We start from the raw sequence: 72,089 nt of genomic DNA on the forward strand, positions 1-72,089 counted from the left end.
ACAATATAGTTTGGAAATGCTAAAGCTGTGTTGCCTTTGGTTTGGAAATGCTAACGCTGTGTTGCCTTTGGTTTCGAAATGGATCTACGGAATTCATTGCCACAGAAGGTTGTGAAGGTCAAGTCAATTATATTTTTAAGACGGAAATTGATACATTCTTAATTAGTAAGGGTGTCAGGGGTTATAGGGAGAAGGCAGGAGAATGGGGTTGACAGGGAAAGATAGATCAGCCATGATTGAATGATGGAGTAGTCTTGATGGACCAAATGCCCTAATTCTGCTTCTCGAACCTACGAGGATCGAACCCTGGTACTGGAGTTGTGAGGCAGCAGCTTTACCAACTACCCCACTTGCTGCCCTTCACATCCACCCTATCAAGTCACAATGGAAGGCCGGGAAGTGCATTTTCAAAAGGGGAGAGGGCATAAACGTGGAGATTTACCCTGAGAGATCCCTGATGTTTCAGAAATAACGTACAGTTACAAGAAATGAAACCAACAGGATTTTTGTGAAAGTAAATATATATAGCTTCTGGATACACAATTAAAAAAATATTCTGACAGTATGTTTAATGCAATACATTGAGACTAGAGGAACTATGCTATTTCAGTTAATTTTACACTAAGTTGTAAACAGAATTTTCAACAATATTCTTATCACACCATGCTGTAATAAAAACATTTAAAAACTTATTTTTCCTGATATGTTAATGGAAATACCAGCTAGCTGTTCAAAAATAATTGACTAATGCTAAAATCATTTTAAAATAAATTTCAATTGAATGTGCAAACTATTAATTACAATTAGATACAGTACAATAGTTAATTAAAACTATCTGGCAATCTTGCTAAGGAACAACATCTACACAAAGAAACACCATATTTTAATGTTTATCTTGGTCCCAGTTCTTGGAAGTCTTCATTTGGAGCCAAACTGCTTGTGAGGAGGGGTTCAAATTTTATCATTTGAATGCCAAAGTGTCTTAAGCTCCAAATAATGTCCAACCCTAAAAAAAGACAAGCCACATTATAAATGAATAATATTAAGGGACCAAAATGTAATTTTATTCAGCGAAGTAACATCAGGAAATATATGGGTAGTCAAAAATGCTGGAGGAACTCAGCTGGTGAGGCAGCATCTATGGAGCGAAGGAAATAGGTGATGTTTCGGGTCTAGACCCTTCTACAGACTGATGTGGGGGTGAAGGGGGCGTGAAGAAGAATGGAGACAGTGGGCTGTGGGAGAGCTGGGAAGGGGAGGTGAAAGAAGGAGAAAGCAGGGACTACCTAAAATTGGAGAAGTCAATGTTCATAGCGCTGGGGTGTAAACTACCCAAGCGAAATATGAGGTGCTGCTCCTCCAATTTATGGTGGGCCTCACTCTGGCCACGGAGGAGGCCCAGGATAGAAAGGTCAGATTCGGAATGGGAGTGAGAGTTGAAGTGCTGAGTCACCGAGAGATCAGGTTGGTTATTGCGTCAGAATGTTGCCGACTGGCCCGCTGCAGACTGCAGGAGTACGTGCTGAGGGACGCACTGAAGCTCGGTGCAGCCAATGCCAAGGCTCAGTGGGAGAGGACCACAGTCTAGGGTTCCTTCCACTGCTGGACATGGGGGGCAGGGTGTCATAGAGACACCCCTCAAAATAAGGGAAGGGATTCCATGCCAGTGGGCCACATGAGTGGCAAGGGTGGGGGATAAATTTGTGAAATTTGAGCAATGCATGTAGACTGCATTGAATAATTTGTATAGCCACCGAAAATGTCAGATGAATTTTTTGCACGGTTCATGTATTGTATATATATTTATTACCTGAATAAAGTCTATTTTGAATTTTTTTAAAAGTTATTGCAAACCGAGCGGAGGTGTTGGGCAAAGCGTACGCCAAGCCTATGCTTGGTCTCACCGATGTAGAGCAGCTGACACCTTGAGCATCGGATGCAATAGATGAGGTTGGAGAAGGTGCAGGTGAACCTCTGCCGCACCTGGAAAGACTGCTTGGGCCCTTGGATGGAGTCAAGGGCGGAGGTAAAGCGACAAGTGTAGCATTTCCTGCGATTGCAAGGGAAAGTGCCAGGAGAGGGGCTGGTTTTGGTAGGAAGGGACGAATTGACCAGGAAATTATGGAGGGAGCAGTCTCTGCGGAAAGCCGAAAGGGGAGGAGATGGGAAGATGTGGCCAGTGGTGGGATCCCGTTGGAGGTGACGAAAATGTCGGAGGACTATTTGTTGTATGTGACGGCTGGTAGGGTGGAAGGTGAGGACAAGGGGGACTCTGCCCTTGTTACGAGTGGGGGGGATGGGGAGTGAGAGCAGGGTTACAGGGTGTAGAAGAGACCCTGGTGAGAGCCTCGTCTATAGTAGAAGAGGGGGACCCACGTTCCCTAAAGAATGAGGACATCTCCGATGCCCTGATTTGGAACTTAAACCATGAAGTGTGTCTGCTTTTGTGTGTGTGGGGCAACCATAACCCTAAAAACCATCAAATGTTGATGACATTGTTTATTGATTTCACCAGCTCAGATTCACCAGCTAATGTAAAACTTCTTCAAAAAGTGAAGCTTGATCCCCATGAGTAACAAGAAAAGGCCATATGTCCTCTTGAATCTGCCCTGCCATTCAATAAGACTATTGCTGATTAGACATTCCCTTATTGAGCCAACTCAGCCCAGAGCTACCATCTAACTCATTGGAAACCATTGGACTATCTTTAATCGGACTTTACCTCACATGAAACATTATTCCGTTTACCCTGTATCTGTACCCAGTGGACAACTTGATTGTAATCATGCATAGTCTTTCTGCTGACTGGATAGCATGCAATAGCAAAGCTTTTCACTGGACCTTGGTCCATGTGACAATAAGCTAAACTTTATTCAGTCCAGCCCTCGAAGAATCTTTGATGTTTTCATCAGATTATCCTACCCGAAACGTCACCGCTCCATGTCCTCTAGAAATGCTGCCAGACCTGCTGAGTTACTCTAGCATTTTGTGTCTATCTTCAGCAACAAACTAATATCGTTTCCCTCTAACTGCAAAAATGTTCAATCTCAATGATTTTATGGTTTCTGCACGAATACTTCCCTTTTCATAGACACCTGCTGCAAGCAATCATTAGTTCATTTGGATCTCTGGTGCCCCGTGGTGGAGGCATCATCGGGCAGACTGAAGCGGCTAAGCAGCCAAATGTGTTAAAAGTTTCACACACAAGTTTTGACATAATGCAAACAAACTATCTGGAGCAGTCAAGCCATGTACCTTCTGCGTAGGCTTATTTAATGATAAGGTGAGGCGGAACAGTGCCAGAGACCCGATTTCGATCCTGACTATGGATGCTGGCTGTATGAAGTTTGTACGTTCTCTGTGTGACCATGTGGGTTTCCTCCTACACTCCAAAGACGTACAGGTTTGTAGTTTAATTGGCTTTGGTAAAATTGTGAATTGTCCCTAGTGTGTAGGATAGTGCTAGTGTATGGGTGATCGTTGGTCGACACTCAGTGTTTAGTTTAGTTTAGAGATATAGTGCAGAAACAGGCCCTTCGGCCCATCGAGTCTGCATCGACCAGTGATCACCAGATATATTAGCAATATCCTTCATCCACTAGAGCCATTTTTACATTTACATCAAATTAATTAACCTACAAACCTATATGTCTTTGGAGTGTGGGAGGAAACCAAAGTTCGCGGAGAAAACCCACGCAGGTCACGGGGAGAACGTACAAACCCGATACCAACAGCAGCCGTAGTCGGGATCGAACCTGGGTCCCTGGCGCTGTAAACCCTGTAAGGCAGCAACTCTACCACTGTGTCATCATGCCGCCTTAAAGGTCCGAAGGGCCTGTTTCCATGCTGTTTCTCTAAAGTCTAGTCTATAAAAGGGGTATTTGGGCAAGTGGTGAGGGGGGTACAACCATTTTGCTGGGAGATTCTGACTGTGGGGGGGGGGGGGAGGGGGGAAGCGACAAATGAACTACAGGGAAGGAAAATGAGTTGTTTTCTTCAGAAGTAAGAGTGGTATAAACATATTTTTATTTAAATAGAGGAAGAGTGCAGAAAGCAAAATACTTATTTTCCCATATCGCTTTTATATAAAGTGCCAATATAGTTGCCATCATGATTACATGCCAAAGATATATAACTTGCAAGTGTAGGCTGGTAGTCCATGCATGCCATTAATACTATATGGTGATGGTGTCTGGGGCATATGCTCCTATGTCTCCTGTCACACACCAGCCCCAAAGTGAAAGGAAAGTATTTTGAACACTGAATGCACCAGTCCATCTAGTGAAGGAAGAGAGCTGCACTACTGCATGTTTTTGAAAAGGGAGTGGGTGAGTGAGTGGGTGGGTGAGCGAGAGAGAGAAACAGCATGCGAGAGAGAGCGTGCAAGAGAGATTGGAAACAAGCTCTTCAGCTCAGCAATCCACACCAACCATTAGTTCACGCTGATTCTATGTTATCTCACTTTCTCATCCACTCTCTACACACTATGGTCAATTTTACGGAGGCCAATTAACCTGCAAACCCACCCATAGAGGCCATGACATTGGGTATTTTTAAAGCAGAGATCGATAAGTTCTGGATTAGTAAAGGTGTCAAAGGTTATGAGCAGAAGGCAGAAGAATGGCTGGAGAGGGCAAAATAGATCAACCGTGATCGAATGGCGGAGAAGATACAAAGGGCTGAATGGCCTAATTCTGCTCCTATGGCTTATGAACTTAGGATAATAAGGTGTCACATGCAATTTGACATCTGCATAGTCCTGGGTTTACACATAATATTCAATTGTGTAAGGAACCAAATTTTTAGTCTGCAAATTTTTAATTTAAAATTCCTTTTGTTTTTAAATATTCATGAAGTAAATTACAGCACCCACATATAAAATTAATTTTTGATGACCTCAGACATTAGAGCTTAGTTCACCATTAAAAACTCACTAGGACCTTCTGTAACCATGCATGATTTCCAGTGTATGTTACAGTGAAGCTTGCTTGCTGAAAGCTTAAGTTCACATTTGTTCAATTTATTTCATCGTCACTGCATACAGCCCAATTTGTAAATGAAAATCAGAAAAATAATAGGAATGCTGATGTTTCTACATTGTATATATATGCACAAAAACACACTTGGTTACAAACCTTGAAGCACTGACAGTAAACACCATTGATATTGCAAACAATACTATCCCAAATCAAGACTATTATGCAGCTTGATACAACTCAGCATGTCAGACAGCATCTCTGGTGAGCAATAGGTGACGTTTCGGGTCAGAGTCATACAGTGTGAAACAGGCCCTTCAGCCCAATTTGCCTACATCGACCAACATGTCCCATCTACACTAGCCCCGCTTGCCTGAGTTTGGCCCATTTCCCTCTAAACCTGTCCTATCGATGTATCTGTCTAATTGCTTAAATGGTGCGATAGTCCCTCCCTTAAGTGGTGCGATAGTCCCTGGTCAACTCATCCCTTCCCACCCAAACCACCCTCTCCCCAGGTACTTTCCCCTGCAACCGCAGGAGATGCAACATCTGTCCCTTTACCTCCCTCCTCGACTCCATCCAAGGACCCCGACAGTCTTTTCAGGTGAGACAGAAGTTCACTTGCACCTCCTCCAACCTCATCTACTGCATCTGCTGTTTCAGGTGTCAACTTCTGTACATCGGCGAAACCAAACGTAGGCTCGGCGATCATTTCGCTGAACAACTGCGCTAAGTCTGCCTTAACCTGCCTGATCTCCCGGTTGCTCAGCACTATAACTCCCCCTCCCATTCCCAATCTGACCTGGGCCTCCTTCATGTCAGAGTGAGGCCAAGCATCAATTGGAGGAACAGCACCTTATATTTCACTTGGGTAGCTTATATTAGCTTACCAGTGGTATGAACATTGACTTCACTAACTTCAAATAGCCCTTGCTTTCCCTCTCTCTCCATCCCCTCCCCTTCCCAGTTCTCCCACCAGTCTTACTGTCTCTGACTACATTCTATCTCTGTCCCGCCCACTTCCCTGAAGGGTCTCGACCCGAAACGTCACCCATCTCCAGAGATGCTGCCTGACCCACCGAGTTACTCCAGCATATTGTGTCTATCTCTAACAATCTATTCTCCATGGTAGAGTATCCACTAGAATCAGGCCAAGTCTGCTTCAGAAAAGAAACGGAGAACCCACCAGGATTAATGAAAATTCTTGGGGAAAAGTACTTGCGTTCAATGAAAAAACGAGTCTTCTCTGGGACTGAATCCCTATCACTAGTAATGTTGAGGGATTTTGAATGGAATGGAGTAGTCAGCTTGGCAACTTCATAGATTGATTGGTAGCAGCAGAAGAATGGAGAATGATTCACCTCTGCTCCTTTCAGTTAGAAATTCATAAGATGAAAGAAACAAGGACATAGGAATCAGTTGCTAAATTCAGCCCTGAATCAGTTCCAGAGTCTGGGAAATCAAGAGTTTGTCTTGAACATGCAAGGCTTTGGTTGACCAAACCAAATCTGGGAAGTGAATCACTTCCCTTCCTTTGCCTAGAATGGCTGTAAGGTTAGATTTCCCATCAGCAAGCAAGTGTTGCACAGTGACACAGCTGGTAAAGCTGCTGCCTCACAGTGCGAGAGACCTGGGATCAATCCTGACCTCGGGTGCTACCTGTGTGGAGCTTGCACATTCTCCCCATGACTGCGTGGGTATTCTCCAGGTGCTCCGGCTTCCTCCCACATCCCAGAGAAATACAGGTTGTAGGTTAATTGGCCTCTGTAAATTGCCCCAAGTATGCAGAGAGTGGATGAGAAAGTATGTTAACATAAAGCTAGTGTGAACGAGTGATAGATGATCAACATGGACTCAGTGGGCTGAAGGGTCAGTTTCCAAGCTTTTCTAAACTAAACTTTTCAAAAAGAAAATAGATCTTGAATTGTCTGAACATGATAATTTTGACAGAAGTTAGTTCCAACCTGTCATTTTCTTATACAAGGTTATACTATAAATAACTGGAAACTAACCAAGTTCCTTATTGAGGTGTAATGAAGGTTAGAGACTATTCCAAAGAAAATTCAGCTGATAATATCTAATTCATTTGCATTAGTGCAAAGTCATGCATTTTGGGGAGTCGAAGCAGGGCAAGACCTACACAGTGATTGACAAGGCCTTGCCTGGTATTGAACAGAATGGCTTTGGGGTAGGCGCACATAGTTCTCTGAAAGTGGCAACACTGATTGAGAGTGGTGAAGAATGCGTGTGGAATGCTTGCCTTCATTGACTGGCACAGAATATAAGAGTTGGAACATTGTGTTACAGTTGTACAAATCATTGTTGGTATATTGTGTACAATTCTGGCCACCATGCTACAAGACGGATGTAATTGGAGGATGCAGTAAAATTTTCACATGAATGTGTAAGAAGGAACTGCAGATGCTGGTTTACACTGAAGATAGACACAAAATGCTGGCGTAACTCAGTGGGACAGGCAGCTTCTCTGGAGTAACTCAGTATGCTGGACTCAAAATGCTGGAATGCTAGAAATGCTTCTCCAGAGATGCTGCCTGACCTTCAGTGTTACTCCAGAATTTTGTGTCTAGATTCACAGGAATGTTGCCCGACTGGAGGCCTTAAGTGAAAAGGTAGAGAATGGATAGACTGGGACGTTTTACCCTGCAGCAAAGGAGCCTAAAGGGTGACCTTATTGGAGGATTATAAAATCACAAGGGACAATCCACAGATAAGGTGGATTGTCACAATCTTTTTCCCAGAACTAAAACTAAAAGCCATTGGTTTAAAGTGAGAGTGTAACATTTTAAAGTGGATGGGAAGAAAAAAAAAAATGTTTTCACACATCAGGCAATGGATATATGGAACAAGTTGCCAGAAAAAATAGTAGTTGTGGATACAATTGTAACATTTCAACCATAGACTTTAGAGATACAGCTTGGAAACAGGCCCTTCGGCCCACCGAGTCCGCACCGGCCAGCAATCCCCGCACTCTAGCACTATCCTATACACTAGCGACAATTTACAAAAGCCAATTATCCTACAAACTTGCATGTCTTTGGTGTGTGGGAGAAACCAGAGCACCCAGAGAAAACCCACGTGGTCACAGGGAGAATGTACAAACTCCATACAGGCAGCACCCATACAGGATCGAACCTGGGTCTCTGGCACTGTAAGGCAGCAACTCTACTGCTGCGCCACTGTACAATATTCATGTACAGCATATTTCCTTCCCAGAACATTGATGTGGACTCTGCTTGAATCTGTCCTGCAGACAGCTAATTAGTCAATGGAACCTGGAATCATGAACCAACCCAGAAAGCCAATGCAACAATGAGCTGTGATTAAAACCAACTCCCAAAATTACTACAGACTGCTCACTTTACAAACAACAACCCAAAATACTTTTTCACTTTTACTGTTTTTCGCAAAATGGGTTTGCCTTCCAAAAATAAAGTTGAATGTACATTCAGTTATTTTCAGTGTTTAGACCTGCTGCAAATATTCAAATCTACTGCGTGAAGTTTACAAGTTTGCAGTGAAGCTGCAGGTGGTGGCAATGCAGCTGCTCAGTAAACATACCAGTCATTTACCGGGGCTGCACTAATAACTCAGACACAATTCAAATCATAGAGTCATACAGCGTGAAAACAGGCCCTTCAGCCCAACTTGCCCACACTGTCCAATATGCCCCATCTACACTTGTCCCACTTGCCTGCGTTTGGCCCATATCCCTTTAAGCCTGTCCTATCCATGTACCTCTCCAAATGTTTCTTAACCCTTGTGATAGTACCTGCCTCAACTACCTCTTCCGGCAACTCATTCCAAATATCATACACCTACTTCGAGTGTGCTTATTTCTCATATGTACCGAAAGCGGAACAATGAAATTCTTACTTGTAGCAGCATAACAGGTCTGTAAAAGGTTTGGGGCACTGGCCCTACTGAGGAAATGTCCTGACACAAAACATCACCTATCCATGTTCTCCAAAAACGCTGCCTGACCTGCCGAGTTACTCCAGCACTTTGTGTCTTTTTTTGTAAACCAGTATCTACAGTTCCTTGTTCCTACACTGTAAATTCGGTACATAGATAACATAATAAACATTAACAAGTTCAATAAATTAAAATATAACATTAACGCAGTCATCCAAGTGGCTCCCAGACCTGTGAATACCTGCCTATTTAAACCCCCTCAATATCGCATTTCATCACTCCCAGCCTTGGGTCAAACCGGGTGGCGCCACCTGCAGTGGCTGCCTCGCCAACAGTCTGTCTGTCCTTTCATATTTTTTGTTATTTTTAGTATGTGTTAAAAAGTATGTTTTAGTGTTCCTTGCTTTGTTTTATGTGGGGAGGGGGGGGAACTTTTTATTCTAATCTCTTACCTCGACAGAGAAGCAATTTTTTTCCATATCGTATCTCCGTGCCCGCTGCGGCCTAACATCGTGGAGTTGGCAGCCTTTCCTGGAGACTGACGGGCACTCCATGCCGCGGCGGTCTGCGGGACATCGCAGAGCTTGCGATCCTTTTGGCAGTGATCGAAGCACGAACCGCAGGGCCTGTGGACTTTAACATCGTGAAGCCCGCGGTCTCTGGTTAGAAGAAGCTGACTCGGGAGCTCCATGCCACGGAGAGAGTTTCAACCGCCCCGACGCGAGAGTTTCGATCGCCCTGACAGGCGCATCGATCGTCGGCTGCGGGGGCTTTGATCGCCCCGACTGCAGTTGGTTTGAATGCCCCGACCGCGGGAGAACAAAGAGGAAGAAGTTTGACCTGTATTGCCTTCCATCACAGTGAGGAATTTGGAATCTGCTGTGATGGATGTTTATCGTAACGTTTATGTAGATGTGTGTCTTGTTGCTTTTCACTTAGTATGTCTGCATGGTAACTCAAATTTCACTGTACCTTAATTGGTACATGTGAAAATAAACTGACCTTGAAACCTTGAGACTTCACTCCCCTCACTCAGTCATAGCGGACAATCTGCAATAGCGGACACTATCTCCCCCCCCCCACAACCACCACACACACACACACACACACTGCAAGCTGAAATATAATGTGAACGGAACATCAAAAAAAATCACGATAAAAGGTTAATTAATTGTTTCCTTACCTTTTTTTTACTTTCTCTTATTCCAGTGGAAATAGAATCTTAAAAAACTGTTGGTATTGCTAGAAGTCCTATAATAATCCAAAAATAAGGTGTTGTAAACTGTGATGCATGTGCTGAAAAACATAAAAAGCATTAAACAGTTCAAAAATATGGATAAATCCTTGTGTTTTCTTTATAGGATCAATGTTTGAACTCAGATCATAATTCAGTTTGGAAAATTGGAAAATGTGAATCTACTTAAGAGTCAGGGAACATGGAAGTAATAGAATCATTCAACATGGATGGGACATGCCAACCTAAATGGCCCATCTAAGCCAGTCCCATTTGCCTGTGTTTGGCCCATATCACTCTGAGTATTTCCTATTCATGTACCTGTCCAACTATCTTTTAAATGTTGTTGCAGTATGTGCCTCAATTGTGTCCTCTGGCAGCCCCTTCACATATACACGACCCTCTGTGTGAAACTGCGGAATTATTTTCCAAATCATATTTGTCTGCTCTGACTTTTGCCTTCAGAGATTATTAAACATTTCAAAGTGGTTTATCACATGGAGCTTATGCTGGGGCAGCAGGCACAGTGGGGCAGTGAACTGGGATCTTACCTTCTGTGCCCTCAAGGTCGGCTGCGGATGGCACCCCTGGGGCACGAAGGGTGAAGCACAAAAGCCGGGTGAGGAGAGAGACAACAGTTCGCTGGACGATCCAGATGGAGGCGATGGCTGGAGGCCCTGCTGCCTCCTGGGACTCACCAGGGTCGGGAGGCATTCCAGAAGATCGAGCGCTCTGGACTTTGAAAATGGCGGCAAAACATGTCGACTCTTGCATGCGGCCTCATCGGACTATTTCTATACACTCTGTACTAATCGGGGATTGTGCTTAGGTATGGCTACTTTACTGAACTGTATGCAAAAAATAATTTCTCAGTATGACTGTACATGTGATAATAAATAACTACTGAACATTGATAGCAAAGTTGCTCACGTTTTTGGTTTCTTGAGATTGATGGTTTAGGCTTACCAGTTACAGTGAGACAGGTCTTCCCAGTAATTGATATGGTTGTGGATGTATTAAAGACACACTGATAGCATCCTTCATCTTCTGGCTTTACTGCAGAGAGTTTGATCGTGTACCCATATTTACTTCGTGCTATGAAAGCAACTCGATCGTTATGGAGCTCAATTATATTGAGTGTTGCATTGAATTTCATTATATTTTCCTCGGATTGGCCATTCAGCTTTTGCCAGGTAACCTGCTGAACATTTTTTAATTGTGTTGTGCAGGTGAAGTTAACATTTGCATTTGTAACTGTTGTTTTATTCTTCTGTGTCTCCTCAGCGGATTGTTTTTCTATGAAATGGAAACAGAACGCAGTTAACACTTCCTTTAAAGGACTTGTAGCATTACAAATTGGCATGAATGATTGTATTACCCTGTGTGGTAGAATATCTCACATCAACTCGCAAGCCTTAAGCACAAACCATGTCTGTGCTGATTTTAGTTTTAGACATACAGCATAGAAACAGGCCATTTGGCCCACCGAGTCTGCGCCGACCAGCGATCACCCAATCACACTAGTTGTACCCAAGCCACTCGGGATAATTTGCAAAAGCCAATTAATCTACAAGTCTTTGGAGTGCGTGAGGAAACTGGAGCACCTGAAGAAAATCCACGCGGTCACAGGGCGAACGTACAAACTCCATACAGACAGCGCCCAAAGTCAGGATCCAACCGGGTCTCTGGTGGTGTAAGACAGCAGCTCTACTGCTGCACCACCGTGCCACCCTGCTTTAAAGGAATGGTGCACTTTTGCGTGTACTGTCTTTTGGATGAGATGATAAATTGAGGCCGCAAATTCTCAACTTGTGCATTATAAACTGGTCAAGAATGTCCGCAGCCCAACAAGAAATTTCACAGGAAATCACAAATCACAAATATTAACTGACAAATCATCAGAAACATGCTTGAAATCAATCCAAGTTTAATCTTCAGTAATAATAAACAATGCCTATAATCAACAAGACACAAATTATTGACTAATTGAATGGAGTTGCAGCAATTTAATTCATGTGCATATCAATCGTGTTTTCAAGTTACAGAAAGTGCTGGAGTAATTCAACGGTTCAGGCAGTATCTGTGGAGGGAATGGATTGGCAACATTTTGGCTTGGGGTCCTTCTTCAGGGTTAAACCTATTAGGATAAAGCTGCAAACATTTTAGTCATGTTTATGACAAGTTTACATTTCCTTGTGACTGAATAGACTTAATAGAAGGTATTAATTCAGCGCCAATCAATACTAATACACGGAATTGAGTGAAATAACAATTAACCAGAGAGATTGAGAGACGTTGGTATATTAAAATATCTATTTTAATGATGCAAGAATTCGAAAAAGACTATTGAGATCTTGAATTACTTTATTTTAGAGGTACAGTGCAGAAACAGGCCCTTCAGCCCACCGAGTCCAGAGCGACCAACCATCACCCCATACACTAGCACTATCCTACACACTAGCGACAATTTACAATTTTACCGGAGCCAATTAACCTACAAGCCTGTATGTCTTTGGAATGTGGGAGGAAATGAGAGCACCCGGAGAAAACCCACGTGGTCATAGGAAGAACGTACAAATTCTATACAGACAACACCCGTAGTCAGGATCAAGCCTGGGTCTCTGGTGCTGTAAGACAGCGACTCTACCACTGTGCTGCCCGTAGGTTATGGACTTGATTATGGATCCATAATTAAATAGTTATGTGTAGAAGGAGATGATTTAATGAGCCAAGTTGGCTAGTGTAGTTTTAAAAATACAATTTGTTTTTATTTGTAGAGGTCTTACCAAGTACAGTGAGGCAGGTCTTCCCAATATTTGATCCATTTGGGAATGTTGTGAAGACACATTGATAACATCCTTCATCTTCAAGCCTCACTCCAGAGAGGACAAGGGCTGACTCCTGCTGGTTTGATGGCAAAATGGAACCTCTATCGGTAAACGATCCAAATACTTTGGGTCCAACCGCTTCAATGAAAGTGGCGATATTATCCTCTGATTGACCGTTTAACTTTTGCCAGGTCACTTGTAGAATATCTTTTAGATGCGTCGTGCAGGTGAAGGTAACATTTTCACCTAAAACTGCTACCAAGTTCTCTGTTGTCTTCACAATTGGACTTCTCCCTGTGAAATTGAAATAAAAAACTTTTTTTTTTTCAAATCAATGCATCAAGCTATTATGTTGGCTGCAGTTCGATGATGGCAGTGTTACCCACGGCTCAGTTGAGGATTAAAGCCCCGGGGTGGTGTAGGTCATTGATAATGCTGGCTGTCTTTTTGAGACGGAGCCTCATGAACATAGAGGTAGAATAACCTTTTTCCTGGATGCACCAGAAGTCATGAGGCCAGTTAGTGGAGCAATCATGTTTATACTGAAATATTCAATTTTCTCTTTAAATACTTGCATGGGAAGCACAATTTCTTATGGTGCTTTATCTAAATCTAATCCATGTGTAGCAAGGAACTGCAGATGCTGGTTTAAACCAAAGATAGACACAGAAAGCTGGAGTAACTCAACGGGACAGGCAGCATCTCTCGAGTCCACAGAAGGGTCTCCACCCGACGCGTCATCCGTTCCTTCTCTCCAGAGATGCTGCCTGTCCCGTTGAGTTACTCCAGCTGTTTTGTGTCTATCTTAAATCTAATCCATGTTGTATATTTTAACATGGTGCCCGAAGGTTCTATCAAACCATCGAGCTAAGCAGCTAAGAATGACACAAATTGCTGGAGTAACTCAGGGGGACAGGCAGCGTCTCTGAATAGAAGGAATGGGTGGCGTTTTGGGTCAAGATCCCTCCTCAGCTGGTTCTGTAATGTGTTTTCTCTTCTACAGTGCCTGCCAGAACTGTTATGTCAGATGCCACAGAGGGCAGTGGAGGCCAAATCACTGGATGGATTTATGAGAGAGTTAGATAGAGCTCTAGGGGCTAGTGAAATCAAGGGGTATCCTAATCTGATGAAAGACATTCTTGCCATAGAGGGAGTACAGAGAAGGTTCACCAGACTGATTCCTAGGATGTCAGGACTTTCACATGAAGAAAGACTGTATAGACTCGGCTTGTACTAGCTAGAATTTAGAAGATTGAGGGGGATCTTATAGAAACTTACAAAATTCTTAAGGGGTTGTACAGGCTAGATGCAGGAAGATTGTTCCCTATGTTGGGGAAGTCTTTTAGGACCGAGATGAAGAAAACTTTTTTCACACAGTGGTGAATCTCTGGAATTCTCTGCCACAGAAGGTAGTTGAGGCTAGTTAATTGGCTATATTTAAGAGGGAGTTAGATGTGGCCCTTGTGGCTAAGGGGATCGGTGTATGGAGAGAAGGCAGGAACGGGATACTGAGTTGGATGATCAGCCATGATCATATAGAATGGTGGTGCAGTCTCGAAGGGCCGAATGGCCTACTCCTGCACCTAATTTCTATGTTTCTATGTTTCTATGCCACCAACTATGCATCTTTGTGGCATCCACCTTTGCAAGAACTGAAAGCCCCTTGCGGCTCCTGGTTGTTTTGTATGCATAATAAGTCCCTCAGTATTTCAGTAAATTCTCCCTCTGACTAAATATATTCCCACACATGTTTTGCATTTTAATTCCCATGAGGAACAGCGAAATCCTCCCCAAGTACAATGATTTCCCACCACGGATGTCTGCAAGGAATCAGAGGTCTTGAGTTAAAGGTTATTTAGTTAGAACTTGTACCAGAAGGGAAATGATTTAAAAACTATACACGTTTGCTGTCTGCCTTGCCCAATGCCAGCACTTCCTGGAATTCACAGGGAGTTTAATTTAGTTCACTTTATTGTCATGTGTACCGAGATACAGTGAAAAGCTTTTGTTGCGTGCTACCCAGTCGGTGGAAAGACATTACATGATTACAACGTGCCATCTGTAGTAGCCAATAGAATCCTTGAAACTATATTAAAATGTCACTACACCATCCACAGATACATGATAAGGGGAATAACATCAATAACTTTTAGTGCAAGATAAATGCCAGAAAAGTCCGATCAAAGATAGTTCGAGGAGCGACCCAAGACTTAAATAGATGTTTATGGGGATGCGGGTAGAAGGGGGGAAAGAACACAGATTTTACCGAGTGTAGACCAGTGGAACTTCCAATCACAAGGTTAGAACCCATTGTCCCAGAATGAGTATTGAAGTGTTGTCACCTGCTTACCTCAAAGTTTCCCCTCAGTTACTTTTATATTTCCTATTGGTCCACCATGTAATTTTTGTCCTTCATTATGATTTTTCAATTTCCTTTTTTTAACCGAGCTAGTATTTACCTCAATCAATTTCTTTCTGACAAATAGTGTTTGTCATCTCCTACCATATCTCCTCGACTTGTCCCAATATGCACTAAACCTCTCCTTGAGACATAAATGTATACAGTGTGGAACCAGGCCCTTCAGCCCAACTTACCCATACCGGCCAACATGTCCCATCTAATACTAGTCCCACCTGCTGCATTTGGCTCATATCCCTCTAAACCTATACTATCCATGTACCTATCTAAATGTTTCTTAATTGTTGCAATAGTCCCTGCCCTAACTACCTCCTCCTGCAGCTCGTTCCATACACCCACCAACCTATATATGCGAAAAAGTTGCCCCTCAGATTCCTATAAAATCTTTCCTCCTTCATCTTAAACTTTTGCCATCTGGCTCTCCATTCCCCCATTATAGGCAAGAGACTCTGTGCATCTACCCAATCTATTCCTCTCATGATTTTATACTCCTCTATATGTTCACCCCTCATCCTCCTGTGTTCCAGAAAAGTAGAATCTCAATACCTTATGGCAGATTGGGATACCAGGTGTAGCGGTAGGGTTGTTGCTTCAGAGATCCAGGTTTGATCCCGACTATGGGCTGCCTGTATAGAATTTGTTCTTTCACCCCATAACCTGCGTAGGTTTTCTCCGGGTGCTACGGTTTCCTCCCACACTCAAAAGATTACAGGTTTGTAGGCTAATTGGCTTTGTAACATTTCAAATTGTTCCTAGTGTGTGTAGGATAGTTTTAGTGTGGGATATCAGGTCGGCACGGACACGGTGGGCCAAAGGGCCGGTTTCCACACTGTATAAATTAAACAAAAAATAAACAGATAGCTTCTAATCCAAGCAGCATTCTGGTAAACTTCTACTGCACCCTCTCCAAAGCTTCCACATCCTTCCTATAATGGGATGTTGAGAATTGCAGGCAATACTCCAAATGTGGTCTAAACAAAGTCTTGTAAAATTGCGACATGAATTCCTGACTCTTATACTCAATGACCAGACTTATGACGGCAAGCTAACCATATGCCTTAGAAAAAAGGAACTGCAATTACTGGGAATTGATTACCCAACTATCATTAAATTCCTACCAGAGACAATCACTCTACAAAATGTAGAAGGATGAGAGGGCATCTTATTGGAACATATAAGATTATTAAGGGATTGGACACGCTAGAGGCAGGAAACATGTTCCCGATGTTGGAGGAATGCAGAACCAGGGGCCACAGTTTAAGAATAAGGGGTAGGCCATTTAGAACGGAAATGAGGAAAAACTTTTTTACACAGAGAGTTGTGAATCTGTGGAATTCTCTGTCTCAGAAGACAGTGGAGGCTGATTCAGGATGCTTTCAAGAGAGATTTAGGTAGAGCTCTTAAAGATAGTGGAGTCAAGGGATATGGGGAGAAGACAGGAACGGGGTACTGATTGTGGATGTTCAGCCATGATCACAGTGAATGGCGGTGCTGGCACAAAGGGCCGAATGGCACCTATTGTCTTGCACCTATTGTCTATTGTCTAAAATGTATTTGAAAAAGATGAGAAAATCTATTCTGGCAGCATAGTTGGCAGGATAGTTGTTAAATGAGTCATACGGATGTGAGGAGACACTAGAAAATAAACTCTCAAATGTACAGTTCCTTTCTAGGAAAGCTCTGGCATTTCCACATTAAGTTTAAAGCATTGAAGTTCTTGAACAAACATTGGAGATGTGAGGGTCGATTAAAGTGCAGCCTTCACTCGGAGCATAACATGGGGAACTGCTGAGCTCGGCTTTGCTCTTCCAGGCAGTCCTTCAGGTGGAGCTGGCTTGCTTCCATAGAAACATAGAAAATAGGTGCAGGAGGAGGCCATTCGGCCCTTCGAGCCAGCACCGCCATTCATTATGATCATGGCTGATCGTCCCCCATCAGAAACCCGTACCTGCCTTCTCCCCATATCCCTTGACTCCACTAGCCCCTAGAGCTCTATCTAACTTCCATGCTGGTTCTGGGGCCATACCCCCTGACCCCTTTAGCCACAAGGGCCACATCTAACTTCCTCTTAAATATAGCCAATGAACTGGCCTCAACTACCTTCTGTGGCAGAGAATTCCAGAGATTTGATGCTGATGTGCTCCTTCTGCAACTTACACTGGGCTTTTGTCTGCTCCTGCCAAGTAAATCATGTTTCCTGAAAGATCCTCCTCTATTTTGAGAACTCATGTATCAGAATTTCCTACTAGTTACAACAATAGTTGCATTTCCATGAGGAGACGGCAGCTTTGGGAACGTGCTTGGATTGCTTCCAATCTACATTTGCTACTTGCCTCCTGTAATAACGTTCAGATGTGAGCGCCTGTTTCAGGGGTTGAGAGCAAGGTTTGCCTTCCCAACAATGCTGATCGAGTGTAATCGGAGCTGGGAGAGATTAGTGACAGTTTCAGTGACTCTGCTAGTGGATTGGGAATATTCGGCAGAGACAGAATCAGTGGTGTGACCCAAAACCTTGCCTATTCATGTCACCCAGAGATGCTGCATACCCTCTGAGTTACTCCAGCACTTTGTGTTCTATCATAGGTCAGAGCTATATTTGATAACACAGAATTCACTGCTGCTCAGTTGAGTGAAGCGCCAGGTCTGATATCTTGATCCTCAAAACACTCTTTCCCTCATAAAGGCTGTACTGGTTCACTGAAAATGATGCTGAATTAAATCACCCTTGTCTGCTGTTGAGAGATGGCTCCTGATTTATTGAAAGTGTTCCACATTTCCTGGGGTTTTTGTCAAAGGTTTGCTATGCAGATGTTAAGTGGATGGCTCGTTTACTGACCAGAATGATTCAATAATGATTTGGAGCGAACAAGTATACCAACATGGAGACACATCAACTGCAGCTGTTGGAATCGCGATCAAAACAAAGTGCACAATCAAAACCACCCTCACCTGCATCTACCTATCACTGAGTAAAGCAAAAAGTGCTGGTGGAACTCAGCAAATCAGGCAGCCTCCGGAAGACAAGGACAGGCAATGTTTCGGGTCGAGACCCTGAATCTGAAGAAGAGTCCCAAGCCGATAGGTTGCCAGTGTGAAGAAAGGTCCCAACTTGAAACATCCTCCACGATATTCCCTTTATCATGTATGTGTACAATGTGGATGGCTCGATTGTAATCACGTATTGTCTTTCTGCTGACTGGTTAGCACACAACAAAAAACTGAACATTCGTACACATGACAATAAACTAAATTAAAGATGTTACCTGACCCGCAAGGTTACTCAGGGCATTTTGTGGTTTTTTTTGTAAACCAGCATCAGAGTTGCTAGTTTATCTACCTATGACTTACCAGGCTTTGTCCCACCCCAACCACTTTTCCCACTTTCTCACCTCGACTTCCATCGGTCTAAAGGTTGCCTGACCCAAACGTCGCCTATCCATTTCCTCCACAGATACTGCCTGACCCGCTCAGTTACTCCAGCACTTTGTGTTTTGCTCCAGTATTCCTACACACTACAACTTGATGATTGAAACTGTGGCAATCTTGTTTCTGGAGGAAAGTCAACTCGGGTTGGATGGTTTCCCATTTGTTCTATTGAATAGCAGCACTCCAACATCAACTTTGGAGAGTGAAGTTTGCTACTGCAGCGATACAGCAACATCAGTCTCCCACCAAAATATTCTCAATGAAGACACAACTGGCAAACCAAGAGAAATGCTGCTGGTAAACCATACCATTCAGGTTCTCAATGCCAACAATACAACTTCTCCCCTTCCAACACTCACTTCACCCCCATCCCAACTAAATCCCCACTCCCATTCCCACAGACATGGATTGTGTTCTATGGAATACTTGAGGGGAGGGTTGAGGGGAGACCCATTAGAAGTACATAAAATTATGAGGAAATAGATAGGTTAGACAGAACCGTTTTCCCCCAGGGTGGAAATGTCAAAGACTAATGGGCCTGTCCCACTTAGGCAACTTTTTAGGCGACTGCAGGAGACTATGCAGTTGCCACATGGTCGCCACATGTTCGCGGGTGGTTGCCGGGGAGTCGCCTTCATGGTCGTGAGGTGTTCCTGCATACTGGGAACTAGTCGCAGCCTCATTATGGTTGCCGCAAATTTTTCAACGTTGAAAAATTAGCGGCGACCAGAATGAAGCCGCCATGGAGAGTAGCAAGAATTCTCGTGCCGTAGGTGGGTCGCCAGGAGGTCGAAGATTCTCGTATGTTCTCGTAGGTTGAAGCCGGTGCTGACTGGTGAATTTCATTGGCTCATTGGGAAAATAAATGTAAGCAGTAGTTTTTAGAACCAATGATAATCGATCGGTAATGTTAGATGTCCACCGAGCCTCACAGCCGTGTATCTCTGGCTTCTTAAAAGTTGTCTCCACTCCTTCTCCCCCCCCCTCTTTTAAAGGACTTACCATACAGAGCAGTCTTAATTACAGCGCCAACCTTCCTGTTCATTGTGGTGTGTGTCTGTATCACTTTGGGTTTGCACCGTGTGAAATTCACTCAGGCAGCGCTCCCCCCGCTTGCCCTGTCCCCCGCCTGCATAATGGGCTGGTGAAGAAAGCGATGTGTGTGTATGTTCCACTCTGACAGTCGCCGTTCCAGTTGCCAGTTTTTCAGGAGACTGCCGGCAACTTGACAGTCGCCTGAAAAATCGCCTAAGTGGGACAGGCCCATTAGAGGGCATAGCTTTAGGGTGAAAAGGGAAAAGTTTAAAGGGGATGTAAGGGGCAAGTTTTTTGTTTTTTTTACACAGAGGATGGTGGGTGCATGGAGCGGTGAGGCAGATATGATAGTGGCACTGAAGAAGGCTTGGGATAGCCACATGCCTATGCAGCAAATGGAGGGATATGGAATATGCACAGGTAGATGAGATGGTTTTGGCATCATGTTTGGCACGGCACAGTGTGGTCCAAAGGATGGATCACATGCAGACAGAGGAGTTTAGTTTAACCTGGCATCATGTTCAGCACATACATTATGGGCTGAAGGACCTGTTCTTGTGTTGTACTGTTCTATGGAAAGTGAACAGCTCAAGTACTTGGTATTCCCTTTCCATAGGAGAGGACGGAATAAGTAGGCACACTACAAGTTAAATATTCAAGTCTTCAACATGATGCAGAACATATCAATTTGAAACGTTTTCAAATGCAACACTCACTATCGTCTCAGACATTTACGTAGCTTCATTCTTTTTGATGAAACTGTTTGCAAAGTTCAACACAAACAGTACTTTGTTTTCTGGAAGCTAAAATATAGAACATCGAAATAAATAACTAAAGATAGTGCCTTACAAAAGTGACACATAGTGCTGGAGTAACTCAGCGGGTCAGGCAACACCTCTAGTGAACATAAATAGGCGATGTTTTGAGTTTTTTCGAGACATTTAAAGAAGTCTAAAGAAGGGTCCAGAGCCGAATCGTCACCTATCCATGTTCTCCAGAGATGCTGCCAGGTCCACTGAATTACTCCAGCACTTTGTGTCACTTTTTTAAATCAATAAAAACAACACAGGAACAGGATCTTCAGCCCACGATGTCTGTGTCAACATGCTGCTGTAGCGGTCACATGACTCGGGAGGGGCTGCTGTTTTTCACGCGGTTTCGCTTAGTGGTCAGACGTGTTTGCAGAGACCTATAAGTAGGTATGTTACAATACTTACCTTCAGCGGCGCTGAAATTCTGCCACTGGCCGTGTGCGCGATTTTGGCGCCTTTGGTCAAGGTCAAAGGTCAAAAACTTTATTTGCCATTTGTGCTTACACACATAGGAACTCTTGTGTGGTTGTTCAGAGAGTCAAGTCAAGTCAAATTAAAAAGACACACAGAAAGACACATAATCTATAAAAACATATGCTTCTCTAGAAATAAAAAAAGAGAAAGTGCCTAAAACCCTATATAAAGGGGAAAGTGAGAGCATTGTAACTTGCACAAACCCTATATAAAAGTGTCGATTGCATTGTAAATTGCACAGGCCCAGGAGACAATATAATATGATATAATATGATATGCTATGAGGTAGGTCAGGACATCAGTTCATTTTGTTTTGGCCAAGAGTCTCACTGTGGCAGGGAAGAAGCTCTTAAAAAAGCGTGTTCTGTTTGTGGCGATGCTGTCCGCTCGTCTGTGCCCGAGGTTGTATGTGCAGTTTTTGTGTTTGAGCAGGGAGTGAGCTGGATGTAGTGTGTCTCTGATGATTCTCTCTGCTCTTTTTTGACAGCGCTGTGTGTAGATTGTGTCCATGGAGGGGAGTTCCGTTCTGATAATCCTCTCTGCAGTCTTTATGACTCTTTGCAGAGCCTTCCTCTCTGTCTGTGTGGTGTTTCCATACCACACCGTGATGCCTGTGGTGAGGATGCTCTCTATCAGTCCTTTGTAGACCTGGGTGAGAGGGCGACAGTGCAGACTGAGGGGGGGGGAGGGGGGGGGGAGGGGGGAGGGGGGGGGGGGCGGGGTTAAAACGTGTTTTTTTTCCTACCTTGTCCTGGATTATATTTGGTTGGAGTGCAAGCTTTTGCTGAAGAATCGTTCCGACGGCCGTTCTGTGTCTTGTTTTTTGTTTTGTTTTAAAAAAAAAAAAATCGCCCGACTAGTTCAGCGCTGGAGTCATTTTAAAATCAGCTTCTAAAGCCGTCAACGCCGACGGATTTCACGTAGGTGACAGGTAAAAGAAAGCCGTTTATTTTTATGTATAAAAGTGGTCCTTAAGATGCCTTTAGTTCACATTTTAAGTTGCGAACTGATTTAGTCCCCATACGAACCAGCATGCCGATATGGGGGTCTAAATCACCGCAAACGGCAACGTTCCAAATGATCGCATTCCAGAAAAACCCACTCGCAAGATGATTTAAATGGCCATTAATTTACAGGTATTAAACATTAAATTCCTTCCATTTGGCCTATAAATCCATGACAATGAGATTTAAAAATTATGTTATATTGTGAATTATTGTGCGAATGTTATTTGGACACTTAGGCTATTTAAAAATGTGAATCTATTCTTAAGAAATTGATAGATGTTTAGATCTAGTAATTGAATTTTGTAATTAGCTACAATTAGGTAACTAACTAATTATATGCTTTAATTTCAAGCCATCCAAGTAAGATTGTTTCATATTTGTTTCAGAATGCTTCAATCTATAATAACTGAAAATTTCTCTTAATTTTTAAGAAAGTTATGGCCATTTGACTGTCCTCGATCACAGCTTTTGTGTTAAGTCAATGGAAAAGCAATAGGGAACAAGATGCTAATTTCCGAGTATGAAAATGGCCATAACTTTTTTAATACTGAAGATATGAAAGTGAATTAGGTGACAAATTAAACTTCTTTTTATGCTTTATCTGATGGGATAAATTACAGACTTGATTTTTTAAATCTCAACATTTTGTAACATTGCTACTGTGAGCCAAGGAGCTATTGTCTGAATAAATAAGTTCGCAAAACTTGGTTGTCGTCTTTGCATCCGCCAAAATCCCAACTTAAACTAATTTCTTCTTCAAGTCAAGTCAAGTTCATTTGTCACATACACATACGAGATGTGCAGTGAAATGAAAGTGGCAATGCTCGCAGACTTTTGTGCAAAAAGACAAACAACCAAACAAACTATAAACACAATCATAACACACATATTCTTTTACATAATAAACAATGGAAGGAAAAACGTTCAGTAGAGTTAGTCCCTGGTGAGAAAGGCGTTTACAGTCCGAATGGCCTCTGGGAAGAAACTCCTTCTGCACAATATCTAAATCCCTCCATCCCCTGCATTTCCATGTGCCCCTTAAACGCCACTATGGCAGCACAGTCCATGTACCCACAAAAAAAAAAACTTGCTCCACACATCCCTTTTAAAAGTTGCCTCTTTCACCTTAAAGCTGTGCCTCCTGGTGTTTGACATTTCCACCATCTCCACCACTGCACCTATGCATTCGCCAGCATCCCTCTGGCTTTCCAATTATCCTGTACTTACAGAATTCATGGGTCAACAATCAAGCTCAGTCACGCGGTGGGTGGATCTGTGCAACACGTATTGGACTAATGAAAAGATGAACGGATTCTCACCGTGGGCCAGAGGGAGAAGCAGTGCGAGTGCAAAGAGTTTCATCTGTAGATTGTCCAGAGGTTCAAGGCACCGCCGGCGGGCCGCTTTGGAAACGATGGTGCAGGCGAGTGCAGCTGATTCTGTTGGCTGTCTGTACACTACTGGAAGATAGTTTAAAATACAGTTTGGCTCAGAGCTAATTTCCGCCCACTCTGCTGGAATCACGGTCATCTACATGCTTTTGCTTCATTCCCCGAAATGCTCCGAACTAAATTACGTATAGGACGAGGTGACCTGGTGACAACACCCCTCTCTCACATCAATACACCAGTAGAAGAATGCGTTGATTCGTCAAAACTAGTCGCGTTTAAACTTCCCCACTTGCCTGCGGGTAATTAATAATCAGACTCGTATTCATGAACAATTCACAGCTGTAAAGCGCGATTCACACCCATACACCAAGCAGGGCGCTCTGGAAGTAGATCTTGAGATCTGGATGCAGGTCACTAATTGTTGTGCCTTTGGTTAGTGGGGGAGCTACAAAACATACAGGCAAAGTCAGACATTGTGCTGGAAGAACTCAACGGGTTCGGCAGCATCTCTGGAGAACATGAGCAGAGGACGTTGAGGGTCCAGACCCTTCTTCAGACTGATTGTGATGTGATGGGATGGTGGTGGGGGGTGGTGGGGGGTGGGGGTGGGGGGGGGGGGGGGGGAGGACAAAGTCTGGCAAGTGATAGGTATATACGGGTGAGCAGGAGGATGGGTGATTTGATCGTCAGATAGGCCACTGATGAAATCGGAAAAAATAAAAAGGCGGCACAACGCTGCAGCAGCAGCAGAGTTGCTGCCTTACAGCGCCAGAGACCCGGGTTCAATCCTGACTACGGGTGTTGTCTGTGCGGAGTTTGTACGTTCTCCTTGTGACTGCAGGGGTTTTCACCGGGTGCTCCTGTTTCCTCCCACATTCCAAAGATATACAGGTTCGTCGATTAACTAGCTTTGGTAAATTCTAAATAGTAGTGGGTAGGACAGGGTGATCGGTAGTTGGCGCGGACTCGGTGGGTCGAAGGACCTGTTTCCGTGCTGTATCTCTAAAGTCTAAAAGTGTGAGATGAGGCGTGAAATGTTTAGCCATTATGCGAAGGGGGAGTGGAAAGTGAGAAATGAGTGTGCATCCAGGTGGGACACAGGCAAGAGAGGGGGTCTTCATAGGCTATACCCAAAATTGGAGAATTCAATGCTTGTACCATTGGGGTGGTTGTCCCAACATGAAACAACACTTATTCATGTCCTCCACAGATTCTGCCTGAGCTCTTCACCACCCTTTTTTCCAGAGATGATGCCTGACCCGTTGAGTTACTCCAGCACTTTGTGTCTATCTTTGCGACAAACCAGCATCTGCAGTTGCTTGTTTTTTTACTATATCTTATATGCCCCTGGGAATATCAGCAGAGACCCTGAAGAAATAATGTAGTGTAACTTTGCTGAAATTCAGTTGAAGTTAATGCTGACAAGGTGAGGAACTATTGTGGAATTTCAATCCTACAAACTGAATCGACAGATGGAGCAAATATTGGAGCAAGTTAGAGTCAAATATTGGAGATGTGTGGGTGAATGCAAATATTTTTGTAACCAGAGTAGGATGGTCAAGAAGGCTTTTGGTGCATTGGACTTCATCAGTCAGAGTACTGAGTGTCGAAGTTGGGAGGTCATGTTACAGCTGTACAAGACGTTGGTGAGGCCACTTTTAGAGTATCATGTTCAGTTTTGGTCTTGCTGTTATAGGAAAGATGTTGTTGACCTGGAAAGGCAGCAGAAAAGATTTTCGAGGATATTGCCAGGGCTTAAGCTATAAGGGAGAGGCGAGGACTTTATTTCTTGGAGTGCAGAGAAATGAACGGTGATCTTTTAGAGATGTACAAGATCATGAGTGGAATAGATAGGGTAAATGTGCAGAATATTTTACCCAGAGTAGGGGAATCGAGAACCAGAGGACATAGATTTTAGGTGAAAGGGGAAAGATTTAATAGGAACATGAGGGGCAACATTTTCACACAGACAGTTGTGGGTGTATGGAATGAGCTGCCAGAGGAGGTATTGTAACAGCTTTAAAAGATATTTGGCCTGGTACATAGATAGGAAGTTTAGAGAGATATGGGCCAAACATGGAAAGGTAGGTGTGGATGGAGCATCTTGGTTGGCATGGGCAAATTGGCCAACATACCCGTTTGCATGCTGTATAATTCTATGACTCTAATTCCCATTGTTTACACTTAATTACAACGCAAAACACAAAGGACTGGAGGAACTCAGCAAGTCAGGCAGCATCTGTGGATGGAATGGGTAGGCAACATTTCGGTTCAGGAGCCTTCTTTAATGCAAGTTATGTACCTTTAGACGGTATGCTCGATTTTAACATAGAAGTATAATGGTTCCTTTAATGGGGAAGGCACGGAACAGTTAACAAATGTTATCCATGTCAACACTGTTTTCAGACGTATTGCATCAAAGCACAATATAATGCAAACATGCATTGAAACAAAACCTTGAATTAGCCTTTTAAAACTTCACTGATATAAGGCTGCTCTTGCAATAGGGCCAAGAATGAACAATAGTATAATTGTTTTGCTAAGTTTTTCTGAATCAGCGGACAGTTCTTACTAAATCTAAGCAACAATGTCAGTCCACTGGAAAGGCTGCCTGGAATGTAAAGTCACCAACAACACTGCAGGAAGTGACAGAATCAGGTCAATCACTTAGCAAAGAGCTTCATTAAGCCTTACGTGTAGTCCTTTTTTGCAAAGAAAATAATCCATGAAATATGAATTGTATTGGATTTGAGTTCACTTTATATTGTGTTTGCCATCTCAAGTGCTTCCATTTTAGATTGTTCACTCCAAATTTAGTTCTAAGTGGAACTGTCTGGCGAATTATAATGTGTGGAAAGGAATTGCAGATGCTGGTTTACACCGAGGATAGACACTAATTGTTGGAGTAACTAGGTGAGTCAGGCAGCATCTCTGGGGGAAAGGAACAGGGGGTTATGGCTCGAGACCCTTCTTCAGATTGAGAGTCAGGGGAGAGGGAAACTAGAGGTATGAAATGACTAGTTTGTGGGGGTGTCACAGAATGTGTTGCATATTAATTATTCCCTTGATAATGGGATTGGGAGACCCCCTAAATTCCACCAGCATGTCACGTGTCCGACGAGAGGTCAAAATACACTGGATCACGTGTACAGCAACATTAGGGATGGATACAAAGCCTCCTCTCTCCCTCATCTCGGCCAGTCTGACCATCTATCACTCTTTCTCACCCCGGCATACAGACCTCTCATTATGAGAACCAATCCCAGTGTGAGAAGCATAAAGACTTGGCCCGAGGGCGCTGCCGCCCAACTTCAGGACTGTTTTGAGCGCACCGAGTGGGACTTGTTTGCAAACCAGGACATACAAGAATACACATCCACAGTCATGTTCTATATACAGAACTGTGTTGACAACGTCACTGTCAACAGGGAGGCCAGGTGCTACCCAAACAATAAACCATGGATGACCAGGGATGTCAGGAACCTGCTGAGAGAACGGAACTCAGCCTTTAGATCTAGCAGTGATGAATTGTACAGCACTGCCAGATCTAAACTAAAGAGAGCCGTTAAGGAGGCAAAGACAGCCTATGGAAGAAGGATAGAGGGGTATTTCAACGAGAGGGACCCTCGGCGTGTCTGGCAGGGCATTCAGCAACTCACAAACTATAAGGGCAAGGGGGGGGCCGATCATCTGCAGCAGTAACAACTCGCTAGCTGAGGAGCTCAACCATTTTTTCGCCCGGTTTGAGCTGAATGAGGCAGAGCATGCACCTGCAGCCGCACCCAGCACTGACAACCCGCCACTCGCTGTGAGTACGGAGGACGTCAGAAGAACACTCCGCAGGGTCAACCTCAGGAAGGCTGCTGGACCAGATGACATCCCAGGGAGAGTATTGCGGGACTGTGCAGACCAGTTGGCGGAGGTTTTTAGTAAAATCTTTAACCTCTCTCTGTTAACGTGCACTGTCCCTAAATGCTTTAAGACTGCTACCATCGTACCTGTACCCAAAAAAAAAACATTCATTACGAGCTTGAATGACTATAGAGCTGTTGCTCTCACTTCGACCGTGATGAAATGTTTTGAACGGCTGGTCCTGGCCCACATTAAGTACTCACTCCCACCCACCCTGGATCAGCATCAATTTGCGTATAGAGCTAATAGGTCAACGGAAGATGCCATCGACACAGCTCTACATTCTGCACTGGCACATCTGGAGCGTCCTGGCTCATATGTGCGGATGTTATTTGTAGATTTTAGTTCTGCATTTAATACTATCATCCCCAGCAGAATGGTGGACAAACTGTCTGATCTAGGTGTTAATGCAAACACATGTGGATGGATTAAGGACTTTTTAACAGACCGCCCACAGACTGTCAGGATGGGGTCCAATTACTCCCCAGTCCTGACGCTTAGCACAGGTGCGCCACAAGGATGTGTGCTGAGTCCAATATTGTATACAATATACACTTACGACTGTATACCAACACACAGTACAAACAGGATCATCAAGTTTGCGGACGACACGACTGCGGTAGGACTGATAAACAACGATGACGAGTCTGCCTACAGGGATGAAGTCCAAAAACTGACCGTCTGGTGTACCAAAAACAACCTGGTACTCAACCCATCAAAGACAAAAGAACTTGTCGTTGACTTCAGGAGGAAGAGGAGAGAGGAACCTGCTCCCTTATACATCAAAGGAGACATGGTGGAGAGAGTCAACGACTTTAGGTTCCTGGGAATAAACATCTCTCAGGACCTCAAATGGCAAATGAACGTCACTCTCTTGAAGAAGTCTCATCAGCGGCTGTATTTCCTGAGGTCTCTACGGAGAGCTAACGTCTCACAGCCGCTGCTGCTGTCCTTCTATCGATGCGCCGTGGAAAGTATCCTCACCTACGGAATCCTGGTGTGGTTTGCCAGCTGTACTGTGGCTGAGAGGAGGGCGCTGCAGGGAATTATAAAAACTGCGCAGCGCATTACAAACGCTAACCTGCCCTCCTTGGATGACATATACAAGGCCCGATGCTTGCGCAGGGCCATAAATATCAAGAAGGACACATCCCACCCTGCCAACCACCTTTTTACTCTGCTACCCTCTGGGAGGCGACTCAGGTCTCTGCAGGCTCGCACCGGTAGACTAAAAAATAGTTTCTACCCATGTGCGGTAAAAGAGCTTAACTCCAATAGTGAACACTGGGAAGCAAGAAGTAACTTCGAGGAATACCGCTAAATTCTTTTAAACTTTTTAAAAAATGCATCTATTATTTTACTATTAACTGTACATATGTGTATTGGTTGTTGTGTTGTATTTCTTTTAACGGAGGAGAAGCAAATGGAATTTTGTTGCTCAGTTTTGTGCAATGACAATAAACATATTCTATTCTATTCTATTCTATGGTAAATCATCTATCAAATGTGCAAATTACAGCAGTGTTGAGAGCAAATTGCATGCAACTGTATCCACTGAGTTACAAACATACAGTGTGTTTAATTTAGTGTATTATTCATTATTGTCACATGTGCCAAGGTACAGTGAAAAGCCTTTTTGTCACTTATTATCCTCTCAGCGAAAAGATTACAATCAAGTAGTCTACAGTGTACGGGTACAGGATAAAGGGTATAACATTTAGTGCAGGATGAAGGCCAGTAAAGTCCAATTAAAGATAGGTCGAAGGTCTTCAGTGAGGTAGATGGGAGGTCAGAACCGCTCTCTAGTTGGTGAGAGGACGGTTCAGTTACCTGATAACAGCTGGTTAATGTACATGAATACTGAACATTGATGCTCAAGAAGTAACATAAAGAGTCTCTTTCCAAATATTTTCAGAGTTTTTCTAGTTACAGATATCCACCCATGTTTTCACTCCTCTGAAACTCTCGCTGCACTTGGTTCAAATGACAGTAATCATCCGCACACTGGTATGTATGTTGTCATCAGCGTTTCGATGGGTTTCCGTGAAATCAGACCTAATTATCACAATTCTGCATTATTTGTGTGTAACGTCAGCCAACAGCAGTAGGCAGATTAGGATCTGGTATAGGTCAAGTTCTTCTGTGACCTTTGACTTGTTCCAAGTTGGTATTTCAGAGCACGGAAGTCACAGTGACATTAAAGAAGGGGAAGTCGTGAAGCAGACTTTGATGATCATTCTGCTTGTGTACATTTTACCCCGAAGCAGTCTGACTTCTTCTGTGACTGGGGAATATAAAGTATAATCATCGCCAGGAGACTGTGCGTAATTTACCTGTTTTGAGGATGCAGGTGTCAATTACAAGGCCTGTATTTATTTCCCATCTCTAATTACTGTCAGGAAGGTTGCTGTGAGCTGCCTTTCTGAATCATGTAAACCTTCCGGTGATTTTATTTCTATAATGTTGTGAGTCGGTAGTTCCAACATTTAGATACCCTCCCCAAATGACCCCAAATACCGGCTACAACCCCATGCATGTAGGACACTAAACTCCTGCTTACTACAATAATTTGATTGTCCACCTAGTTAAAAGCATCCTACAACTTTGCTGCTAATTCTTTGCCCACACTCCCACCATGGCTCATCCAGCCTGAGGTATCCAATCGGTATTCCCTCGGGGCCAACAAAAGAATTATATGGGAATAAAATGTAGGAACCTTTAGAAGCACTTTTAAAAAGCGATTGAGAGTGAAGTAATACCAGAGAGAAGGCAGCAAGGAACAGAAAGGTAGTATGTTGTTGTTGATAGTTGAACTAGGCAGTAGCAGGCAGGAACCAGAAGGGGACAGTAGACACAAAATGCTGGAGTAACTAAGCGGGTCAGACAGCATCTCTAGAGAAAAGGAATAGGTGACGTTTCAGGTTGAAACCCTTCTTCAGACTGAGAGTCCAGGGGGAGGGAAGCAGGAGGTGTGAAAAGGTATAGAACAAATGAGAGCCGGCACCGCTGACCAAGGGAAGATGAAGCCCACAATGGTCTATTGTTGGCTGTGGAAGAGGTGATAACGAAGAAATATATGGATGCGAATAGTGAAATTGGCAGGACGCTAGGGTGGGGGAGGGGCAGAGAGAGAAGGAATGCAGGGGTTATTTGAAATTTGTGAAATCAACGTTCATACTGCTGCTGGGTTGTAAGCTGCCCGTGAAATATGAGGTGCATATTTGATTGTCTGAACCAGCATCTGCAGTTTCTTCCTACACCAGTAGAGGACAGTATTGCAAGAACACAAGTCAAGTCAAGAATGTGGAATTGTCATAAGCACTGACAGCAGAAACATAGAAAACAATTGCAGGAGTAGGCCATTCGGCCCTTCGAGCCAGCACCGGCATTCAATTTGATCATGGCTGATCATCCAAAATCAGTACCCCGTTTCTGCTTTTTCCCCATATCCCTTGATTCCATTAGCCCTAAGAGCTAAATCTAACTTTATCTTGAAACATCCAGTGAATTGGCCTCCACTGCCTTCTGTGGCAGAGAATTCCACAGATTCACAACTCTCTGGGTGAAAAGGTTTTTCCTCATTTCAGCCCTAAATGGCCTACCCCTTATTCTTAAACTGTGACCCCTGGTTCTGGAATTCCCCCAACATCCGGCACATTTTTCCTGCATCTAGCCTGTCCAATCCCTTAAGATCCCTTCAATAAGATACACTCTCATCCTTCTAAATTCCAGCGAATACAAGCCAAGTTCACCCATTATTTCATCATATGTCAGTCATGCCATCCCGGGAATTAACCTGATGAACCTATGCCGCACTCCCTCAATAGCAAGAATGTCCTTCCTCAAATTAGGAGACCAAAACTGCACACAATACTCCAGGTGTGGTCTCACCAGGGCCCTGTACAACTGCAGTAGGACCTCCTTGCTCCTAATCTCAAATCCGCTCGCAATGAAGGCCAACATGCCATTTGCTTTCTTCACTGCCTGCTTACCTGCATGCTTACTTTCATTGACTGATGTACAAGGACAAGTTTTTATTCTTAATGCAGAATTCCACCATATTATGGTCACTGTTGCTCATGAGGCTCTGCACAACAAAATTGCTAACTTTTTTTTTTTTTTTCCCGCCGGCCAAGGATGAACAATTTTTGTAGTTCATCCATGTGATCTTTAAATCTTTGCCATTGCATCTCCACCGTCAATCCTTTAAGTATCATTTGCCAGTCTATCCTAGCCAATTCCCGTCTCATGCCATCAAAGTCTCCTTTCTTTACATTCAGGACCCTAGTCGCTGAATTAACTGTGTCACTCTCCATCTTAATGCAGAATTTCACCATATTATGGTCACTGTTACCCAAGGGGCTTTGCACAACAAGATGGCTAGCTAATGTTTCCTCATTACACAATACCCAGTCGAGGATGGCCTGCCCTCTAGTAGGTTCCTCTACATGTTGGCTTAAAAAACCATTCCGCATACATTCCAGGATATCCTCCTCCTCAGCAGTGTTACAAATTTGGTTGGCCCAATCATAATCAGAATCATATTTTATTAGCCAAGTATGTTTTGCAACATATGATAAATTTGATTTGCCATACAGTCATACCAATAAAAAGCAACAAAACACGCAATATACATTTTAACATGAACGTCCACCACAGTGACTCCTCCACATTCCTCACTGTGATGGAAGGCGAAAAAAAGTCCAATCTCTTCCGTTCTTTGTTCTCCCACGGCTTCCGTTGACGGGATGATCTTGGCTACCGTAGCCGGCGTAGTTTGTGCCCTCGCGTCGGGGTGATCAAGCTCCTGCATCGGGGGTGAATATCAGCTCCCCGCGCCGGGCGATCGGACCCAGGGTTGGGGCTGGTCAAAATCTTCTGCATCGTTCGGAGCTCCCGACATCAGTCTCTACCTGAGATTGCGAGCTGCTCGATGGTGAAATTCGCAGGCGTCGATCCGAGGCACGGGATTGCAGGCTCCGATGGTGTCTATGTCCCCACGGTGGGGGTCAAAGTCGGTCCCGAACTAAGGCCCCCAGCTCGATGATGTTAGGCTGCAGAGCGAACGGAGATACTATCCGGAAAACAATCGCATCTCCGGCAAGGTAAAAGATAGAAAATAGTTTCCCCTGACCTCTTCCCCAACCCCCCCACCCCCCCCCCCATATAAAACAAACCAGAGAACATTAACACAAACTTTTAAAACACACTAAAAATAGCAAAAAAAGAACAAACAGACAGACAGACTGTTGCCGAGGCTGCCATCGCGGAGCCACCCGGTGGAATATGGAATCTATACGTAGATTAAAGTCACCCATGATAACTGCTGAACCTTATCTAAAACAGATCCGATAATACTATACAAAAATACAATCACGTCAAACTCAAATACAACAGTTAGAGCAAAGCGGAAGATACTGAGTGAGGAATATAGTTCTCAGCACTGTAGCGCATCAGTTCCACAGACAAAGTCCAATGTCCACTATGGGCTAGAGGTGAATCGGCCAGTATCCTAGCTTATGGGAGGAACATTCAGAAGCCTGATAACAGAGGGGAAGGTGTCTGGTCTTTTATATTACATGGAATTTGAGTCTTTAGTATTATTAGAAGCTGGGATTTTTGTGGGCAAACAAAGCCTGCCGTGATTTAGACCAGTATGATTGCTAATCACACCAGAACAAATTATAGTCCTGTTGATGCTATTTGGGCAAGTTGAATGTCAGGAAGGCAGCACTAGTTTGCAACAATATCTCAGACCCATCTTATTAACCAACTGAATTAAATCACCTAAATATGAACACAGAACCAGTTTAGACACTTTAAAATACTTTTCACCTGCACAGTGCCCCTCTTTCCCTAATTTAACAGATGAGTTTCCTGGGCCTACATATCCACATTTATCTCAGCACCATTCCCATCTTCTCATAAATATCATCGGCCGTATTTCTACTGAATCCATCAGATTGTTCGGTCTTGTTTCTTCCATCTGTGTGAACAAAATTGTACACCAAAATTAACTTGTTTCAAGAAAATACGAATAAAATCATATTTTTGTTTTGTGATCTTCAAAGCAGTGGAGGAACCCAGTGGGTCCGGCAGCATCTGTGGAAGGAGTGCACAGACGTTTTGGGGCAGGAGCCTTCCTCACACTAGTCTGAAAAAGGATCCTGACCCGAAACATCACCTGCCCATTCCTTCCAAGTAGTTTTCTGACCAATTGAGTTCCACCTGCACTTTGTGTTTTGCTCAAGGTTCAAGTACCTGCACTTTCTTGAGTGTCCATATTTAGTTAGTTTTACAAGGAGCCAGGATTATAAGGAACAATGTCTGAATTTACTGCATAAGTTGGTGAATAATTATAAATATCACATATTCATCCTCTTAGAGTAAGTGATCAACGTAATGTCACTGGAAGCTGGTTTAGATTTAACAAGCATGGAAACTGCCCAGGAGAACATGGATAGGTGATGTTCAGAGTATCAAACTGAAACATCATCTATCCATATTCTCCAGAGATACTGCCTGACCTGCAGATCTACTCCACCATTTTGTGCCTTTCCTTAGTAAACTAGCATCTGTAGTTCCTTGTTTCTACATTAAAACTGCTCTGTTGAGTTAGTGAAAAAGGACTATACATTAAAATATTAATCTTAATAATATATTGCAACATTTGTGATCTCTCGATATGTGAACCATTAAGATATAGAAACATTGGTCCCTTGCCCTCCCAAAGGAACTAAATAGGCCACATTGTTAGCATGTGGCTATGTGAGTACACTACAAACTTAACGTGTGGATAAAATGGAGTCACTTTGGGAAAACGATAAAAAGCTAAATGCACACAACATCCAGGACCTCTTTGCTCCTGCAGGGATGAAGCTGATCCTGAATCTGGACGTTACAATTTCCATGTTCCTACACCTTGTATTACCTTCAATTTGCAGTTTTAGTTTTTTAGTTTAGAGATACAGTGTGGAAACAGGCCCTTCGTCCCACCGAGTCCATGCTGACCAGCCATCATCCATATACTAGTTCTATCCTGCACACTAGGGACAATTTACTAAAGTCAATTAACTAACATGCAAACATACAAACTCTGTACAAATAGCATCAGTAGTCAGGATCGAACCAAAGTCTGGCACTGTGAGGTAGTAGCTCCTGCTGCACCACTTGCCACCTCTGTGGCAAGGATGCTACTTATCCCCATATCAGCCCAATCCCATTCCTATACTGACCTTCCTGTCCTGGGCCTCCTCCACTGTCAGAGTGAGGCCAAAGACAAATTGATGGAACAGCACCTCATATTTCACTTAAGCAGCTTACAATCCAGCAGTATGAATTTGATTTCTCTAACTTCAAGTAACCCTTGCTGTCACTCTCTCTCCGTCCCTCCCCCACCCTAGTTCTCCGACTAGTTTTACTGTCTTCCTGATTAATTTTACTGTTTATATTCATCATTGTCATTTTCCCCTCAGCCAACAATGATCCATTTCCTTGATCATCATCTGCTTTGATTTGTCGTTTTCACACCTTACCATTCCATATCTCTGGTCTCCCTCTCCCCTGAATCTCAGTCTGAAGCAGGGTTTTGACCCTAAACATCACCCATTCCTTCTCTCCAGAGACTGCCTGTCCTGCTAAGTTACTCCAGCATTTTGTCTATCTTCATGTTGTTGGACCCACCAAGGGAACAAGTCATTAGAGAAGGTACACAAAATTGCTGGGGAAACTCAGCGGGTGCAGCAGCATCTATGGAGCGAAGGAAATAGGCGACGTTTCGGGCCGAAACCCTTCAAGTCATTAGAGATGTGGCCATTTGTGTTGAGACTGGATTAACTAATCATCCCATAATTTAAAAAAAATGCTCAGGTGATAATTAAAGTGGTATGATTGAATTTCACAGTGAAAACCTGTAGCCTGAGCCTAGTGTCTTAAATTTAAATAAAGGCATGATGGCAAGGAGGGGTAAAGTGGATCAGAAAATAGATTTTTTTTAAATGAAATGACAGAAAATAAGTGGCAGGCACTGGAGGGAACTTTTACGCTTCTCAAGAGGATTCTGTTGAGAAATAAAGACTGAGAAGAATAACCTGCAAATGGCTAACCAAATAATTTAAACTTGTGTCAAATTGAAAGAAAAAGCATATAATGTGCGTGCTTAGTTACTGGTGGGTCAGAACTCAAGTAAATTATGAAACAAGCAAAGAATGACTAACAAGCAATAGAGAGATAATATGGATTGTGAAAGTAAACTAGCAAGAAATATAAAAATAGAAAATTAGAGGTTCCTGTTTTATTATGGAGTCCTCACCTTTCACCCCACTAGCCGTCACATACAACAAATAGTCCTCTGTCATTTCCGCCACCTCCAACGTGACCCCACCACTCGCCACATCTTCCCATCTCCCCCCCTGTCTGCTTTCCGCAAAGACCGCTCCCTCCGTAACTCCCTGGTCAATTCTTCCCTTCCCACCCGCACCCGGACCGGGCACTTTCCATTGCAACCGCAGGAGATGCTACACTTGTCGCTTTACCTCCCCCCTCGACTCCATTCAAGGGCCCAAGCAGTCGTCCAGGTGAGGCAGAGGTTCACCTGCACCTCCTCCAACCTCATCTATTGCATCCGCTGCTCTAGATGTCAGCTTATCTACATCGGTGAGACCAAGCGTAGGCTTGGCAATCGCTTCGCCAAACACTTCCGCTTGGTCTGCATTAACCAACCTGATCTCCCTGTGGCTCAGCACTTCAACTCCCCCTCCCATTCTGAATCTGACCTTTCTGTCGTAGGCCTCCTCCATGGCCAGAGTGAGCACCACCAGAAATTGGAGGAGCAGCACCTCATATTCCGCTTGGGCAGTCTGCACCCTAGCGGCTTGAACATTGACTTCTCCAATTTCCGGTTGCCCTTGCTGTCTCCTCCCCTTCTCAGCTCTCCCTCAGCCCTCTGGCTCCTCCTCTTCCTTTTTTCTTTCAGCCCCTTCTCTCCCCCACCCTGCATCAGTCTGAAGAAGGATTTCGGCCCGAAACTTTGACTATTTCCTTCGCTCCATTGATGCTGCCGCACCCGCTGAGTTTCTCCAGCACTTTTGTCTACCTTCGTTTTTCCAGCATCTGCAGTTTCTTCTTGAACTTATTATGACATTAATGATTGGTACGTTTGACACAATAATATTATGTGTGAATAGTGAAGAGGGTGGTCCCAAGCTGCAGAAAAATATTGATAAGGTGGTAAATTGTGCAGAAGAACGCAGATGGAATTTAATCTGGATAAATGCCAAGTGATGCTTTTTTTCCTGGGATAAATAAGGGTAAGAACTCAGTGGCTTATGCAGCTGAAGGAATGAACAGTCACTGTTTCAGAGCTCTGATGAACACAGGGACTTTGAAATACAAGTCCATAGACCTCCGAAAGTGATAGCTCAGGTAGGTAGGTTGAAGAGCAAGATACAGTATATGGAATGCTTCCATTCACTGACCTATGCATAGAATGTAAGAATGTGGATGGTACACTTTAAATATTAAACATTGGCAAAGCCACATCTGGAACACTGAGTGCCGTTTTGGATGCCTCATTATAGAAAGGTCTTGAATGCTCTGGAGACGGTGCAGAGGAGATTCACCAGGATGTTGCCTGCAATGGACTGACCAAGTTATGAGGAGAGAGTGGACATGCTGGGTTTGTTGTCCTTGAAGTGGAAAAGCCTGAGGCAATACCTGATAGAGGTGGACAGTATTATGAGGGGCAAGGGTAGCGTAGATAATGGTCAACTTTTCCGAACAAGGGTGTTTTCAAACATAAGGCACTGATTGCTCTGAATTTCACTTTTCCCAATCTCTCTGGCCTCTGTTCCAGCGTTAGGGCGACAGAGTGACGTAGTGGTAGAGTTGCTGCCTGACAGCATCAGAGACCCGGGTTCGATCCTGACTACGGGTACTGTCTGTACAGAGTTTGTACATTTTCCCTGTGACCTGTGTGGGTTTTTCTCCGGGTGCTATGGTTTCCTCCCACACCAAAGATCTAGAGGCTTGTAGGCTAATTCGCTTTGGTAAAAATGGTAAAATTGTCCCCAGTGTGTGTAGGATTATGTTAGTGTGCGGGGATCGCTCGTCGGTTTGTACTCGGTTGGGCCAAAGTGATTGTTTCCGTGTTATACAGTATCTCTAAACTGAACTGAACTAAACATTTGCTTATCTACAAAAATCCTTGCCTCTGTCGACCTATTACCTGCCATGCTTTACCTCCCATCTTTTCCAGCTTTATGTGTTCAAGAAGGAACTGCAGATGCTGGAAGATCGAAGGTACACAAAAATGCTGGAGAAACTCAGCGGGTGCAGCAGCATTTATGGAGCGAAGGAAATAGGCGACGTTTCGGGCCGAAACCCTTCTTCAGACTGATTGGGGGTGGGGGGGAGAAGGAAGGAAAAAGGGAAAAAGGGAGGAGGAGGAGCCCGAGGGCGGGGGGATGGGAGGAGACAGCTCGAGGGTTAAGGAAGGGGAAGAGACAGCAAGGGCTAGCAATACTGGTAGAATTCAACGTTCATGCCATCCGGACGCAAGCAACCCAGGCGGAATATGAGGTGCTGTTCCTCCAATTTCCTGTGTTGCTCACTCTGGCAATGGAGGAGACCCAGGACAGAGAGGTCGGATTGGGAATGGGAGTGGGAGTTGAAGTGCTGAGCCACCGAGAATTCAGGTAGGTTATTGCGGACTGAGCGGAGGTGTTCGGCAAAACGATCGCCCAACCTCCGCTTAGTCTCCCCGATGTAAATCAGCTGACATCTAGAACAGCGGATGCAGTAGATGAGGTTGGAGGAGATACAGGTGAACCTTTGTCGCACCTGGAACGACTGCTTGGGTCCTTGAATGGAGTCGAGGGGGGAGGTGAAGGGACAGGTGTTGCATTTCTTGCGGTTGCAACGGAAAGTGCCCGGGGAGGGGGTGGTACGGGAGGGAAGGGAAGAATTGACAAGGGAGTTGCGGAGGGAGCGGTCTTTGCGGAAGGCAGACATAGGGGGAGATGGGAAATGTGGCGAGTGGTGGGGTCACGTCCAACGTTGGGCGATCGTTTCGCCGAACACCTCCGCTCAGTCCGCAATAACCTACCTGAACTCCCGGTGGCTCAGCACTTCAACTCCCCCTCCCATTCCCAATCCGACCTCTCTGTCCTCGGTCTCCTCCATTGCCAGAGTGAGCAACACCGGAAATTGGAGGAACAGCACCTCATATTCCGCCTGGGTTGCTTGCGTCCGGATGGCATGAACGTTGAATTCTACCAGTTTTGCTAGCCCTTGCTGTCTCCTCCCCTTCCTTAACCCTCGAGCTGTCTCCTCCTCCCTTTTTCCTTCCTTCTCCCCCCCCCACCCCCCATCAGTCTGAAGAAGGGTTTCGGCCCGAAACGTCGCCTATTTCCTTCGCTCCATAGATGCTGCTGCACCCGCTGAGTTTCTCCAGCATTTTTGTGTACCTTTTCCAGCTTTATTCTCTCCCCACAATCAATCTGAAGAAGCAGCTCCACCTGTAACGTCACCTGTTCTCCAGAGATGCTGCCTGACATGCTAAGTTACTCTAGCACTTTGTGTCCTGTATATTACAAAGTTAGGTTGAAGGGCCTTTTTTTCATGCTGTAGCTTGCAGGCACATGAAGTAATTTGGAAGGCTAATGGAATGCTAGTATTCATTGCAAAGGGAATTTAATTAATAAATTAAAATAAATATGTTTTGCTATAATTGTACAGGTAAGATCACTAGCCTGTACAATTGATCTTACCAAAGTAGTTTTGGTTGGTAAGACCAATTATAGTTGGTCTTTTAGTGTTGGTATCATATTTTTAAATATATATTTGCATGGGACATTTCCCTTCATGAAGGATATGAAAATATAGTTGGCAACAAAGAGTTGCCCATTCTAGATGAAGTTGAGGAGGAAGTTCTACCCTTGGCTTCTTTGGAATTGTCCTCCCCAGAGAACAGTGGCGGTTGAATGTATTCAAGGGTGAACTGGATAGAATTATTTGTCTACCGACAAGCTGAGGCCTGTAGTTAACAGGCAGAGATCTGTGGCCAAGATCAGATCAGCCATTATCCTACTGGAAGGCTCCATATAGAACATAGAACTTGCTCCGCACATCTCCATTAGACTTTCCCCCTCTCACCTTATAATTATGCCCTCTATTGTTGGAGATTTCCACCCTGGGAAAAAAAGTTCTGACTGTCTAATCTATCTGCGCCTCTCATAACTAAAGATACCGGTTCTGCACCGATCAGCAATCCCTGCACATTAACACTATCCTACACACATTACGGATAATTTACACTTATACCAAGCCAATTAACCTACAAACTGTACGTCTTTGGAGTGTGGGAGGAAAGTGAAGATGTTAGCGAAATCCGACTATGGACACTGTCTGTATAAACTCCATACAGACAGTGCCCATAGTCAGGATTGAACCCAGGTCTCTGGTGCTGCAAGCGCTGTAAGGCAGCATCTCTACTGCTGCGCCACCATGCCGCCGTAGAGAGTAGAGAGTACCACAGACTAGACTTACATCTCCCTGTTGTCTTAAGTGAGCATCTCCCTGCTCTTGGCTCTTGGCATCAAAACAAGACTTTATTTTGATCTTCTGCATCTCTTTCCCTCAGCTAAGAGAGAGAAAGAGAGAGAAAAGGAGAGAGAAATGGAGAAAGAGATAAAGAGAAAGAGAGAAAGAGAGTCTGAGAGAGAAAGAGGGAAAGAAAGAGAGGGGAGAGAGAGAGAGAGAGTGTGTGAGAGTGAGAGTTGAAATTGAGGGCAATCTCTCGGCCGACTCCTACTATTACTCTGATACTTTCACTTTGATGCAATGTCTGACGTGCTCAGGGTGACACAGCTTGTGAGTGGGCTCCTGCTCAGAGTTCTGAAACCACCGATACTTGGAGGTGTAAGAACATGTCTGCTTGGAGCCTACACACCACTTGGGAAGCACAGGAAGGTGCTCAGCTATGACACCCGGAAGTGTCCTGTCTGGGATTTTTAATGTGAAAAAATCTGAGCATGAAGCATTTAGGTTAAAAAAAAACAAAAGTGGTTCATTTCTAAACCATAAGCATCCAAGCATGCCAAGGTGAAAATTGAAATGATCAATTATAACTCTGGTTTACCACGCTGTATACTAACTGGCAGTGAACCATAATTGTTTAAATCGGCAATCAAACTCTGTCGATGGTTGAAAGGAGGCCTGATGGAAGCAAATGAAATAATGAGAGCAAGAGAGTCATAGCGTAGAAACAGAAACTTCAGCCCAACTTGCCCACACCGGCCAACATGTCCTATCTACACTAATCCCACCTGCCTGTGTTTGGCCCATACCCCTCTCAACCTGATCTATTCATGTAACTTTCCAAATGTTTCTTCAATGTTGCAATACTACCTGCCTCAACTACCTCCTCCGGCAGCTCATTCCACACACACACTACCTTCTGCGTGAAAACGTTACCTCTCAGGTTCCTATTAAATCTTTCACCCCTCACCTTAAAGCTATGTTTTCTGGTTCTTGTTTCCGTACTCTGGGTAAGAGACTCTGTATAGATTGCTACCCAATCTATTCCTCTCATGATTTTGTACACCTCTATCAGATCACCCCACATCCTCTTGCCTAGTCTGCTTAACCGCTCCCTACAGCTCAGGCCCTCAAGTCCTGGCAACATCCTCGTAAATCTTCTTTGCACCCTCTCCAGCTTGACAACATATAAAGGTTTAGAGAGGATAGGCAATCAGAATTCTTTTTCCTAGGTAGTGATGTAAAGGACGAAAAGGCATGGCTTTAAGGTCAGAGGGTCAAAGTTGAAATCTTCTGCCTGAAGATTCGATATAATCCACTTTTTATCCAATTTCAAAACTTTCTTCACATATTTCCATTGAAGCCGACAGAATCAGGTTTCTATGCCTCAGTTGATGTAATATTTTATCTAGGTGTTCACCAATTTTCCTTTAAAAGCCAACCAAGTCTCTGTGGCAAGAGCTTGCAACAGATAATGAGTCTGTCTGTGACTATGTATTTTAAGTTGCCATTCTTGAATTCTTGAATTGCTTTGTTTCTTTCTGTAAGCATGTTCATAAATTCATAAATCATAGGAGCAGAATTAGGTCATTATGCCCATCAAGTCTACTCCACCATTCAATCATGGCTGATACATCTTTTGCTCCCAACCTCATTCTCCTTCCTTCTTCCTATAACCCCTGACTCCCTTACTAATCGAGAACCTATCAATCTCCACCTTAAATATATCCATTGACTTGGCCTCCACAGCCTTCTGTGGCAATGAATTCCATAGATCACCACACTCTGACTAAAGAAATTCCTCCCCTTCTCCTTTCTAAAGGTCCATCCTTTTATTCTAAGACTATGGCCTCTGGTCCTAGACTCTCCCACTAGTGGAAACATCTCTCCATATCCACTCTATCCAGGCCTTTCACTATTTGTGATATTCAAATATATTCCATTTATAAATTATTTTAGGTTGGTAGGAGTACCAAGTACACGTACAATTTATCCTGAGTTACCCTGAGAAAATTGCTTCCTTTTCAGCAATGATAATGGTTTATAGGAAGGAACTGCAGATGCTCGATATAAACTATTATAGACACAAAAAGTTGGAGTAACTCAGCGGGACAGGCAGCATCTCTGGAGAGAAGGAATGGGTGACATTTCAGGTCGGGTCTGAGAAGGGTCTTGATCCTAAATGTCACCCATTCCTTCTCTTCAGAGATGCTGCCTGTCCCACTTAGTTATTCCAACTTTTTGTGTCTATAATGGTTTATATATTGGTGTTGTCTAAATTTTGCTTAAGCGACATTTACAGATGCAGAGAGAGACTGAGTTATTTCAGACTTTCTGTATGAATCACCTGTTTGTATTGCACGCTATCCTGAATAATTTATTCCAATGAATAGATATGAGGTAATTGCTATATACTTTTCATTGTGCCTGTCGATGTAAAGAATATCACGTAAAAAAATGTTAAATGACAGTGAGGTTTTGCAGCCCATGAGGTGTCTGTGGTTGAGGTCTGTGATGTGTGCTACATTTTCCAAAGTTAAATAAAGTCAACCAGTCTTATTAACAAACCAATAAACTGAAGATGTGTCTTTAAAACCACACAAAATGTTATTTTACATTTTGTTACATTTATATTCCTAACACTTCCCAAAGCATCTGTAATACTTACAGAAGGTTATTCACAATGTAATCCTGGTGAAAATTCAGATAATAAAAAAATGAAAACCTTTAGTTTCATTTTTTTCAAAGCCATTAAAATCGCGAGTTATTCTTAATGATTATTGAGATGTGCAAAAGTGTTGCAGGGTTCTTCATGAAATTAGATTAGACACTGTTATAAATGTATTAAAAGTATAGAAATAAAAACAGAGAACGCTGGAAATACTCAGCAAGACAGGTAGAATTTGCAAAGAAGAAAGAGTTTTTATTTCAGGTCAAAGAACCTTCATTGAAACGGAACTGTGAGTATTATCTTCACTTTACCCTTTCAAGTACATTATCTGAAGCTCTTTCATTTTGTATTTAAAATATTGCACATTTTTTAGTCCCACCAATACAATCGAACCTGCCCATTGTCAATAAACCATTTAGCTAAAAGTGAAATATCAAGATCAGAATGTAACTCTTCTAATGCATTTCCTTACTTTAGTTCTTGTGCATGAAGTGTTTTAACATCTCCCACTCCACTTCATTTAATCTCTAACCAAGCCAGCGGTCATGATTTCTAGTTTCTGCTTCTCTGACTCAGTGCCAATTATTTGACGTTATTGAGACAAAATAAATAAACACACATTTCCGTTTCTTTTTAAAACTGTGGCACATCCATCTGTTTTAGGAAGGCGGCAAAACAAGATTTTAAATATTTTTTAAAAGAAGGACACAAAGTACTAGAGTAACTCAGTAAGTCAATCATGCACAGTATAGTCTGTTCGCTGACTGGATAGCACGCAACAAAAATGCTTTTCACTGTCACCCAATACAAGTTCAAGTTCAAGTGAGTTTATTGTCATGTGTCCCTGTATAGGACAATGAAATTCTTGCTTTGCTTAAGCACACAGAAAATAGTAGGCATTTACTACAAAACAGATAAATGTGTCCATATACCATGATATAAATATATACACACATGAATACATGTGACAATAACAAACTAAACTAATCTAAGCATCCCTGGAGAACATGGATAGGTAACGTTTTTGGTCAGAACCCTTCTTTATTTATGTTTATATTAAGTTATATATTTTAACCTAATTCTTCATGTTGTTCTTTACATCCTTTCAAGAAATTTACATTGGCACATCAACTAAACAATTTTTCAGAACAAAGGGTAGAATGGGGACTGGGTTAAAAAGACTAAATCAATTGCAATCAGGCAGCATTTATGATACTGGTTTGAAGATAATTTATTCACTTCATGTTTGACCTGAACACTGGTTCATTGTCACTTCTGACAGCTACAAGATGCTGGGAGTGGGCTTTCACATTGAATCACCTTGACGTTTGATCAATTCAGTGCTTACCTACTGCATTGGTGCACCCACCAACCAGGTAAGAATAACAGCTTTATTTTACTGAAAGACATTAATGAATTTGCTTATATTTTATACAAAGCCACTATTTTGTCTGCCCAGACACCACTTTGTACAGCCTAGATCATCACACAAACCAGAGATAGACACAAAAAGCTGGAGTAACTCAGCGGGTCAGACAGCAACTCTGGAGAAAAGGAATAGGTGACGTTTCAGGTCGAGACCCTTCTTCATTGATTGTTCATTGATTCATTCATTGATTCTATTCATGTATAGTTTTTTCTTTGACTGGATAGCATGCATACAATAGCTTTTCATTGTATGCCGGTACACGTGACAATAATACACTAAAATAAAATAAAATAAACGAGAATATAGTTCAATGATGTCAACATTTTCTAGATTTCTAGATATTTTTGATTTGGAATATAATTATTCCTTTATTTTCCATTCACCACAGTCTCTGCTTTACACTTGGTATGGAACTTTTCTCTTTATAATAAGGCAACATATTTTTAATATTTTTACCTTGTTTGCTTGATCTTGTTCTGCAAGACTTCACAACAGTCCATATCGATAAACCTACGAGAACCAGCAGTACAACTGCTGTTCCAGTGAATACACCTACATAAGCACAATTTGCCAAAGTGTAACCTAAGAATAAGAAGAGGATATTTGATATGGATGTTGAATTGAAAGACATTGTATAAATAAAAATTGATTCAAGAGAAACCCGTAAAAATGCAGCATCCTCTGGATTAATGGTGATGATTTCTAATAGTTCAGTACATCTGGGCCATTAGAAATCATTCCCAATAATATCTTTTATACTCTTTTAATTCACTTTTGTTAGTTGTTACAAAGGAGGACAATAAATGTCCAGTGAACTCACTGAGTTTCAAGGGAATGTGTGAAACAAGGCAGGCGAGAGTTTAAAGGGAGCTCATGAAAGAGGGGTCCAATATATTCAAAGGGATTGTGAGAAATTAGTTCCCAGTTAATTTAAAGGGAGCTTAGAAAAAACATCCCTAGTGAATCTGTATGGAATTTGTCCACCCACCCTGTGACCGCGCGGGTTTCCTCCCATATTCCAAAGACGTGCAGGTTTGTAGGTTAATTGGCTTCTGTATATTGTCCCTGTATATTGTGTAGGGTAGAACCAGTGTATGGGTGATCGCTGGTCGGCTTGGCATCGGTGAGTCAAAGGGCCTCTTTCCACACTGTATTTCTAAACTAAACTACACTACACTAAACTAAACTAATCTAAACTAAACTAAAAACAATAACTGCTCACCATTTTGGACTCCACCTTTATCATCTAAGAGATTGCAAATTAATTTCAATCGGTTTGATGAAAAGATTGTAACTTGCTCTTAATACTATAACTCAACAGAGAACATTAGAGAGAACTGATAAAAGAGAGGCTACAGAATTGCTTTGGTTGGAGTTAGCTTTTGATAGTAGTCAGACAGAATATTAAGTGAGAGAAATATAATATTTTATTTTATAATAAATATCTAAGTAATATCTGAAAGTTAATTTGCTAAACATGGTATATGGAAAATTACAGAAAAATATGCAATTAGTTGATCAAACCTCTTTCTTACCATTGCTCCCATTGCTTTTGTTGTGGTTGCTTAGGTTAAACTCTGGTTTTGCTCTCAATTCATTATCTTCTGTCTCATTTCCCCCAAAAGCAAAATTTTCTGTGAAAAATTAATGAGAAACATGGATAGGCACCTCGTTATTAATGTACGTTTTTGTGAATTAGGACATGGTCATTTGTGGAAGATAGTTTAGTTTAGTTTAGTTTAGTTCAGTTTAATTTGGTTTCAATTTAGATTCTAGATTAGTTTAGTCTGTGTAGTTTAGTTTAGTTTATTGTCATGTGTACTGAGGTATGAGATATTTTTGTAACTTGGTTGGTGCCAGAAACTTGGCGACTATTTGTGGACTTTGTGTATTGTATGGAAAAACAAAGAATTTCACTGTACCTAAGTACATGTGACAATGAAGTTAGGTCTTTATTCTCTGGAGCGCAGAAGGTTAAGGGGGGACTTGATAGAGGTCTTTAAAATGATGAGAGATAGACAGAGTTGATGTGGACAAGCTTTTCCCTTTGAGAATAGGGAAGATTCAAATAAGAGGACATGACTTCAGAATTAAGGGACAGAAGTTTAGGGGTAACATGAGGGGGAACTTCTTTACTCAGAGAGTGGTAGCGGTGTGGAATGAGCTTCCAGTGGAAGTGGTGGAGGCAGGTTCGATGGTATCATTTAAAAATAAATTGGATAGGCATATAATAATAATAATAATACATTTTATTTATGGGCGCCTTTCAAGAGTCTCAAGGACACCTATGGACAAGGACAGGCATATGATGAGAAGGGAATGGAGGGTTATGGTATGAGTGCAGGCAGGTGGGACTAAGGGAAAATAATTGTTCGGCGCGGACTTGTAGGGCCGAGATGACCTGTTTCCGTGCTGTAATTGTTATATGGTTATATGGTTATATTGAATCAGTGAATTGGAAAGCTTTTTTGGTGTGTGCTCTCAGCTGCCAGTTTAAGACTTGATGGGCCGAATGGCCTGATTCTGCTCATATAACTTATGCACATGATTGCAGCAGTTGATCCACAGAATGATTAAGCCTCCAGAAGATTTACTCGTTGAGCAGGGCCAGTCAAATAGACCATGTATGTTTTGGATTGTGTTTAACCCTGGCTGGTGTTTCATACAAAAAATGATGGAGATATGTCATATCCTTAGATTAGCACTCACCAACAACCATGCTGTTCCTTTGTAACACACAAGAGCTGGAACGTGCTGGTAGCCCATCTTACCTCTCAGGACCAGGCGGTGAGTCTGAATAGCTGCAGATCATCCTGAGATTAGGGGACGGTTGCAATTTGTAACCAACCCTGGGGGTCATGTTTGTCGGGGTTGGTGTATCTAGCGCAGGCTCACTCACCCCAGAACAAACCACTGCATTACTTTGTTGCATTAAAGTAATAAATCTGAATAACATAATCAACTTTACATGAGGCGCAGTGGTAGAGTTCCTGACTACGGGTACTGTCTGTGTGGAATTTGTATGTTCTCCACGTGACCGTGTGGGTTTGCTCCAAGTGCTCTGGTTTCCTCCCACACCCCAAGGATGTACAGGTTTGTAGATACATTTGCTTTGATAAGGATTGTAAATTGACCCTAGTGTGTAGGACAGCGCTCGTGTACGTGGATCGATGGTTGGCACTGACTCAGTGGGCCGAAAGGCCTGTTTCCATACTATATCTCTAAACTAATCTAAACTAAAATCTGTTTCCACAGCTTGAAGCAGATCATTTTTATCTCTGCAATAAGCAATGACCTTTTACAGTAATTAAGAAACCCACTTTAACCTTTAAAAATGGATTGTAAAAATGAAACATTGAATATAATTCTTGCAAATTCATTGTATTAGGGCCAAAAAAAAATTTCCACAACTAAATTACTTTGTGATGAGGAATTGAAATACCAATACAAATATTGAGGAAAAAAAATTAAAGTACGAAATTTCAGATCAGACAAATCAACACAATATACGTGCACAGAATCTTTTATGAATGCTCACTTTACCCTGAGTAGGGGAATCAAGAACCAGAGGATGTAGGTTTAAGGTGAAACATAGAAAATAGGTGCAGGACTAGGCCATTCGGCCCTTCGAACCAGCATTGCCATTCAATATGATCGTGGCTGATCATCCAAAATCAGTACCCCATTCTGGCTTTTTCCCCATATCCCTTGATTCCCTTAGCCCTATGAGCTAAATCTAACTCGCTCTTGAAAACATCCAGTGAATTGGCCTCCACTGCCTACCCCTTATTCTTAAACTGTGACCCCTGGTTCTGGACTCCCCCAACATCGGGAACATTTTTCCTGCATCTACCTTGTCCAATCCTCTAAGAATTTTATATGTTTCTATAAGATGCCCTCTCATCCTTCTAAATTCCAGTCGCTCCTTTCATTCATCATATGACAGTCACGTCATCCTGGGAATTAACCTCGTGAACCTACGCTGCACTCCCTCAATAACAAAAATGTCCTTCCTCAAATTAAGATACCAAAATTGCACACAATACTCCAGGAGCGGTATCACCAGGGCCCTGTACAACTGCAGTAGGACCTCCTTGCTCCTAAACTCAAATCCTCCCGCAATGAAGGCAAAAATGCCATTAGCTTTCTTCACTACTTGCTTTACCTGCATGCTTACTTTCAGTGACTGATATACAAGCACACCCAGGTCTCGTTGCACCTCCCCTTCTCCTAATCTGACACCATTCAGATAATATCTGCCTTCCTGTTCTTGCAACCACCTTTACCCACATTATACTGCTTCTGCCCACTCGCCCAACCTATCTAGGTCACCCTGCAGCCGCATAGCATCTTCCTCGCAGCTCACACTGCCACCCAGCTTTGTGTCATCCGCAAACTTAGTGATGTTACATTTAATTCCCTTGTCTAAATCGTTAATATATATTGTAAACAACTGTGCTCCCAGCACCGAGCCTTGTGGCACCCCACTAGTCACTGCCTGCCATTCTGAAAAGGACCCGTTAATTCCTACTCTTTGCTTCCTGTCTGCCAACCTGTTCTCTGTCCATGTCAATACCCTACCCCCAAAACCATATGCTCTAATTTTGCACAAAAAATCTCTTGTGTGGGACCTTGTCAAAAGTCCAGATATACCACATCCACTGGCTCTCCCTTATCCATTCTACTTGTTACTTCCTCAAAAAATTCCAAAAGATTAGTCAAGCATGATTTCCCCTTCATATATCCATGCTGGCTTTGACCGATCCCATCATTGTCAATGTGAGAGAGGAAAGATTTAATAGGAACCTGAGTAGCAAATTTTCCTCCTCAGGTGCTGGTGGTACATGGAACGAGTTGCCAGAGGAGGTAGTGGAGGCAGGAACTATCACAACATTCCAATTTTTGGACAGGTGAATGGGTAGGAACGGTTTAGAGGGATATGGGCCAAAGGTGGGCAAGTGGGGCGAGCATAAACGTGGCATCTTGATCGGCATGGACGTTGGGCCAAAGGGTCTGTTTCTGTGCTGTAAGACTCTCTGACTCTCTATGACTCTCTGATGGAAGCACTAGCTTGTGTTCAGACGTGTAGGTGTATAAAAGTCAATTAATAAAAGTCCTGTAAATATTTCTGTCCTGCTCCAAGGAGTAGTTACCTCTAACCTGCATATGTACAGAATAAATAAAATCCCATTTGGGGTCAGGATTCTTCTCCTGAGATGCCACCTGACTAGCTGGAAAGAAGGGTCCTGACTTGAAACATCACCTTTTCATGTTCTCCTAATATGCTGCCTGACCCGCTGAGCTTCTCCAGCACTCTTATATCCAAATCAGCATCTTCTATTGGGACAAACCACTCGTCCCAGGAATCAACCGTGTGCTGCTCTAATTTTAAGGCAATCGTGTCCTTTCTTAGCTGTGGACTCAAAAAGCTGCTGGTTCACCAGATGCAGTCTCACTAAGGTCATGTACAACTGCAGCACAACTTTCACACTTTTATACTGCAATCCCCCAACAAGAAATGTCAACATACCAAGTAATATCTGTACTGTGGGGTTTCTCTCTATGTCTCATAAGTCAGCACGCCAACATCCCACAATATACCAACAGTTGTCAATCTCTCATTGTTGAAGACATTGTTCACCAAAGTGCACAGCCTTGCCCTACACATTCACGTGCCACCTGCTTGCCCCTATTCTTTACCTGTTTACATTAGTTTAGAAATTCAGAGTGGAAAGAAGCCCTTTGGCCCACCGAGTCCATGCTGACAATCTGTTCACATCAGTTCTCCCACCTTCTCATACACTCCTTGCACACCCGGCACTATTTATGGGGGGGCCAATTAACCTACAAACCCACATATCTTTGGGATCTGGGAGGAAACCGGAGCACCCGGAGTAAACCCACATGGTCACAGGGAGAACGTGCAAACTCTGCACAGACCACACCCAAGATCAGGATCGAACCAGGGCCTCTGGCGCTGTGAAGCAGTAGCTTTACCAGCTGCTGCCCTATACAGTGTTACTTTACTGAACCTTATTAACTTCTTACAGATTTTTTCCAGCAAACCTTAATATCACAACACTGGTAATCTGACATTCTGACCTTGCTTCTCACATTCTCCCTACTCTATTCTGATAATTTCAGTTGAGAGTCATTTACTCTGCATAACTCTCAGGCCCAGTCAGCTGAAAGACTGTACATGATTACAATTGAGCCGTCCACAGTGTGCAGATACATGATAAAGGGAATAATCTTTAGTGCAAGATTTAGACTGCTTCTTCTTCTTCTTTCGTGTGGCGTGCACAGCCTAAAGTTGGTGAACAACTTGTTCTATTTACATAGATAGAAACATAGAAATTAGGTGCAGGAGTAGGCCATTCGGCCCTTCGAGCCTGCACCGCCATTCAATATGATCATGGCTGATCATCCAACTCAGTATCCCGTACCTGCCTTCTCTCCATACCCTCTGATCCCCTTAGCCACAAGGGCCACATCTAACTCCCTCTTAAATATAGCCAATGAACTGGCCTCGACTACCCTCTGTGGCAGAGAGTTCCAGAGATTCACCACTCTCTGTGTGAAAAAAGTTCTTCTCATCTCGGTTTTAAAGGATTTCCCCCTTATCCTTAAGCTGTGACCCCTTGTCCTGGACTTCCCCAACATCGGGAACAATCTTTCTGCATCTAGCCTGTCCAACCCCTTAAGAATTTTATAAGTTTCTATAAGATCCCCTCTCAATCTCCTAAATTCTAGAGAGTATAAACCAAGTCTATCCAGTCTTTCTTCATAAGACAGTCCTGACATTCCAGGAATCAGTCTGGTGAACCTTCTCTGCACTCCCTCTAGGGCAATAATGTCCTTCCTCAGATTTGGAGACCAAAACTGTACGCAATACTCCAGGTGTGGTCTCACCAAGACCCTGTACAACTGCAGTGGAACCTCCCTGCTCCTATACTCAAATCCTTTTGCTATGAAAGCTAACATACCATTCGCTTTCTTCACTGCCTGCTGCACCTGCATGCCTACTTTCAATGACTGGTGTACCATGACACCCAGGTCTCGCTGCATCTCCCCTTTTCCTAGTCGGCCACCATTTAGATAATAGTCTGCTTTCCTGTTTTTTGCCACCAAAATAGATAACCTCACATTTATCCACATTATACTGCATCTGCCAAACATTTGCCCACTCACCCAGCCTATCCAAGTCACCTTGCAGTCTCCTAGCATCCTCCTCACAGCTAACACTGCCCCCCAGCTTAGTGTCATCTGCAAACTTGGAGATATTGCCTTCAATTCCCTCATCCAGATCATTAATATATATTGTAAATAGCGGTACCCCACTAGTCACTGCCTGCCATTGTGAAAAGGACCCGTTTACTCCTACTCTTTGCTTCCTGTTTGCCAGCCAGTTCTCTATCCACATCAATACTGAACCCCCAATGCCGTGTGCTTTAAGTTTGTATACTAATCTCTTATGTGGGACCTTGTCGAAAGCCTTCTGGAAGTTAGATACACCACATCCACTGGTTCTCCCCTATCCACGCTACTAGTTACATCCTCGAAAAATTCTATAAGATTCGTCAGACATGATTTACCTTTTGTAAATCCATGCTGACTTTGTCCAATGATTTCACCATTTTCCAAATGTGCTGCTATCCCATCTTTAATAACTGACTCTAGTAGTTTCCCCACTATCGATGTTAGACTAACTGGTCTGTAATTCCCCGTTTTCTCTCTCCCTCCCTTCTTAAAAAGTGGGGTTACGTTTGCTACCCACCAATCCTCAGGAACTACTCCAGATTCTAAAGAGTTTTGAAAGATTATTACTAATGCATCCACTATTTCTGGAGCTACTTCCTTAAGTACTCTGGGATGCAGCCTATCTGGCCCTGGGGATTTATCGGCCTTTAATCCATTCAATTTACCCAACACCACTTCCCGGCTAACCTGGATTTCACTCAATTCCTCCAACTCCTTTGACCCGCGGTCCCCTGCTATTTCCGGAAGATTATTTATGTCTTCCTTAGTGAAGACGGAACCAAAGTAGTTAGTCAATTGGTCCGCCATATCCTTGTTCCCCATGATCAACTCACCTGTTTCTGACTGCAAGGGACCTACATTTGTTTTAACTAATCTCTTTCTTTTCACATATCTATAAAAACTTTTGCAGTCAGTTTTTATGTTCCCTGCCAGTTTTCTTTCATAATCTATTTTTCCTTTCCTAATTAAGCCCTTTGTCCTCCTCTGCTGGTCTCTGAATTTCTCCCAGTCCTCCGGTATGCTACTTTTTCTGGCTAATTTGTACGCATCATCCTTCGCTTTGATACTATCCCTGATTTCCCTTGTTATTCTTTTGCCAAACTGGGATGAACAATTTTTGTAGTTCATCCATGCAGTCTTTAAATGTCTTCCATTGCATATCCACCGTCAACCCTTTTAGAATTAATTGCCAGTCAATCTTGGCCAATTCACGTCTCATACCCTCAAAGTTACCTTTCTTTAAGTTCAGAACCATTGTTTCTGAATTAACAATGCCACTCTCCATCCTAATGAAGAACTCAACCATATTATGGTCACTCTTGCCCAAGGGGGCACGTACAACAAGACTGCTAACTAACCCTTCCTCATTACTCAATACCCAGTCTAAAATAGCCTGCTCTCTCGTTGGTTCCTCTACATGTTGATTTAGATAACTATCCCGCATACATTCCAAGAAATCCTCTTCCTCAGCACCCCTGCCAATTTGATTCACCCAATCTATATGTAGATTGAAGTCATCCATTATAACGGTTTTGCCTTTGTCGCACGCATTTCTAATTTCCTGTTTGATACCATCTCCAACTTCACTACTACTGTTAGGTGGCCTGTACACAACACCCACCAGCGTTTTCTGCCCCTTAGTGTTTCGCAGCTCTACCCATACCGATTCCACATCCTCCAAACTAATGTCCTTCCTTTCCATTGCGTTAACCTCCTCTCTAATCAGCAACGCTACCCCACCTCCTTTTCCTTTCTCTCTATCCCTCCTGAATATTGAATATCCCTGGATGTTCAGCTCCCAGCCTTGGTCACCCTGGAGCCATGTCTCCGTGATCCCAACTATATCATAGTCATTAATAGCTATCTGCACATTCAACTCATCCACCTTATTACGAATGCTCCTTGCATTGAGACACAAAGCCTTCAGGCTTGTTTTTACAACACTCTTACCCCTTATACAATTATGTTGAAAAGTGGCCCTTTTTGATTTTTGCCCTGGTTTTGTCTGCCTGCCACTTTTACTTTTCACCTTGCTACCTATTGCTTCTACCTTCATTTTACACCCCTCTGTCTCTACGCTCACACATTTAAGAAACCCTTTCCCTTTAACTCCATCCTCCACTATCCCATTCGACACCCCACCCCCCTTATTCAGTTTAAAACCACCCGTGTAGCAGTGGCAAACCTGCTTCCGTTTGATCTTCCATTTGTGCACGTCGAGTTGATTGCATTAGTCAAAACAGGGCGGACCATGTGAAGGTTGCAATCTTCCACCCCCAAGATTTAGTCCAGTAAAGTCCAAATAAAGATAGTCCGAGGGTCTCCTACGCGGTAGTGAGCATCTCAGGACCACTCTAGTTGTTCATAGGAAGGTTCAGTTGCCTGATAACCGCTGGGAAGAAACTGTCCTTGAATCTGGAGGTGGGCATTTTCACATACACTTCAGTTTTGTTTAAGCAACACCACAACTACTTGTGTCATTCTGTGTCTCCTGGTCTCTACTTTATCGCAAGGTTGCATGGTAGAGCCTGCTGCTTCATAGCACCAGAGAAGGTGTGTGTGTTTGTAGGTTAATTATGCTCTGCGAATTGCCCCCAGTGTGTAGGACATAGAACTGGTGTGTAGGGGTGATTGATGGTCTGTGTGGGGTCGGTGGGCCAGAGGGCCTGTTTCCATGCTGTATCTCCAAACTAAACCTTCTCCTTTGATCTGCCCTCCCACCCCACTGACCGTTGGACCCTAAAACCTGTGGAGAGCTGTTTTTTCCCCTCAGTTCTACTGGAAGATCATGTTTGAAACAATAAATTCCGTTTTTCTCCCCCTTCACAAATGCTGATGGACAGGCTGTCTTCAGTATAAAAAAAATACAGAAAGTGCTGGAGTAACTCAGCGGGTCAAGCAGCATCTCTGGACGATGTGGATAGGTGATGCTTCAGGTCGGGACCCTTCTTTAGAACTTTCTATCATTTTTGTAAACTAGCATCCCCAGTTCCTTGTGCACATATGTCTTCAGCATTTCTTGCTTTAATAGTTTGTTTTCCCAATAGTCTTTAGTCAGAGGGTGGACAATCTGTGGAATTAATTGGCACCGACGGCTGTGGAGGCCAAGTCATAGTCATACAGCAATGAAACAAATGAGCCCTTCAGCCCAACTTGGCCTCACTGACTAACATGTCCCATCTACATTAGTCCACTGGCTATTTTAAAAGTAGAGATTGATAGGTTATTGATTAGCAAGGGTATCAAAGATTATGGGAAGAAGGCAGGAGAATGGGGTTGAGAGGGAACGATAGATCAGCCATGGTTGAATGGCAGAGTAGAGAGGAATAGATCGAGTAGATGCACAGAGTCTCTTCCCCAGAGTAGGCGAATCGAGGACCAGAGGACATAGGTTTAAGGTTTAAGGTGAAAGGGAAAACATTTAATAGGAATCTGAGGGGTAACTTTTTCACATAAAAGGGTGTATGGAACAAGCTGCCAGAGGAGGTAGTTGAGGCAGGGACTATCCCAACGTTTAAGAAACCGTTAGACTGGTACATGGATAGGACAGGTTTGCAGGTATATGGGCCAAAAGCAGGCAGGTGGGACGAGGGTAGCTGGGACATGTTGGCATGTGTAGGCAAGTTGGGACGAAATGCCTGTTTCCACGCTGTATCACTCTATGACTCCATGTGCTGAGATAATTCTGTTCCTATGACGTGAACTAAAGTCAAGAATTTCCGAACGATCAAATGACTTGAACAGCCCTCGACAGTGTAGGGAAGAACTGCAGATGCTGGTTTAAATCGAAGAAAGACACAAAATGCCGGAGTAACTTCGCGGGACGGGCAGCATCTCTGGAGAGAAGAAATGGGTGACGTTTCGGGTCGAGACCCTGACAGGTTAGGTAGAAACGGACGGCAGCGACACACTCACCGAACACGTTCACTATGATGATGTGGGTGAACTCGTCCCCATCCTGACCCGTAACAATGCAGGAATACGTGCCCGAGTCGTTCACCTGCAGATGGTTGAGAGAGAGGGAGCCGTTCGGGTACAAGTGAGCCCTGTCCGAGTAGTAGAGGGGGAAGGATCTGGAGATGCTCGCGTCCCACATCAACTTGCCGACATAACGCGAGGTGGAACCGTGCGAATACTTCCATTCCACTGACTGTACCTGACCCGGGGCGCCGGTGGCTGGTCCAGTAAGGTAGACAGTCCCATCCACCGTGCCGTTTACAGTCTCCGTTGCTGCCGCTGGCAAAACAGCTGAAAAGTAAAGAGATCCGGCCACAGGGTTAAGATTGAGCCCCGGAGCAAGAGTCTGAATAACCAAAAGTGACCCGTTAGAGGTTACCTAGCAGCAAGCAGCCGCAGAGTACCGCCAGCACGCACTTTCCCAGGCAGTTCATCGTTGATCGAGTCCCACACCTTCTCTGCCCACCCGGTCTTGCTGCCCCGCCCGCGAGTGATTCTCGCCTGTGCTCAGGTAGGTGGCGGTTAGAGGAACGAATGGGGCGGAACTGAAATGTCAGCCTGCGATAGGAGACGTCTCAAGTTCAATCAGCGATTGAATTAAAGGCAAGCGGGTCACAATATTCAGGGGACACCAACCGAGGCAATGTCCAAACTGCTCTAGCGGGAATGCCAAAGTCACACAACGCGTTTAACTTGCACTAGAACCTAATGTTTGTGTGGCGGTGATGTGGTATTTAAGTTAATGACTGCAACAGAGCCAAAATGCAGTCTGGCATGATCTCAAAATTCACCCTTCCGTATCTGGGCCTGAAGTAGACACGAGGAAAGGAACTACAGATGCTGGAATCCGTTGCAAAAAAACCCCACACACATTGTGCAGGAGTAACTGAGTGGGTCAGGGGGCATCTCTGGAAAATATGGACATGTGGTGTTTCTTGTCGGCACCCTTCCTCAGATCTCAAAATCCGCCCCTCCCGCATCTGGGCCAAAAGTAGTCACAAGGAACAGTAGATGCTGGAATCTTGAACAAAAAAAACACTTGTGCTGGAGTAACTCAGCCGGGCAAAAAGAACAAAATGCAATGCAGCGATGTTCTCCAGCGATGCTGCCTGCTCCACTGAGTTACTCCAGCACTTTGTGCTTTTTGGGGCTATAAGCGGGGCTGGTGAGTTCTCCAAGCTACAGCTCAGTTATTACATCCTCACGTTGGAAATTGTAATCAGTGATTTCGTTAAAAACAAGTGCAACTCTAATCGAATTCGTATAATCAAATATGAATACAAGGATTTATTCAAAATCAGGACTAAATTTGATTAGAACGGGTATCGGGGGTTATGGGGAGAGGGCAGGAGAATGGATTTGAGAGGGAACGATAGATCAGCCACGATTGAATGGCAGAGTAGACTCGACGGGCCAACGGTCTAATTCTGCTTCTATAACTTTATGAAATTATGAACTTATGATCGTTTTTACCAACGCGTTGTTGCATTGTTTTTATTCATTTGTACAGTTCTGATCTAGTATAAAATCATTACACTACTAGAAACAATCACACCATCAATGGGAAGTGAAACAGTTAACGTATTCGGTCGAAGACCCTTCGTCGATTTTCTGACCAATAATATTTTATTTAATCAGCGAATAAAGAATTAAATTAGTTTAAATGCTCCCTGTGTGAGTGAACTCTGCCTTGTTTTCCTGATATCCAGTATGAGACCCACTCAAAATATTTCATACCCATCACCAATGTAAGTTCTCCTTAAGAATGTAATTACAATAATTAACCGTGGACCAATTTCTGTTTCTTAATAAGACTACAGAATGTGATCCGACCTGGCTCTGAGAGGAAATGTAGACACGAACTGCAGATGCTGGAATCTTGAGCAAAACTCAAAGTGCTGGATGAACTCAGCGGGGCAGGCAGCATCTGTGGGGGGATTGCATTGGCGAGGTTTCGGCCGGGGGACCCTTCTTCAGATTCGGGAAGAAGTGGATTCTCACAACTAGGATAACTTGGGAGACATTTCCGAAAATGATCAGGAATTGATTTGAATGTTTGCTTTTAATTTGGTTAAGCGAGTTGCCAGGAATGAGATTCTGTAAAGCTGGAATAAAAACACAATTGTAAATCGTAAGCATGGCAGGCAGCCTCTGTGGAGGCAGAAAGAGGACTGACGTTGCAAATTGATGACTTTTCCTCAGACCCTTGCAGATGCTGTAGGACAATCGACGTGAAACCTCCTGTCTGGTCCTCTCCCCATAGCTGCTGCACCACTTACTGAGCATTTCCAGTAGAGTCATAGTCATACAGCATGGAAACAAACCCTTCTCCCAACTTGTCCACGCCGACCACCATGTCCCATCTACCTTAGTCCCACCTAGCCGTGTTTGGCCCCAAACCGTCTAAACCTATCCTAACCATGTATCTGTGCAAATGTATTTTACGCGTTCTGATAATACCTGCCTCAACTACCTCCTCCAGCAGCTTGTTCCATACACCCACCACCCTTTGTGTAAAATACTTACCCCTCAGATTCCTATTAAATCTCCCTCCCCCTTTCCCGCTCACCTTAAACCCATGTCCTTTAGTTCTCCTATCCCCAACTCAAGGCAAAATACTGCATTTACCCGATCTATTCCTCTCCCGATCTTGTACGCCTCTTTAATATCACCCCTCATCCTCCTGCTCTCCAGGGAATAGAGTCTGAGCTTGCTCAACGTCTCCCTATAGTTCAGACCTTCGACTCCAGGCACCATCCTCGTAAATCTTCTCTGCAGATTTCCAGCTTGACAACATCTTTCCTATAAGACGGTAACCAAAACTGAACACAACACTCTAAACGTGGCCTCACCAAGATATTGTACAACTGTAATGACCTCCAAACATGGATACTCAATATTCTGTCTGATGAAGGCTAATGTGCCGAACGGAACGCTACCGTGATGGAGCTCAGCCTAGTAGATGCCTCGGCGAAAATTAGCTTCTTTATTTCTTAATAAGTTCGTGCATTTGACTGGCAGCTTCCGCTGTCTCACAATTAGTAGGTAATTCTGGAAGTAAGGACCCATTGCATGGAAAACCGCAACTAGTGCGTGAAATTAGCGGACCCGTTTATAAGTAGCCGAAATTACTCAGGTCTAAAAATTCCGGCGCATTCTAGCTAATTCACGATATACTCAAATTTATAACCATTGCAGATGAATGAGCAGAAAGCCACACCAGTGACCGCCGGAGCTATTGAAGCTATATTTCCTCGTGTGGGCAATTGAGCAAAGTGCAACGCATGGTTTACCGAACAAGCTTTAAACACACCGTGAATATACAAGAAGGGGGCAGCGTGTAGAGCGATGAACTATGAAGAGGATGCAAAGATGGAGGTATATAGTGAGCTGAAGTCGGTTGACTTGCCGCATCCGAAAGAGAAGAAGCAATACTGTACAAACTGTAAAGCCAAACAACAATGATGTTAGTGGATTAAGATGGTTAGTGGATCGAGTGGATTAAGATAATTAATCCACTCGATCCAGTTACCAAAGAAAGGACACAGCTAACAATGGCCTGTTTCCCTTTATCATCGTTACTTTTTGCATATCTTTCATTCATTTGTTCTATATTTCTCTACATCACCCTCTATACCTCTCAGTCTGAAGAAGGGTCTCAACCCGAAACGTCACCTATTCCTTTTCTCCAGAGATGCTGCCTGACCCGCTGAGTTACTCCGGCATTTTTGTGTACCTTCGATTTTCCAGCATCTGCAATTCCTTCTTAAACGTTTCACATCTGCAGTTCCTTGTCATTACATTGATCCTGTTACCAGTTGGAATTCAATAGGCGAATAATAAGGAGACACAAGGAACTGCAGGTGGTGCAATCTCAAGTAAAACCCCAAAGTGCTGGAAGAACTCAGCGGGCCAGGCAGCAGCTGTGGGGGGGGAAAGGGAAAGGCGACGTTTCCGGTCAGGACCCTTCTTCAGACCCTTCCACAGATGCTGTCCGACGGGCGACCTGCTGGGTTACTTTGTGTTTTATATAGGGAAATAATAAGGAGAGCCGGTGTTAATGGGAAACAAGGTAATACAAATGGTCCACGATATATCCTATCATGAAGCTGCAGTAAGAATTTCATTGCTCGGTTGACGGTACACATGCTAATTAAACACTCTTGACCAGAAGGGGAATTATTGTGGTCAAAAGGAAGTGAAGAAATGCCACGGGTCCAATCAAATGTAGGGGAGAGGGGGGGACATACCACGGGAATGTACTGACAAACACAACAGGTTCAGTACTTTATGTCACATCTTCTAAGTAATATCTGGTGTGGTTTTTTTTTAACTGATTAAATCATGATGAATGGGATTCATAAAGCTAAGCTTTATATTTTCAGCTGATTTCAATCCCCTATGTGAAAGCATAATTATTTTCAATTTTTTCGATGTAACAATCGCGGATAAATATCGCAAAACGCACGCTTTCGCTGTGTTCACATTTAACACCGGGATCAGCTATGAATGGATTTTGATGGAGAAAGTTTTTGCCGGTTTTGAGCAGATGAACACAGGTGTGTAATGGAGCGCCTTGGATTCGGTATCAGGTAGTTCACTATAATTGGCGATTGAATTATTGCACCTAATCAGATTATCTGTTGTAAAATGTCAAACAGAAACTGTGATTTTAAAAAATACCAAAAGATAGTTTTATCAGTTTGTCTGCACTCCATCCTTCTCTCTCCGATGCTGCAGATAAATTTGAACATCGGAAGTTGGCTTTGCGAGATTTCTCAACACAACAATCTGTGAAGTGTTGAAGGAACTCAGCGGGTCGGGCAGCATCTGTGGTGGGAATGGACGGGCGCCGTTTTAGGTCGAGACCCTTCTTCTGGCTGAATCATTGAATCACAGGACCGGTCTGAAGAAGGGTCCCGACCCGAAACGTATGAGGCGCAAGGCGCAGGTGAAAACCCCGGGCATCCCATCCATGTAATTCCGGAAAGTCAAAAGAGCACCCGAACAACAACCGGCTCCTCTCCCTGCGCTGTAGAACGGAGCGGTTCAGGAGATCATTCACCTCTGCAGTCATTAGATGTTATAATACGGACCGCTAGGCTGTAGGGTGATGCTTTTTGCATTTTTTTATTGTTCATTATTGATCTTTTTAAGCATTTATTGCTCTCAGGTAGTGTCCACATTGTATTTCATGTATTTTCTGTCTGCGTTCGTTTTGAATGTGTGGGTTTGTCGGTTGAGGGCTTCTGGACATCTGAATTTCCCTGAGGGGATCAATAAAGTATTTATTATTACGTCGCCTGTCCATTCCCACCACACATGCTGCCCGACCCGCTGAGTTCCTCCAGCACTTTGAGCTTTGCTCAAGATTCTAGCATGTGCAGTTCAGTGTGCTTCTACTTAGAGCTCTCAGTTAGATAGGAACTAAATGCAGGCACTATCGCAACTTTAAATAAACATCTAGACAGGTACACATATAGTACAGGTTCAGAGGATTATGGACCCCACGAGGGCAGGTGGAGCTAGTGTAGATAGGACACGCTGGCCTGCGTGGGCAACTTGCGCCGAAGGGCCAGTTTCCATGCTGTATGACGCTGACACTATAAGTACTATCCAGATTCTCTTAAGCAATAGAAATTCACGGATGGTGCTGCCTGATTCTACGACGGAATAACAGGAGCAGCGCAAATCTTGTGGGAGACTCTTTGAACGGTCCTCACGTCGATCAATATAACCAGGGACACTTCACTGCCCGCGAGAGTCTCCAGTGGATACGCGGTCCCTTCCTGCGGCCGTTTGGGAGCCGCGTACAATGCTGGTGGACAGCGGTAGTTACAACCGGCTACCTTGGCTATTTGGCAAAGTAACCCATTTAAAAAAAATGTCATACCTATGTAAGAGTACAATAATGCATAACTTGTTTATTGTGTATTTATAATATAGTTTGTTGTGTATTGTATGTCATAGCTATTTTTCTCTCTCTCTCTCTCTCTCTCTCTCTCTCTCTCTCTCTCTCTCTCTCTCGCTCTCGTTCTCGCTCTCGCTCTCGCTCTCTCTCTCTTCCCCCCCCCCTGTGCGTTATGTGTGTGGGGGAGAGGGAAGGGAGGAAGGAGAGAAGGAAGTAGAGAAAGAAGGGAGAGAGGGAAGGAGAGAAGGGAAAAGCGAGAGAGGAAGGAGAGAAAGGAGGAAGGAGAGAAGGGAAAAGGGAAAGAGGGAAGGAGAGAAGGGAAAACATAGAAACATAGAAACATAGAAAATAGGTGCAGCAGTAGGCCATTCGGCCCTTCGAGCCTGCACCGCCATTCAATATGATCATGGCTGATCATCCAACTCAGTATCCTGTACCTGCCTTCTCTCCATACCCCCTGATCCCTTTAGCCACAAGGGCCACATCTAACTCCCTCTTAAATATAGCCAATGAACTGGCCTCAACTACCTTCTGCGGGAGAGAATTCCAAAGGTTCACCACTCTCTGTGTGAAAAAAATTTTCCTCATCTCGGTCCTAAAAGATTTCCCCTTTATCCTTAAACTGTGACCCCTTGTTCTGGACTTCCCCAACATCGGGAACAATCTTCCTGCATCTAACCTGTCCAACCCCTTAAGCATTTTGTAAGAGAGAGGAAGGAGAGAAAGGAGGAAGGAGAGAAGGGAAAAGAGAGAGAGGAAGGAGAGAGGGAAGGAGAGGAGGAAGGGAGGGAGGGAAGAAGGGAAGGAAGGGAGGGAAGGAGAGAAGGGAGGGAGAGGGCCGGCAGCGGGAGCAGATGCCGGGGTCCGGGCGAACGGGTGTAAGCTGAGGCCGAGGTTTGTAAACATTGCTTAAATCCCCGGCCCGGCCCTCCCTGTATTGTTCACCGCATCTCCCCGGGGAGAGAGAGGGGTGGAACTGGGGCTGTATGCGTGAAGCACAGCGACTGGAGGGGCGGGAGTGCTGCCCCGGGACTGTAAGGGAACGACCCATCTCCCCCTCTTTCCCTTCTCCATTCCCCTCGCACCCCCCTCCCCGTCTATCTCTTTCTTCCCCCTCCACCCCTCTACTCTCTCTCAACCCCTCTCTCCCCCCTCCACCCGGGGTAGATCTACCCGAGCCGAAAGTAGATTACTCCAAGGATCTTAGAGCGGAACTCGAGGATCTTTGGATTACATTAGTGCTGGGCCCCCTTAGTCGCGGGGCAAAATTGGGAGCAATTGGTCCAATTGGCTTAAGGTCGGCCCTGCCTAATCCATTCCCTCCACAGATGCCGCCTAGCCCGCTGAGTTCCTCCAGCACTCTGTGCTTTATATTTAACTCTAGAAATTGTAGTTAGACATAAAGCTGGAGTAACTCCGCGGGACAGGCAGCGACTCTGGAGAGAAGACCCTTCTTCAGATGGAACTGAACTCTCGTCGGTGAGATTACTTGTGATCTCCAACAGGAAGGAACTGCAGTTGCAGCCGTCCCCACAAAATGCCAAATGATTCCGAGAATGCCGAGGCGAGAGGATGAGAGAGAGGGAGTGAGAGAGCGAGAGAGATCCAAAGGACGGATTCGGATCCCAACTACGCCTCACTGAGACCTCGCCAGAAGTTTCAAACCTACGGCCCCCTCCAGTTTGAGCCACGAGGACCAAGATACCACGTTGTAAACAACCACGTTCGCTACTTTGACTGGGAGTTCGTGTTCCGCCACAGTCCCGCCAGCGGTTTACAGCTGTTTGATATCCACTTCAGGAAGGAGCGGGTGGTCTACGATTTGAGCGTCCAGGAGGTGAACTCCGTTTACGGCGGAGAGTCGCCAGGTCTGATGAGGGCCAAGTTCTTAGACAGTCATTGTAGAATTAGGAAAAGTTCCAATGAGCTGGTGAAAGACGAGGACTGCCCTTAGAGCACCACTTTCCTCCACACTCTCCATCTCATGGAGACTGGAAACTGAAAAGTAGAGGAACGCCGTCTCCCTGCGTACCAATTTCCATCACTGTATATGATACATACAGAGACCGTCTCAATTATGTTTAGATCTTTTTTGAGTTTTCTTGATCTTACTCCCACTCAACCCAGTTCAGTTAAACTGGGTCAATTGTCTCCTTCCGTGTCTGCTCTCTGTCTCTGTGAATTTCCTTACTGTTTGATTCTATGCGTCAGTGGTCTAAATATGCATTTGAACACGGAAATTACCTATAACTAATTTTTTTTTTAAAACTTGTCAATCTTGTCGTTGTTCACAAATATGAATGTGCATGGTAAATCTAATAACATTTCAATTAATATTGATCAATTACCCTCCCATTCTCCCAATCTATGATGTCCAAGTTATATTAATTTGTCAAGAGAGCACAAGAACATAAACAACAGAAGTAGAAGATTGTTCCTATGTAGATGGGATCATGATGGATCTTTTACTTCAGAGGGGTCTTCAACTGTCCCGTATTAGCCAAGACACCCCGTATATTGGGCTAAATTGGTTTGTCCCATACAGGACCGCCCTTGTCCCGTATTTGACTGTTACTACTTGGGTCGAGGGGACTGTCGGGTCGGAGCACTGCGTCCGGCCCCGCCTCACCCATCCCGACGTAGTGCAGCCCATAGAGTGCAGCAGCAGCGCCTCGCCCGTGGCCCCATCAGTCGGCCGCCCGGCCAGCTGTCCAACCTTCGGACCTTCGCTTACCTCCGACACCACCACCCCTCCTTCTCATGGCCGATCGTCGGTTCATGAGTTGGATGGGGTGCCGGACTTTGCGTGCAGCAGAACACAAAGCCCAGTCAGCGGGCCAGCTGAGGAGTTTTGGCCCGGGCCACACGACGTCGGCCAAAACTCCTCAGCTGGCCCGCCGGCTGGACTTTGTGTGCAGTCCAACATCCAACTCATCATTCACCCAGTCCAACATTCAACTCATCATTCACCCAGCCACGGTCGAGTCGGTCAACGAATTGCCGTCGGGAATTTGTCTCTTATTTTGACCTTTTGTCCTTCATTTGGGAGTGAGAAAGTTGGCAACCCTCTTCATAGTTACAGGGTTTACATGGGCGGCACAGTGGTGCAGTCGCTACTTCACAGCACCAGAGACCCAGGTTCGATCTGACTACGGGTACTGTCTGTATGGAGTCTGCGTGTTCTTCCTGTGACCACATGAGTTTTCTACGGGAGCTCCGGTTTCCTCCCACACTCCACAGACTTGTAGGTTAATTGTTTTTTGTAAATTGTCAAATAGGATAGAACTATTATATGTGTGATCACTGGTCAGTGTGGACTCAATGGGCCGAAGGGCCTGTTTCTGTGTTGCATCTCTAAAGTCACTGACCCCATATCACTTGATTGTCCGCATATCATTCAATTATCTGTCTTGAATATACTTGAAGTTATTCCAGCACTATGTGTCTATCTACTTGTACTTCTAGATCTCTTTGCTCTAGAACACTCTTATGGCCCTACTATTCATTTTGAAGGTTCTACCCTGGTTTGACTTTCCAAATTACAACACCTTGCAGTGAATGTCTGCTCGGCAATGCTTCAATTCATCTCTCAACAAACACTCCCCTTTTCTCTCACAAAGTATTGGACTGATCCATTTGTGCTGTTTTACATCAATTAGAATTCTGTATTTCATTTTCACTCGCAAAAATCAAATGTATGTTGGGGTTTCAGCTCAAAATAAAGGCATCAGGGACACAGCTTAATCTTCCTTCAGCATTTTACTAAAACTAAATACGTAAGAAAATATGATTTAACTGATAATTATAAATATTCCTCAACTGCCTCAATCCAGCTATTTTTTTTTTCACAGAGCTGTTCTCGGCTATTAATCAGAAAACAATGGGTCTTTGGCTTCTCATCTATGTGAGTATCAGGCATGACATTCCTGGAATGCCAGCCTTCGCTCATTTAGGTCTGCCAGATGGTAGTAGTTTGTAAAACATAACACATTTATTCAGTCAGCTCCTCAAAGGTAATTTGTTGAGATAATAATCTATATTTGTGAGGTGTTAACCTCATTTGACCCTGAATGAGTGGGAGCTGATGATTCTTTTATATCATGGTCCTCACAGGGAAATCATCAACATAAAGAATCTGAAGAAGTGTTCCGAACCAAAACGCCACTTGTCCATGTTCTCCAGAGTTGCTGCCTGACCCATAGAGTTACTCCAGAATGATGTGTTTATCTTTGGTATAAACCAGCATCTACATTTACTTTTTATTACATTACTAGACTAAGTGGCTCCCGTTGGATCCCATGTTCACCAAATTCAAGTGCAGATTCATACCACTTTAAGCAGGGTGCAAGGCCACCAAATTCAAGTGCAGTTTCATACCATTTCAAGCAGGGTGCAAGGCCACCAGATTCAAATACAGTTTCATACCATTCCATGCAGGGTGATGCAGTCTCCTCCTTCAGTTTCTCAGTTATATCAAGTTCAAAGCATATACTATACTGCCTCTCCCACACAGTGATGACAGCTTGAAGGATTGGTCCCTATAAACAATTGATTATAATCAATTACCAATTATTTGAATATTGAAATTTGATAAATTGACAATTAAAGGCATATTGAATTGAATTGAATTGAATACCTTTATTGTCATTCAGACCTTACGGTCTGAACGAAATTTCGTGCCTGCAGTCATACATACAATCATACAATAATAACAACAATAAACACAAATTAACGCCACCACAGTGAGTCTTCCAAGCACCTCACTGTGGTGGAGGCAAAAATCTTAGGGCTGCAGTCTCTTCCCTCCTCTTCTCCCTCTGCGCTGAGGCGATACCCCACCGGGCGATGGCACAAACAGTCCCGCGGCTCACCGAACCCCGCAAACGGGCCGGCTCAAACACCGCGGCCCGGGGTGGTCGAAGCTGCCGCCCTCCAGTCCAGCGTACGCAGCCATTGGCCCGCGGCTGAACCCCGGACTCAGGTCACCGCCGCCAGAACGCCGTCCCAGCCACCGGAGCACCGTTCCAGACCCGAGCCGGATCGCCCTCACTATGAAGTTTAATCTAGATTTTTTCTCTTTTAATTTTAATTTTTATTAACCATATGCGATAATATGTTGTTATTTTGGGCTTCATAATGCCCCATTAATTTAAACATAAATGGTCCTCATACTTTGATCTATTTGCATAAATATGAGCTATGCAGACTGAGGTGTGTATGCTCGCTTTTTTTTTCTTTTTCTCTCTCTCTCTCTCAATGACGCAGCCTGATCTTGTGTGCTTTGTCTGTCCTGTTTTCTGTGTGTGTGTGTTTGTGTCAATCTGTGTATGTGGCTCTCTCGTCCCCTTTCTCATGCTATTTCCCTGCCCCACTCCCCCAACCTTATCTACACCCAATTGATCCACAATTGATACAGCTAAAGGCCTAAAAATCATCCATGTGAACATTAGGAGTCTTCTTCCAAAGATAGATTTAATTAGAGTTTGGATTGCACAGAATAAACCTGACATCATAACATTTTCAGAAACATGGTTACATAGTGAAATTTGTGACAATGATATTCATATTGATAATTTTGCATTATATAGAGCAGATAGGCCTACGAGAGCTGGAGGTGTGGCTTGTTATGTGTCAACTCGCTTTATATCTGAACCTGCCATCCCTAAAGTAACCTCATTTCCCTTTGAAAGCCTTTTCATTAGGTTAAAACTTCATGAGAATAAACATCTAATTATCGGCACTTTCTATCGATCCCCCCCTGTTCATCCTGACTCAACTAAGTCCCTAATTTCCACTCTCACCTCTATTGAACACCCATGTGAATTAGTGCTTCTTGGTGACTTCAATAAAAACTGGCTCGATCGCTCCTCTTCTAACGATAAAAACTTGCTTAAAAGTATAAACCTGACCCAGTTAATCAACGAACCTACCAGAGTTCATGGCAATTCTACATCACTATTAGATTGGATTCTTGTTACCCATCCTGACCGAATCTTAACATCTGGTGTTTTGTCAGATTGCTTTAGCGATCATTCTGCTATTTTCTGTGTGTGGAAGATTAAACCTTCCCGTCTCCCTCCTAAACATATTCGTGTTAGACAATGTAGAAAATTTAATTATGATAATTATATGCATGACCTGATTGCAATAAACTGGGACAGGTTTCAATTTATACCAACTGTCGAGGATGCCTGGAATTATTTATACACTGAAGTCACAAGAGTTATCGATAAGCATGCCCCCTGGAGAGAAATAAAAGTCAAGGGAAAACATTTACCATGGATTAGTGCTGATTTGATCAACCTTTTTAATGAGCGGGATAAAGTCTGGAAGACTTTCAGGGAAACAAAGGACCCTGCTGATTGGGAAAAATATAGGTCCTTAAGGAATCAGTGTACGACAAAAACACGTGATGCTAAATCAAGTCATTTTAAAAAACATCTTTTTGAAGACATGCATAATCCAAAAAAGTTCTGGAAAAGACTAAATAATGTTCTTAATAAATCAAATCAAAATATCAGCACTCAGATTCAGGTCAACAATGACATCATTCAGGACCCTGCTGTTATATCCAATGCTTTCAACCAGCACTTCTCCACTGTATGTAGCTCTACTGTATTCGACTCATCTATTATATGTGACTTTCCAGCTACCTCTACATGTAGAAGCTCTTTTTCTTTTCAAAAAATAAAACCTGTTGACGTTCAACATGCTATTAATGAATTAAAGGATGATTGTGGATCTGGACCAGCTGGTATTGAGACTAAATTCATTAAGTTAGGAGCTAATATTCTAATGTACCCACTATGCGACCTGTTTAATTTGTCCTTCTCAACTTGTACCCTCCCTTCCGCATGGAAGTGTGCCAATGTTACTCCACTGCATAAGGGAGGCGACCCACACGATATTAACAATTACCGCCCCATCTCAATTATCAACTCGGTGGCTAAAATCCTCGAGAAACTAGTGTTCAACCAGCTATCACATTATGTCTCAACTTTCAACATTCTATCTCCATGCCAGTCTGGGTTCAGACCTAATCACTCCACAACTACAGCTCTGTTAAAACTCACCAGCGATGTGTTCACTGCTTCTGAGGATGGTAAACTCACCGGTGCCATCTTTCTTGATCTAACCAAGGCCTTTGATGTTGTTGACCACTACCTACTGCTTGATAAACTTTACTCTATTGGTCTTTCTCAAAACAATCTACTGTGGTTTACCTCATACCTTCATAACAGACGCCAATGTGTCACCTTTAATGGAAGTCAATCCAATTCCTTAATTGTTGAGAAGGGGGTCCCGCAAGGTTCGTCTTTGGGACCACTCCTTTTCTCTATTTTCATAAACGACCTCCCTAATATCTGTTCTGACTGTCAAACACAACTATATGCCGATGATGCAGTGCTATATACATCTAGTACTAACAAGTCTGAAATTGAAAGAACCCTTCAATCAGATCTTACTTCTGTTCAGAAATGGCTATTATTTAACAAATTAATTTTAAATAAAAATAAATCATGCAGTATGTTATTTGGTACCAGACAAGGCCTTGGTAATTCTGTAGATCTGACTATATCATTTAATGAAGGATCACCATTAGAACAAGTATTGAACTTCAAATATCTTGGTGTTTGGCTCGACCCAACGCTTTCATTTACGCAGCATAGTGAGATGATTACTAAAAAACTCAGCTGTAATCTAGCTATTCTTTACCGCCATATAAATTGTTTCACCTTTCAGATGAGAAAAAGAATTGTCTCTCAACTACTACTACCAACACTGGATTATGCTGATATTGTCTATCAGAATACATTTGATACACATCTTCAACCCCTCAATGTAGTTTATAATAGTCTTTGCAGATTTATTTTAAGGTGTCCATATATAACTCACCACTGTTCTATGTACGAAACTCTAAACTGGTTATCCCCCCACGCTCGAAGATGCTACCACTGGTTCCAGTTCATTTTTAAATGCATCCATCTCAATTACCCTTCTTATTTAAAACAAGACCTATTACCATACACACCCTCATATTCATTAAGACATATTCAGCAACCCTTCTTTTTCATTCCAAGAACTAACAAAGAAATTGGGAGACGTGCATTTAAATTCAAAGCTCCTTCTGACTGGAACACTCTGCCTAGTACCATAAGAACTATTAGCTCATTTTGTCTATTTAAAAATACACTTTTACCCTTCGTTATAAAACCATGTACCTGTTTCTAGTATTAGAGTCTTCGAGCTCCTTTATCTAGCTTGCTCTGTGTGTGATCATTTGGCATAACTATTGTATATGCATTGCCATTACACTTATGTATTATTGTATTGCATAGTGTAACAAGGTCTTATATTGTATTATGTCACAATATCATGAAATAATATATCATGTAATAATGTTGATAGTATGTATTAACGTACGATGTATGATAGGTGGTATATGGTATTATGCATCAACATTATGCTGTAACACATAACTATTATTATTATTGGATATGTAAAGCCAATTAACAATTGTTATAAACTATAACAAGTGGGATGGAGGGGTTTTGGGATTGGTGTGTGGGTAGGTGGGTCAATGAGAGCCTCTATGTATGTTATGTCTTGTGCTGTATGTTCTATGTTGGACCCCCTCGAAAACGAGATGACTGTCCATCTCAAGGGGTTATCCATGAATAAACTTATTTCAAACTTGTTTCAAATGCAGTTTCATACCATTTCAAGCAGGGTGAAACCACCATAAAAGCACCTTAAAACCACACAAAAAAACCACACTCACAGTTCAGTAGACATTCAGTGTGTTCAGTTGATTCACAGCTCAGACAGAGTCATGACCTCTCCCTCCCCCATCATGCAGAGACTGAGCCACACCCACACTTCTGGGTTTTATAATCCCTCCCCCCTCCCACCGGAAAATGTGTGACCTTCATGGCGTGATTGACAGGAGAGAGATTCCCAACTTTTTTAAACACAAATAACACTTTTATTTTTAATTGATGGGAATAATCCTCTGCACCTGATGAGCAGAGGGAGACTGAGTAAGATGGCCAACAATCACAGCCGTAAGTGGTAGCGTTTTATCTAAAATCAATATACAGTGTAAACAGGAAGTTGTCAAGTTTAGACGGCTGGCCATTTGCAATGCTTTTGCTTCCACCCAAACCCCCGCCGGCCATTTGCAGTGCTTTTGCTTCCACCCAAACCGCTGCCAGCCATTTGCTGTGCTTTTACTTCCACCCAAACCCCCGTCAGCCATTTGCTGTGCTTTTACTTCAATGCAACCCCCACCAACTATTTGCAGTGCTTTTACTTCAAACCAACCACATTTTCATTTTCAAACCACATTAAGGGCACTCAAGGTCAGTAAGACCACACTCACAGTTTAGTAGACATGTGTTCAGTCTTATTCACAGCTCAGACTGAGAGACATGACCCTTTCACTTCCCCCATCTTGCAGAGACTGACTGAGGCACAACACTTGCGGGTTTCATAGTCCCTCCCACCAGCAGGGGCAGCAGAGAGAATCTCAAAATTTTTAAAACATTAATAACTCTTTTATTTGAAAAATGCTCTTGTCCTGCGCAGCGGAGGGGGACTCTGAGTAAGATGGCCAAAAATCACAGTCGTAAGTGGCAGCGTTTCTTCCAAAATCATGGAACAGATAAACAGTAAGTGGTCAAGATCTTACTTTTAGTAATATAGATAACATTAGGAATGGTTCTTGGACATTTGGAAAATCCTATTAAGTTAAGTTTAGTTTTAGGTCTAGATTTATGACTATCATGTGTACCGAGGTACAGTAGGGCGACACAGTGGCACTGTGAGTTGCTGCCTCACAGCCCCAGAAATCCTGGTTCAATCCTGTCTACAAGTGCTGACTGCACAGAGTTTACACATTCTCCCTGTGACTGCGTGGGTTTTCTCTGGGTGCTCCGGTTACTCCCACATTCTTAAGACATGCAGATTTGTAGGTTAATTGGCTTCTATAAATTGCCCCTAGAGTGCAGTGCAAAACTGGGGTAACATAAAAACAGTGTACGGGGATCGCTGGTCGGTGCAGACTCAGTGGGCCAAAGGTCCTGTTTCCATGATGTATCTCTTAACTAAACTAAACTGGCAGCTTAGTTTGCCAGCTATCCAATGAAATCAGTTAATGCTATACATGAATACAACAAATCCAATGGAAATACCATAGGTAGAAAATAGGCTTAAAAGAGTAGTTTATAAACAATTGTATCGGATGACGGTAGATTCTCCTCTGGGACCAGCAGACAAAGAGTCGCTATACTCTGGCACCATGTTGGTTGATAGTGTCCTTTGGCTGGACCTCTGCCAGGTCATTCTGTTGCCTGAAAGTTATATGTAAAAAAAAAAAATCTGCCATTCAGTTACTCCAGGATTTTGCGTCTTTTTTTGATTCATTGCTTTGCCATATTTGTGCAGTGTCCTTGATCTCCTACAGAGGTTGCTGTATTCAAATCTTCCCAATTATAAAACCCAGTTGAAAATCTGTCGGTCAATTCAAATGTAATGCATGTCTTCTCCATTTTTTTCTCCACTCCCTTCAAAATCGGAGTCATTTTATAATCCTGTAGAGGTTTAATTGAACTTAAACAAATATTCTCCTGCAAACTTGAAATTCCTCTACCAAATTTTGCTGAGAACAGTATCCTCATTGTCATAATTATACATGTGGTCGTCAGAATATGTAATATGCTTTGTTCTAGCACTTTACCCAGAGAATAGAAATGGAGGAAAGGAGAGCTTTTGGTTTATTCATGGAGAGATTGAGATCGGCTATCATAGTTGGGCACCAAGAGAGGTCTTGCTAAAACTCAGAGTTGCACAGGAAAAGAAACTATCAATAACATGTT

At 43.4% G+C, this 72,089-nt stretch overlaps 1 protein-coding gene across 2 annotated transcripts; it reads right to left on the reverse strand.

The window, feature by feature from the left end:
* Positions 1–318: 318 nt before the first annotated feature.
* Positions 319–23,823, reverse strand: LOC116980686 (nectin-1-like). 2 transcript variants are annotated; one of them, XM_033033142.1, is made up of 5 exons: positions 23,464–23,823; positions 12,930–13,265; positions 11,110–11,439; positions 10,093–10,205; positions 319–1,006 (listed from the first exon to the last, which is right to left on the reverse strand). In XM_033033142.1, the coding sequence occupies exons 1-4, from the start codon at positions 23,672–23,674 to the stop codon at positions 10,132–10,134; spliced, it is 951 nt and encodes a 316-aa protein (XP_032889033.1). In that variant the 5' UTR covers positions 23,675–23,823; the 3' UTR covers positions 319–1,006; positions 10,093–10,131. The 2 variants fall into 2 exon arrangements, with proteins under 2 accessions (XP_032889033.1, XP_032889032.1); XM_033033141.1 differs by having other exon boundaries at positions 11,074–11,439.
* Between the last annotated feature and the right edge of the window lie 48,266 nt (positions 23,824–72,089).

Source organism: Amblyraja radiata, chromosome 14 (genome assembly GCF_010909765.2).
Source record: "Amblyraja radiata isolate CabotCenter1 chromosome 14, sAmbRad1.1.pri, whole genome shotgun sequence".
NCBI classification, from domain to species: Eukaryota; Metazoa; Chordata; class Chondrichthyes; order Rajiformes; family Rajidae; genus Amblyraja; species Amblyraja radiata.

Coding starts and splice junctions, on each gene's coding strand:
- LOC116980686 (XM_033033141.1), bottom strand. CDS start 23,674: ATGACCGTGATTCCAGCAGAGTGGGCGGAAATTAGCTCTGAGCCAAAC. Junction 13,266..23,463: donor GCTTCTCCCTCTGGCCCACG/GTGAGAATCCGT, acceptor TCAATTTCACAG/GGAGAAGTCCAATTGTGAAG. Junction 11,440..12,929: donor GACCTGCCTCACTGTACTTG/GTAAGACCTCTA, acceptor TCCATTTCATAG/AAAAACAATCCGCTGAGGAG.